General features: G+C 45.2%; 1 protein-coding gene across 1 annotated transcript; it reads left to right on the top strand.

Moving 5' to 3' along the window:
- Positions 1-12259: 12259 nt before the first annotated feature.
- On the top strand, positions 12260-34701 carry LOC137360486 (probable G-protein coupled receptor 139). The gene is made up of 4 exons (XM_068025892.1): positions 12260-12407; positions 13614-13686; positions 17446-17744; positions 33806-34701. Exons 1-4 carry the CDS (start codon positions 12260-12262, stop codon positions 34699-34701), a joined length of 1416 nt encoding a protein of 471 aa, XP_067881993.1.
- The last annotated feature ends 37388 nt before the right edge of the window (positions 34702-72089 follow it).

The following is a 72089-nucleotide window of genomic DNA, read 5'->3' on the forward strand; positions in this document are numbered from 1 at the left end:
ACCATTCCTACATTAATCCCATATTCTCTATTACATCCACACCATTCTCTTACCATTTACCTGCACCAGGTGCAATCTACAATGGCCAGTCTACCTATCAACCTGCAAGGCTTTGGTTGTGGGAGGAATCCGGAGCACCTGATGGAAACCCACGCGGTCACAGGATGAACTTGCAAATTCCGCACAGGCAGTACCCAGAACCAAACCCAGGCCGCTGGAGCTGTGAGGCTGCTGTGCAAACCACTGCGCCACTGTGCCTGTGTGGTGCAGTTAAATGGAGCAGGTGAGGCAGGAAAGCATATCATTCTACACAGGGATACAGGAGCAACCCAAACACTCTTGCTGGAGAAAGATATAACGTTTCCACCAGAGAACGCCGAGAACGCTAAAGTTTTACATAATGGTGTTGACAGGGAGTTTATACCCGTGACGTTATATAGAGTATGCCAAGAGAGTGACTTTATATCTGAGATGGTAACTGTTTGGAGTTAGAACGTAGAGCATAGAAAAATAAAGTGCAGAAGGAGGTCATTCAGCCCATCCTGTCTGTGCTGGCCGAATAAGCTGTCCACCCAAACTGATCTCACCTTCCAGCACCTGGTCCATAGCCCCGCAGGTTACAGCACCTTAGGTGCATGTCCAGGTAACCTTTAAAAGAATTGTGGGTCTCTGCCTCCACTGCCGATCCTGGCAGTGAATTTCAGACACACATCACACTCTGGGTCAAAAACGTTTCTCCTCGTGTCCCCTCTAATCCTATAACCAATCACCTTAAATCTGTGTCCACAGTTTGCCAGTAAAGGGAATTGATCAACTCCTCGGAAATGGTCTGGCCAGATCAAAAATACCAGTTTCTAATAATTACAGAGGAACCAAGTAAATTAGGGAAACAGAGCAATTACAGGAATATGTTCCAGGAATATTTCCTGAGTGTGTATTCAATCGAGCAATGGCTAAACAGGATCCGTTGTCGGAGGTATAAGTGGCACCACAAACAGATAGCCAAGAATCTGAAACCTTTTTTGGGGATTTAGATAATCCAAATGAGATGTTTCACAGATCGTGTGTTATTGAGCACAGCAAGCTGCTCCAGAGATTTACCGAAAAGCACAAAGGCCCTGACAGTAGCTGAGACAAAAGGCAAACATGACTTTGAGGAGAAAATAGAGACTGCCTCATCGACCTGCGGATGAAGACTAGACAGTTGTTGAACACATAGCAGGACCATTTAAATAACGCTCTGGATTGTTGAGGATAGCACATGAGATTCTTTTTTCGGGGCTTAGGGAATTTCAGAAGACCAAATTATGTATAAGTAAACATTATTACTGGCCAGGTCTTACAAAAGATGTGAAACAATTTTGGAGGACAAGCCATACATTCCAAAACCGCAACCTATTATAAAACCAACACCAATAGTTCCCATACCATTCATTGAGGAACCATTTAGCAGGGTAATGGTAGATTGTGTAGGACCCTTGCCAAAAAAAAAGCGGGACATCAATACACTTATTACCATGGATATGGCACTCGATTTCCAGAGGTAATTCCTGTAAAGACAATTAATGCTAGAATAGTTGTAGATAAGTTAACCCAATTCTTTACGAGATATGGGTTATCACTTTATGTTCAATCGGCTCACGGTTCGAATTTCATGTCTAAAGTATTTCAGGAAGTCATGGGCAATTTGGGGACTAGGCCGTTGCAATATTCAGCATAAAACAAATAGTCACAGGGTGCTTAGAGAGATACCATCAAACTCTCAAAAAATGATTAGAACATACTGTCACGAATATCAGGATGACTGGGATAAAGGGCAAAACATTCTTTTATTTGCCACCAGAGACTTTAGTGAATGAGTCCTGAATGAGTGAATGAGGCTTCAGTAATTTCAGTTTGGTTTGTGGCTATGAAGTAAGAGGTCCTCTAAAACTCATAAAAGACAGATTATTAGGACAAAATACGAAATCTTCGATGTTAGACTATATATCTGTGTTCCGGGAAAGGCTCCCGAAAGCTTGTGGTGTGGCTCAGGAATGCATTAAAGCATCCCAAACCAATATGAAAATATGGACAGACAAGAATGCAAATGCCCGCGATTTTCAACCACGAACTGAAGTATTAGTGCTGTTACAGTTACAGGGAATACCATTAAAAGGACGGTTCAGTTGCCCATATAGAGTGACCAACAGACTGGACAAGGCAGATTACTTGGCTGATACCCCTGATGGTCGAAGGAAGAATGATTGTGTCACATTAATGTGTTATAGCAATATTGCCACAGGAGGAGGATAAGGCAGTACAGAGATGTCAGGTAATTGGTACTATTGAGAAGGGAAAGGATAGTGAGGATGAGGCAGAAGGAGGCATGGACAATTCTCAGATTGAACATTTCACACTCAGATTAGGGAGTACAGAACGGCTACGAAAATTGGACAACATGATTTTGCACCTGGAGGCAAAACAACGTAAAAACCTAACTAGGCGTTCCGCAACATTTGAATGAGTTTGGGATGTACAAACTTAGCGACAAATGATATAAATATACTGGGAATAATTCCTTCAAAACAACTTTCATACCGCTTAAATCTGCAAAAAAAAAAAAAAACAGGTCCAAACAAAAGAAGAGATCCAGTACATACGGGAAAACAATTTGATCAACCCTAGTCAAAACAGCTGGAGTTCAGCAATTGTGCTGGTATCACTTCCGATGAAGGGTCACTGACCGGAAACGTGAACTCTGCTTCTCGCTCCACAGATGCTACAGAACTGCTGAGTATTTCAAGACTTTCTTGTTTTTATTTCAACTTTCCAGCATCTGCAGTTTTTTTGCTTTTATTGGTATGCGAGACCTGAAGGGTCAAACCAATATTGTATGGACTACAGAAATGTCTATGAGATAATGAAGACAGACACCTCCCCAATTCCGCGTTTCGAAGACTGTATTAACAGAGTGGGCAGTATTAGATTGACTACCAAGATCGACATGTTAAAGGGAAACTAACAAGCGCCCCAGCCACTTTTCAATGATTAATGTTTCAGGTGTTCCCGGCTGCATAGTTTATCTCAATGATGTACTAATATACAGTTAAACTTGGAACGAACACTTCATACAGCTAAAGGCCTGTTTAAAAAGTTACACGCCATGGACATAGTGAGAGAAAAATAGAAACATAGAAAATAGGAGCAGGAGTAGTTCATTTTTTCCTTCGAGCCTGCTCCTCCATTCGTTATGATCATGGCTGATCATCCAGCTTAGTAGCTTGTTCCGGCTTTTGCCCCATATCCTTTGATTTCTTTTGACCCAAGAGCTATATCTAACTCCTTTTTGAAACTATTCAGTGTTTTGGCCTCAACTGCTTTCTGTGGTAACGAATTTCCAATCCTCAGGTCTGTTACCTATCTTGGCAAATTTATATGCCTCTTCCTTGGATCTAATGCTATCACTAATTTCACTTGTAATCCATGGTGAGGCTACCTTTTCTGTTTTTTTTGCGGCAGACAGGGATAAACAATTGTGACAGTTCATCCATGCGCTTTTTAAATATTTGCCATTGCCCATCCACCGTCATCTCTTCAAGTAACATTTCCCAATCCATCAAGGCCAACTCATGCCTCATACCTTAGTAGCTTCCTTTACTAAGATTCAGGACCCTTGTCTCAGAATCAACGATGTCACTCTCCATCTCGATGAAGAATTCTATCATATTATGGACGCTGGTCCCCAAGGAGTCTTGCTCCACTCGGTTGTCAATTATTCCTCTCTCATTACACAATATCCAGTATAGGATGGCCTGTTCTGCAGTTGGTTCCTCAAGGTATTGGTCCAGAAAACCATCCTGTATACATTCCAAGGATTCCTCCTCAACGATATTGTGACTAATTTGATTTGCACAATCTATATGCAGATTCAAGTCCCCCATAATTACAGTTGTTGCTTTATCGCATACATCTCAAAGTTCCTCTTTAATGCCATTCCCAACATATCACCACTACAATTTGGGGGCCAATATACAACCACCACTAACGTTTTTTGCCCCTTCTCTGGCAAATCTGATAAATATGGCGAAAAGCAAATTAGGAGAAGCACGAGTAACTTTCCTCAGACACATAGTGGGACAAGAACAGGTATTAGCAAAAACAGCAAAAACTTAGTAGAGTTCCTTATCCCTAAACCTAAGCAGGAAATAATGAGATTTTAAGGGATGTGCGTTTTCTTAACAGGGCATATGTCTGGACTTTTAGAACTGTGGCTGCTGCATCAACCGATTTACTGGAAAAAAAATGAAATAAAACACAAAATTGTATGCTCAGATGAATGACAGTCAGTTTTTGAAAAGCTGAAGGCAATCTTGACTAATGAGCCTGGGTTGGCTGGTCCAAATGCTGTTAAACTGCTTAAAATGGCGATTGATGATAGCGACCTGGGGGTCACTGCAGTACTATTGCAGAATGAAAGATCGTGCATAGAAAAGCCAGTAGGGTACTTTTCAAGAAAACTAAATTGCCATTAAAGAATGTATTCCGCTGTGGAAGGAGAAACATTAAGACTTTTACTGGCTCTCAAGCATTTTGAAATATATGTCTGCTAAGATGATAAAGAAAAACTAATATACACTGACCATAATGCATTAACATTAGCGTAAAAAAACGAAATGCTCGAATATTTAAATGGAGTTTGTTATGACAGCCTTATCATCTAAACATTTTACATATTTCGTGGAAAAAAAATGAAAAAACTGACTCTTTGTCCCGAATTTAACTATATTAATTTATATGGATCACGATGGTATAAAGAAAATGCTGTATATTGTTAGGAGTATTAATTGTGTTTGAATGTGAAAGGAAATGTTACTTTTATCTTAGTTTCTTTTTTTTGTTGCTGTTTTGCAATGCAATGAAACGCATTCAGTTCATACACAGAGGTGTCACTGGCATATAACTTGTTTTCACCTCGGATTAAAAACAGTGTGTGCCTTTATGACTGTTCAAAATAGTGCTGTATGGATAGAAATATGGAGAGAGAGTTCTGGAATTTCTAAGGCATAAGTGCGACAGAGCTGCATTTTTGTCACCTAGGCAACAGCAGAAGAAAGCGATGTTTCTACTTAACTGTGTAAAATTGGCAAATCTGGCTGAATCCAGACTCGCCAACGAAGCACACTGAAGAGAAAGGAGCCGCTTATTCTCTCTCACCAAAGATTCTACAGGGAACTACGGGCCGAAAGAAGAAAAGTATTTTTTTTTCAATCAACCGTTTGTATTGCTGAAGGAACGATTGGTGCCTATTAAGAATAAACTACTGCATCAAATCTTCGTGATGACTTCGAGTGGCCTTTGACTAATTCCCCATTAGAATATATCATCGATAAGGAATGTAATCCACAAAAACTTGCTTATTTCATTTACTCTTAAACAGATAGGCCAAAGGGACTCTTCTGCACTGTATTATTCTGAGAAGCTAATTTTTTTACAACCCGACTATTAAAATCAATTAACTGCAGTTATTTTTGAATGTATGTGTGTGAATGGTGAGTTAAAATAAGAAGTCACACTGTCTTTAGACATAGAACAAAGAACAAAGAACAAAGATAATTACAGCACAGGAACAGGCCCTTCGGCCCTCCAAGCCTGCGCCGATCCAGATCCTCTCTCTAAACATGTCGCCTATTTTCTAAGGTTCTGTATCTCTTTTCTTCCTGCCCATTCATGTATCTGTCCAGATACATCTTAAAAGACTCCATCGTGCCCGCATCTACCACCTCCGCTGGCAATGCGTTCCAGGTGCCCACCACCCTCTGCGTAAAGAACTTTCCACGCATATCCCCCCTAAACTTTTCCCCTTTCACTTTGAACTCGTGTCCTCTAGTAATTGAAACCCCCACTCTGGGAAAAAGCCTCTTGCTATCCACCCTGTCTATACCTCTCATGATTTTGTACACCTCAATCAGGTCCCCCCTCAACCTCCGTCAAACATAGGTTTGTCTTCATAGTGTTTAAGATTTATTTCTTCATAAATAGTTAATTTGTTGCTGTCTAAAGATACCTGGTTTGACCTATTCCGGGGGTTACTAGTGTGTTTAATGTCGCTGCTTACTGATTGAGTGTGAAAGCTTATTAATATCCTGCGACCTGTGCAGTGAGGGGACTGAATTGAAGAGCGTTGCTCCCGCTGTGGTCGTAATAGATGAAAAGTACAGAATCCAGCCTTTCGGCCCCACTGGCCTATGTGGTGCTTATGCTACACTCGAGTATCACCCCATATCTATGCATCTAACCCACTCTGCATATCCTCCATTTTTTTTCTTTTTCATGTACTTATCGAGTTTCACCTTAAAGGGGTCTCTGTTATTCGCTTCAACTATTGCATGTGGTCCAAATTCCACATTCTAACCACTTATTGAGTAAAAAATGCTTCTGCTAAATTTCCTATTCCATTTCTTGATGACTCTTTTATGTTTATGATCTCTAGCTTTGGTCTCTGACACGTTATATGCAATTAGTTTCTCCGTATCCCTAGATCTCTCTGCTCCTTTACATCATTTTGACTCTTATTTTCCAAGAAGTACATGGCCTCTTTATTTTTATTACCAAAATTCACCACCGTAGACCTATATGTATTAAAATTAATTTACCGATTGCATGCCCATTCAGCCCATTTAGTAATGTCTTCACGTATTTTGTCGCTCTCTTCGTTGATATTAACTATACCCCCAAATTGATGTTAAATTAAATTTTGAAATTATGTTTTACATTCCTAAGTACAAATCGTTTATGTAAATATTGAGCAGCAGTGACCACAGAACCAATCCCTGTGGAACACCACTTCTCACCTTCTGCCATTCTCGGCAACCAACTTTAACCCTGACATTGTATTTTGCAGCTGGTTTGCTACCATTGTTTCACTGATTCCTTGACTCCACATGCTTTGACCGCAGTCATGATCCGACTATGAGATATCTTGTCTGTGGCCTTTTGAAAAAAAAACAAGCATCGGCAGCATTATCCCTGTTATCTTTCTGTACCTTCTTCAAAGAATCCAATAACGCTGTTTGTCATTCTGTTGCGAAATACGTGTTGATTATTCTTTATTACATTAAGGGCTGTCAGTGTTTTATCTATTGTCTTTCTGAAATAATTCCCCGGAAGCAGTGAAGCCAACCGGTGCAGCATGTGTTGATCTGTGCATTATGAACACACAATGAGTTATCAATCTAACCCTCTGGATATTTCTTCTGTCACTGACAGAGCACAAAGATCTGCGGCTCGTGAATGGCATCGCGATGAGGGGGGAGTGGAAGTGTTCTACAATGGCACATGGTGAACAGTGTGCTCGGAAAAACCTGATGGACGTGGTGCACAAGTGATTTGTAAACAGTTAAATTGCGGTCTCCTCATTTCTATTGATTATGTCGCTCAATTATTCGGGGCAGGATCCGGACCCATTTGGCTCCCTTCTGTGGCAGTGTCAATCAGACCCGTGAAGTAAAAACAAATGTGAACACAGGAAGAATGTTGGTGTTGTTTGTTCAGGTAACACAACAAAGCTCTCACTATGTGAGTGCCATTTCAAACATTGGTGTCTGATACAGTCAGCATGTTTCTCTTCTCAACAGAAGCAAAAGTAATGAAGAATCAGCCTCTCAGATCAAAGGACTGCGTTGGGGAATATGATTATAAATGTGTGCTTTCACCAGATGATACCTTTACTTTATTATACCAATTTTTTTAATTCATTCATGGGATGTGGGTGTTGCTGGCTCGGCCGCAATTTATTCCCCATCACTAATTGCCTTGAGTAGATGGTGGGGAGCTACATTCTTGAACCGCTGCAGTCCATGTGAGGTCGGTCCACTCACAGTGCTGTCAGTAACTATCTGACTTGTACTCCTGCCTCATACTACATCAGTAATAATAATTGATTCTCTTTGACAGATTCTGGACAATGGTTGTGCCTATTTGGAGGTAACAACAACTGCTCCGGGAGAGTGGAAATATTGTGCAATAACAGCTGGGGCACGGTGTGTGATGACTCCTGGGATATGCCCGATACCAATGTTGGCTGCAGACAGCTGGGTTGTGGACGCCCTCTACTGGCCCCATGAGGGGACAATTTTTTTCCCAGGGTGACGGTGTTATCTGCCTGGATGAGGTGACGTGCACAGGAAGCAATTTTTTTCTGGCCGACTGTCCTTCCTCATCGCCAGCTCAATCTGACTGTGATCACAAGGAAGACGCCAGTGTGATTTGTTCCGGTGAGCGTGGCAGGGTTTGGAGAGTGGGGTTAGGCGCCCTTGTTCTGTTAAGTTGTCTCGTTGGTTCGGGAAATTAAGAACATTATTTATCGTTTTAATGTAAAGTGCTGAAAATTCATCTTCCTGAACTGTTTGTACAATATATTCCACAGGGATCGATGGACCAGTATTACTATTCTTGCTCGCATTATTGTTTGTATTAGTTGAATTGATATTGTTGCCATTTTCTGAAGATGATATGAGCGCTTCCTCACTGAATGGAACATTTTTTCCTCACCACATTTAAAAAGCGTCCAGTTGAAATTCCGTTAATCCCAGTTTCTGGCTGTACCTGAACTGTCCTGTACTCAGCATAAACATGGGGGCACTGTCTCTGTAATGTAGACTGGCTCACCCTTTTCTCTGCGCAATGTACACCACACATGCAGGGGAACGTTCGACTGGACTGATTGCCCGGAAGAAGTGGATATAATTTTTAAATACATATTGTAAATATTTTATCATGCAAGATGGAGTGTGTCTGTGTTAAACATTTCTGTATTGTTGCCATTAATAACCGGGATGTAAAACTACTTCCATCCTAGTTACGGTCTGATTTGTAGTCCCGCTTAACAGTGTGTTGATCGCACTGGTGGTGGTTGTGCAGGAAAGGTCAACCAGAAGAGGTGAGGCTCATATCTTATCACGGAACCAACACAAGATCCCACATATTGTGTCATATCCGTGCAAAACTCTCGTTCATTGCAGCTTTCTATGGAATGTCAAGTGGCCTTGTTAGAAATAAACCGGAATCGTTTTTGCTGATGTGCTCCCGAATGAGTAAAATGTGACATTTAAAATAAAGAGTTATTTGAAGGGTCCACATTCACTGTGAGAGTTTCTCACTTAATACATGAAACTATGGAAGAATTTACTTATTGTAACAATGGATCAGGAAGTTACTTGAACTGTTTGGACTCTGCATTCATTTATTCATTTGACTGTTAATCTTCCTTCATCCATTGGTTATAATTCCAGCCCTTCAGATTCTAGGTATGGCTGTCCAATCTCGAGCTGTCTCACCGGTTTCTGTCCATCATTTCCAGAGGTGATACCTGTATAGGACATTCTGCTTTAACCAGCGAGGATTCTATATTCCAAAACATCGCTTCAAACCACATTTCATCCATCCAACTCATTCCTGATATATTGTAAGAAATGGGACTCAATAAATGACACTGCTCATATTAATAACGAGTTCCTATAGAAATAGCTCTCTCTCTCTCTCGTTAAGAAAGATTATACAGCTAGGAAAGCATCGGCCTGTTATCTCTGCCAAGGACAGGACCAGCACAGGCTCTGAAACAAGTTATTCCTGAAGCTGATAAGATGACGCCTTGTACCGTCTCTTTACAAGTGCCTGGCAGAAGTTTACAAATGATAACAAGCATGAGATAAGGTGAAAGGTGACTTTGTGGAGCAGAGCGATGGACAAGGGGGAGGTACCACCTTCAATATCCCAGGTGCATCTCGTGTATTCATTGGTTAGAAGGGTCCGAACTGGTGATTGATATTGGGTGAACTACCAGACCCCCACATCATGTACATCAATGAATTCTCAGAGGAACAGCGACAACATGCCCTGTCTGGCAGAAGATAGACAGCGTCCTTACATCTCGGCTAAGTGGAATAGGTGAAAGCACAGAAAGGGAGAGAGAGAGATCGCGAGACAGAGAAGAAGAAGCCAGCCCTTCCAGCTGCAGAGAGTGACAGCAAAACTATCGGCCATGGGTCTATTACTTCTTCTGTCCATTTTGCTGATGCATCTTGTCTAAGCTGTTGCTTCTTCATAAGCTTCATATTTTAAAATTACTTATGAGATCTGGATCACCTATTTTGGGAAAACTGTGACTCCCGACCCTATATCTTACACTATGTGCACTAGCCTTTTATCACAGTGAAAGAACATACCAATGAACAATAAGCTCCTCACTCATACTTTCAACTGATGCTGTCACAGTATCAGTCTACTTCATCCAGCTTCTCTTCAGCTGAATTCCACATGTGGGCCCAGAACACATTACTCAATTGGAATTTGTTTCTCCTGAAATGTGGTCATTTCTTCTTTCCCTCAGTCAACACATTTGTCCCCAGTCTGCTGCAGGTGAACATATGAGTATGTAGAAAAATAGACACTTGGACATATATGATAATACGTGGAACAAAACTGTGCCACATTCACAATACCTGGCTTTGTCTCTTTACTATCACCATATCTGTGATTTGGATGTGTTCACAAATAATTTATTGTTTAACGCTCGTGGATTGGCACAAAACGTAAATCTCCCTACTCTCCATCGAACAGCTTCTGCCACGAGCGGTAAGGGTTCACCGGCTGGTTTGTAGCAATCAATTTATGAAGTGATTGGAAATATTCCATGTACGATAATCATTGCTCTCATGACGAGACAGTCAAATTGTTCCAGATTTTATTTCTCTAGGTGACTGGATTTTTGGATCATAAACAGGTTTCCATCAGGAAATCCTCACCTGAAATCGGTGGTTTACCACTTATTCTACCACTTTGTATTCTGAAGATTAAGATTAATCTACAAATTCTGCTTCACGATATTGGGGCAACCACACTACCAAATCGATATAAGTTTTGTCTTGCACTTTATTTGTGGAACGACTTAATCATTGAGAAAAATTTCTCAGTTTCAAACGAGAAGAACAAATCCGATATTAGCCTCCTTGCACTCTTTTCGGAGTGATGGGTGATGGAGTCACTGCTGGCCGTTTGAGACTCTGAAAGGGTAAGAGACGGGGACAGGGTGGAGGGATTCTGAATTAAGAAACTGTGCTTACCGACTATGTTTTACACTATTGTCTCTGATCTGATGTCTGAAATCTGACCCACCAGCTGTACTGAGTATTGTTTTGACTGCTCGCTGGATGAGCAAATATTTATGGCCCATCACTAGTGGCTCTTGAACCATCGCAGTCCCTGTGATGAATGATGTTCCACAATCGTGTCAGATACAAAGTTCCAGGACATTGCCACCAGATGATGAAGGTATTATGTTATTTGCTCGGATGTCCCAATCAATCTCTCCAATAACCATCCATGTATGTGTTTAACAGTTGCTGATTCCATTGAGCCCCTCAATCATATTGAATATTGCACCAGGAGCAGGGGATATATCGACATTACAGTGAGGGCACAATCAACACAGTGGGCGGCACAGTGGCGCAGTGGTTAGCACTGCAGCCTCACAGCTCCAGGGACCCGGGTTCGATTCTGGGTACTGCCTGTGTGGAGTTTGCAGGTTCTCCCTGTGTCTGCGTGGGTTTTCTCCGGATGCTCCGGTTTCCTCCCACAAGCCAAAAGACTTGCAGGTTGGTAGGTAAATTGGCCATTATAAATTGTCACTAGTATAGGTAAGTGGTAGGGAAATATAGGGACAGGTGGGGATGTTTGGTAGGAATATGGGATTCGTGTAGGATTAGTATAAATGGGTGGTTGATGGTCGGCACAGACTCGGTGGGCCGAAGGGCCTGTTTCAGTGCTGTATCTCTAATCTAATCTAACAGAGCAAGCAGGGAAGAAGCTACCTATTTGGTGAGTATTTGGTAAGTAATTAAGCTGCTAACGTTTCAAATAGTTATGGAATAAATGGTAAGCTTAATAAAATATCTTTTAAAAAAGGAATATAAAATAAACAATAGAATTAAATAATTAAGTCATCAATTAATACACATTAAGGATAGCAGAACAGGTGATGTGTAATGTCTGTTGCATTTAGGAGCTCCTGGATGCCAGTGTGACCCAGGGCAGACACGTCTGCAGTAAGTTTTTGTGGCTCGAAGAGGTTCGGCTCAGAATCGTTGAACTGGAGCCCGAGCTACATACACTGCGAAACAGCAGGGAGGGGGAAAGTTACCTGGACATTTTGTCACAGAAGGCAGTCACACTCCTTAGAATGGGGTCTTCTGATTTGGTCAGTGGTCATGGACAGGGGAGTATGGCTGCAGCTGTGACAATTGAGTGGACGGAGAGGGCAGAACTGCAGGAGTCACATACTTTGCGATTGTCCAACAGGTTTGAGGTTCTTTTATCATCTTCGGATGAGAGTGGTGGCTGCACAGTAGATGAACAACCAAGGCACCATGGTACAGGACGCCATTAAATTGGAGGGAGGAAAAAGAATGTAGTTGCCATAGGAGACAGTATAGCTAGAGGGATTGACACTGTTCTCTGCAGCAAAGAGCGAGAGTGCAGCCGGCTGTGTTGCCTGCTTGGTGCCAGGGTTCGCGACATCAGCTCAGGGCTTGAGAGGAACATAGATTGGGAGGGGTAGGATCCAGTCGTCGTGGTCCATCTAGGTACAAACGACATAGGCAGGGCAAGGAAAGAGGTTCTGCATAGTCAGTATGAGGAACCAGGCGCTGCATTATGAAGCAGAACCTCAAAGGTGATAGCAATGAAACAAAGGGCAGTGCAATGGTTAGCACTGCAGCCTCACAGCACCAGCGACCCGGGCTCGTTGTGGATGCTGCTTGTGCGGAGTTTGCAAATTCTCCCTGTGACTGCGTGGGTTTCCGCTGGGTGCTCTGGTTTCCTCCCACAGCCAAAGACTTGCAGGTTGCTAGGTAAATTGGCCATCATAAATTGCCCCTAGTGTGGGGATGTGGTAGGAATATGAGGTTAATGTAGGATTAGTATAAATGGATGGTTAATGGTCGGCACAGACTCGGTGGGCCTGTTTCAGTGCCGTATCTAAAAATAAAAAACTGAATAAATCTCTGGATTACTGCCTGTGCCACCTGCAATTTGGCAGAGGGCAAATAAGGTTAGAGAAAGGGAAATCATGTCTAAACAATTTATTGGAGTTCTTTCAGGGGTGACATGTGCTGTGGAAAAATGGGAACTGGTGGATATATTGCACTTAGATTTCCAGAAGGCATTTGATAAGGTGCCACATCAAAGCTTATTGCAAAAAATAAAAGCTCATGGTGTAGAGGATGACGTCTTGGCATGGATAGACGACTGGTTGGCTAACAGGAAACAGAGAGCAGCAATAAATGGGTCATCATCTGGTTGGCTAGATCTAACGAGTGGTGTGGCATAGGGATCAGTTCTGTGGCCTTAATCTTTTACAATTTATATAAATGACTGTGATGAAGGTTGCTAAATTTGCTCATTGCACTACCATAGGTAGGAAAGTAACTTTTGAAGAGCACATAAGAAGGCTAGAAAGGGGTATAGATAGGTTAGGGGAATGAGCAAAGACCTGGCAAAGGGAGTATAATGAGGCAAAGTGTGACAACGTCCACTTCGGCACGAATAATGAAAAAAAACATATTATCTAAATGCAGAGAGATTGCAGAGCTTTGAGATGCAGCGGGATCTGGTGGCCCAGTGTATGAATTTCAAAAGGTTGGTAAACAGGTACGGCACGTAATTAGGAAACCCAATAGAATGTTATCGTTTATTGGGAGGGGAATTGAATGCAAACGTGTGGAAGTTATGCTTCAGCTATACAGGGCATTAGTGAAACCACATCTGGAGTATTTTGCACAGCAGTGGTCTCTCTATTTAAGGAAGGATGGAACTGCGTTGGAGGCAGTACAGAGACGGTTTGCTGTGCTAATATCTGGAATGGGCGGACTATCTTACGAGGAAAGATTAGTCTGGCTAGGCATGCATCCGCTGGAATTTGGAAGAGTAAGAGGCGCCTTGATTGAAACATACAAGATCTTGAGGGGTCTTGATAGGGTGGATGTCGCAAGGATGTGTTCTCTTGTGGGAGAATCTAGAATTAGGGGGTACTGTTTAAAAATAAAGGATCGCCCATTTAAGGCAGAGTTGAGGAGATTTTTTTTCTCTCAGGGGGTCGTGAGTCTTTGGAACTTGCTTCATCAAAAGGCGGTGGAAGCAGAGTCTTTGAATATTTTTAAGGCAGTGGTAGATAGATTCTTGATAAGCAAGGGGGTGGACATGTGGAGTAATCAGTTCAGCCATGAACATATTGAATGGCAGAGAAGGCTCGAGGGACTAAGTAGCCTACTCCTGCTCCTATTTCATATATTCGTATGTTCGTATGTGCCTGCCACATTTGAATAGCTGGTAGATGGTGCAAATTGTGAGATATGAGGGTGCAGCTTCCAACAATGCTCTGTGTGTTCGAGTGAGGCGAGGCTTATGAAGGTTTGAGTCAAGTTTAATATTGTTCGAAGGCGAGTGAAAGAGTTGCATTGAATGGAGCAGTGTGTGGGGCTGGTAGTGTAATTGGTAGGAAGTGGCATACGAGGATGCATTCATTGACGTTGACCACTTGTATAGGGCCATTAAACTTCTTGCAGCACTGACACCACATCCTTGGTGCCAGACCGGTGTCACTAACTGCCTTATGGAGGGCCTCATGGCCCAATGAGGCAACGAATCTCTCGACTCCTGTCCAGTTCCTGCAACAACTCCAGTGCAGCATCCTAAAACCCTGACAAACTGTCTTGAATCTTGAATCATAACAATTTCTTCCAAAAGTTCTTCAAATGTTATCCAAGCATTTTCAGCACCTGCTGCCGAATTTAAGAGTGCAGTCTGGGTCTAAATTGTGAAGTCTAGCTTTAAATAGTGCTGACCTGGTACGAACTTGGGCGACCTGCTGAGGCATGCAATCACATCTTATTCATGGAATGATCAGGCAGCATTAAATATGCATGCTGCCTGCATGACGTTTAACAGGCGCAGGGTCATCCCTGTGCCTGTTGTCAGGGGCTCTCCACTTTAGCCCTCTGATATTCCAATTGTGACGGTATTGTGGGAGCACCTTCGCCACTTGGAATGCACCGGCTCAAGATGGCCGACCACTGTTTACTCATGGTAACTAAGGATGTGATACTGAGCCTGACAATGTCACCTTTATTATGAGAACAGACAGAAAGGAGATAAAATGGGCATATAATGAATGATTTTAAAAATTGCTAATTGAAAGAAATTGAGACCTTTGATCAGAGCAGAGCTCCACTGAACAAATTGTCAATACAACGTGGCTGACAATGCCAATTGGACATGAGGATTGGACAGGATGGCTTCTGCTATAACAGAATGATGGAATCATAGAGCACTGACTTAGCCCAACTGACCCATCGTACCTCTGGCAGCTCTTGAAAGAGCCAACCACTTAATTTGTTTTCTCTGCCGTTTGCATCTCCATGCACGATCATCACTAGCAACACCCACCCACAATACACCATAGACATAGAGAAATACAGCACTGAAACAGGCCCTTTGGCCCTCCGAGTCTGTGCCGACCAATAACCACCCATTGTATACTAATCTTACGTTAATCCGATATTTTCTACCACATCCCCACCATCTCCCTACACTAGGGGCAACTTACAATGGCCAATTTACCTATCAACCTGAAAGTCTTTGGCTGTGGGAGGAAACCAGAGCACCTGGCAGAAACCCACGCAGTAACAGGGAGAACTTTCAAACTCCGCACAGGCAGTACCCAGAAATGAACCCGGGACACTGGAGCTGTGAGGCTACGGTGCTAACCACTGCGCCACTGTGCCACCCATGCCAGAATTTATTCAGTTACCTTTTGAAAATTGAAATTGGGTCTGTGTCCACCATCCTTTCTTGCACAGCGTTCCAGATCACAACAACTCATTGCATAAAAAAAGAAACTCTTCATCTTTCCTCAGGTTGTGTGTCAAATACTTTAAAGTTGAATCCGATGGTTGTCCACCCTTTCTATGAGGGGAACACGACTTTTCTTTTTCACTCCATCACAACGCCTGATAGTTTTGGCACCTCAATGAAATCTTGCATTTAAATTCTTGCTCCTTGGATAGGAAGTCTGCCTTCTCCAGTACCTCCACAAAGGGTGTTCTTCATCCCTGATATGATGCAATACTCTCCTGACCCTCTCTAAGACCTTGACATCCTTCTTACAGTGTGGTATCGAGAATTGTATGCCATACTCCAGATGAGGCTGAATCGGTGATTTATCAACTTTGAACATACCTTTCTTGCTTTGGTGCTCTCTGCTTCTATTCACAAAGATAAGTAACTGTACTCCTTTGCAACTTCTCCTCCATCTTTAAGAAAAATTTTAGATGCAGGTCTATTTTCTCCTGCACCCATATATACGAGCATTTGTCCGAAAAGCGATGCCCCTGGGAATACCACTGTATACATTCCCCAGTTTGTACAACCGTTTATCACAGTCCTTCTCTCTGTGTCCGTTACCCAAAGGCATTTCCACACTGTCACTGCCTCTTTACTCCATGGGTTTCATTTTTCTTTTCACGGCAATTAAATGGTCTATCATTGCAGAACTTTTGTAAGTGCATAAACATAAATTGAACCTCTTTACACTCATCAACCCTCTCTGTTATTCATTAAAGAACTCGATTGCAACCATGCACTCTGACATGTCTTAGGTACGTTTTACAAAGCCATAAATATTTTTGTCCTGGATTCTGTCTTCCAGAAATTTCCCCACCAGCGACATTGGCCTGAGTGCCTGCAGCTACACGGTTTATTCCTCTCTCTTTCCTCCCTCTGTGGGGTAGCACAGTGGCGCAGTTGTTAGCACCGCAGCCTCCCAACTCCAGTAACTCGGGATCAGTTGTGGATTCTGCCTGTGCGGACTTTGCAGGATCTCCCTGTGACTGCGTGGGTTTCCGCCGGGTGCTCTGGTCTCTTCCCACAGCCAAAGACTTGCTGGTTAATAGGTAAATTGGCCAGCGTAAATTATCCCCAGTGTGTATCGGTGGTAGGAGAATTGTGGTGATGTGGTACGGAACATGGGGTTAATGCAGGATTAGTATAAATGGGTGGTTGCTGGTCGGCACAGACTTGGTGGGACGAGGAGCCTCTTCCAGTGCTGTTTCGCGCTCTCTCACTCTTTGTATTAACCAGTAGGTAACGGTTGCAACCTCCATATCCTCTGGTACCACTACCACATCCAAGGAGAATAACAATATTTGTTTCCCATTGCCTCCATTATTTCCACCTTTCCTTCCATCAGCAATCCTCATACATCCCAATTGAGTCCGATAAGTATTATACTTTAATGTGTACAGTGCTGGATTGAAAAGGGTTAACTGAACCTGTTTGTTAAGTGAGTGTAATTAATGTTATTCTCCATTGGCCCCAGTAGTGTCTCTGGAGGTTTCTTCCTTCTATTAATAGGAGACTGCTTGCCGTGCGTTTGGCAGAATCATCTCTGGCACTAGCAGGAATCAGCTTCTCCAAAGAAAGGGAGAAGAACGGTATGAATCTGAGAACAACAGATAGGAATGTTACAACAATGGATCAGAATCTGAGACCATTAGATTGGAATATTATAACAATGAGAAGGAGCTTCTCCTGGGAGTTTGACTACCTTTCTTATTATTATGATTTGCTGACATTAGATCTTCGAGTCCTGTATTCCCTTCTGGTTATTCAAAAGATTTATTATCCAATTCTCGCTGTTGTTGGTGTCGCCGGTAAGTCACTGTGTCCAGTTATTTCGATGGTCATGCTCAGCTTTCGTGTTATTTATTTTCGCCTCCTTGCTGCTGTTTTTTCTCTCTGGTGTGATAAATATCATACGTTTTTGATTCTCTCCATATAACTGACGTCCCATCCCCGTGGTACAAAGATATTAATGCTCCTCCAACACCTTCCCTTGTCCTTGAACTCTTTCCCGAAGTGTGATTAAGGTTGTGAATAGTGGACTGTTAATTGCATGCACTGACAGAAAACACTTGATAAGGTTCCGTATGGGAGGCTGTAAGCAAAAGCCGAATCGTGGTTACAAAATCAGCTCAGCGGCAGGACTGTCAGCAGTAACGAAAGACAGATACTCTCATTGGCAGGATGTTACTCTCAGTGTCTGTCAAGTATCAGTGTTGGGCCTCAGCCATTCACTATATTAATTAATGATTTGGTTAATGGTATAAAAGCACTTATGCAACTTTGCAAGTGATGCAACGATAGGCAGCATTGCAATATAGATAGAAGGGTAAAACTACAGGATGTATTGACAAATTAAGCGAATGGAGAAAACTATTCAAATTTTATTTCAATGTAGAAAAATGCGAGATCATTCACTTTGGACGTATAAATGATAGAGCAATGCACTTCATTCATGATAAAAAAACTATAAATTGTGAAGATGCTAAAAGATTTGGCAGTCCAGGTACATAGATCATTAAAACATCGTGAGCCGGTGGAGACAAGAATGCAAATAACATGACTAGAATTATATAATTATATCCAGAGTGGTGGAATATCAGGGCAAATAAGTCATGTTCCACCTTGACAAAACCCTGGCTGGACAACACCTGGACTGCTGCAAGCAGTTCTGGAAAGTATATGGTAGGAAGGGTAATAAAACCAACATACTTCAGAGGCTGGAAATCTGAAATAAAAACAAAAGTGTGCTGGTATTACTCAGAAAGTCTGGCAGCATCTGTGGAGAGAGAGAGAGAGAATTAACGTTTCAAGTCTGTGATCGTAAATCGGAACTGGCAAACGTTGGAATGTAATTCGTTTCAAGCAAGTTAAGGGAGGCGGTGTGGCGCGGGGGGGAATGGACGTGGGGAAGAGAAGGTGTTTGTTAGGGCAGATGGCAGGAGAGATTAAACAACAAAGCTGTCCTGGGACAAAGGCAAAGACGGTGTTCATGTTTGTGGTGAAAGACAAAGCATTAGCCCAGAGGCAGCGTTAATAGCAAAATAATGAGCAGCTCTGACGACATGAAAAACCGACACGTGGTTAAATAAATACAATTAAATATAACATAAAGGCCAGTCATGCTTGAGCTATTCAACTCAATGTTCTGTCCACAAGGCTGTAGAGTGCCTAATCAAAAGATCAAGTGTTGCTGCTTGACCTTGGGTTGATGATCACTGGAAGAATTGACCGGAAGCACGAGGACTTGCTTTCAGAATGAACAGCGGTGTTCCACAAAATGGTCACACAATCTACGTTTATTCTCTTCAATGTATAGGAGACCCCATTGTGAGCAGCGAATACAGCAAACTAAATTGAAAAAGGTGCAATTAAATCGCTGCTACACCTGGGAGGAATGTTTGGAGCCTTAGATGGTGAGGAGAGAGAGATAAAACGGCAGACATTACACCTCCTGTGATTGCATGGGAAGGTGCCATGGGAAGGGGACGAGGTGTCGTTGGTAATGGAGAAGTGGACCAGATTATCGTGGAGGGAATAATCCCTTCGAAATGCCGAAAGGAGAGGTGAAGGGAAGATGTGTTTGCTGGTGGCATCACTCTGGAATTGTAGAATTGGCAGAGGATGAGCCTTTCGATGTGGAGGCGAGTGGGGTGGAAAGTGAGGACAAGCGGAACCCTGTCGTGGTTCTTGGGGGGAGGGGAAGGGGTGAGGGCAGAAGCGTGGGAAATGAGCCTGGAACGGTTGAGGGCCCTTTCAACCACATTGCAGGGGATACCTCAGTTGAGGAGAAAGGAAGACATGTTAGAAGCGCTGTTGTGGAAGGTTGCATCATCAGCGCAGTTGCGTCGGAGACAGAGTAGCTGTGAGAATGTGGTGGAGTCCTTACAGGAAACAGGGTGCGAGGAGATGTAACCAAGGTAGCCGTGGCAGTCTCTGGGCTTATAACGAGTATTGGTAGACAGCCAGAGATGGAAACAGCGAACTCGAGAAAGGGAATGGAAGTGTCAGAGATGGGCCCTGTAAAGGTGAGAGAAGGGTGGAAATAGGAGGAAAGTTGATAATCGTTCCCAGTTCTGGGTGGGTGCAGGAAACGGCACAGATACAGTCATCGATGTACCGAAAAAGAGATGAGGGAGTGAGCCAGAGTAGGACTGGAACAAGGAATGTTCGACATATCCCACGAAAAGACAAGCATAACTGAAACTCAAGCCAGTGGTGGCACAGTGATGCAGTGGTTAGCTCCGCAGCCTCTCAGCTCCAGTGACCCAGGTTCAATTCTGGGGACTGCCTATGTGGAGTTTGCAAGTTCTCCCTGTGTCTGCGTGGGTTTCCTCTGGGTGCTCCTTTTTCCTCCCACATGCTAAAGACTTGCAGGTTGATAGGTAAATTGGCCATTATAAATTGCCCCTAGTGTAGTTTGGTGGTTGGGAAATGTGGTGATGTGGTAGGAATATGGGATCAGTGTCGAATTAGTATAAATGGGTGGTTGAAGTTCAGCGCAGACTCGGTGGGCTGAAGGGCCTGTTTCAGTGCTTGTATCTCTAAACTAAAATTAAACAGTAACCATGGCAACACCTTTTACTTGAACGAAGTGAGTAGTGTTGAAGGAGACGTTCTTCAATGTAAGAACATGTTCAGCCAGTCGCAGCAGGGTGGTGGTGGATGGGGACTGGTTGGTCCGCTGTTTAAGGAAGAAGCGCAGAGCCCCCAAACTGTCTCTGTGGGGGATGGAGCTGCAGGGAGATTGGACGGCCATAGTGAAGAGGATAGGATTAGGGGCAGGAAACTGGAAATTGTCAAAATGAGGTCGACCGAAAAGGCAAGGATGTAGCTGGAAAGGGACTGTGCCAACAGAGAAAAGATGCAGTCAATAGCAAAAGAAACAATTTCAGTGGGGCAGGAACAGGCTGAAACGATGAGGCTGCCAGGACAGACCTGTTTGTGGATTTTAAGAAGGAGGTAGAAGCGGGCTGTGCAGGTTTTTACGACCAGCAAGTTGGCAACTGCAGAGGGGAGATCTCCGGAGGGGATGAGGTCAGTGACAGTCCTGGTGACAGTGGCTTGATTTCCGGTGATGGGGTCATGGTCCAGTGGGAGGTAGGAAGAAGTATCTGATAGTTGGCACACAGCCTCTGCAAGGTCGAGTTGGGTAGCCAGACAACAGCAGCACCACCCTTGTCACCCCTGCCCTCCCAAAGAACAAACAACAGTACAGCACAGGAACAGGCCACTCAGCCCTCCAAGCCTGCACCGATCTTGATGCCTGCCTAAGCTAACACCTTCTGCGCTTCCGGGGCCCTTATTCCTCTATTCCCTTCCTATTCATATATTTGTCAAGATGTCTCTTAAACGTCGCTATCGTATCTGCTTCCAACACCTCCCCTGGCAGCATGTTCCAGGCACTCACCACCCTCTGTGTAAATAATTTGCCTCGTACATCCCCTCTAAACTTTGCCCCTCGCTCCTTAAACCTATGTCCCATAGTAACTGACTCTTCCACCCTGGAGAAATTCTCCTGACTGCACACTCTGTCCATGCCGCTCATAACTTTGTAAACCTTAATCATGTCGCCCCTCCACCTCCGTCGTTCCAGTGAAACCAATCCGAGCTTTTCCAACCTCTCCTCATAGCTAATGCCCTCCAGACCAGGCAACATCCTGCTAACCCTAATCTGTACCCTCTTCAAAGCCTCCACGTCCTTCTGGTAGTGTGGCGACCAGAAGTGCACGCAATATTCTAAGTGTTGCCTAACTCAGGTTCTGTGCAGCTGCAACATGACTTGCCAATTTTTATACTCTATGCCCCGACCGATGAAGGCAAGCATGCTGTATGCCTTCTTGACTACCTTTTACTGTATACCTCCCACCTGCATTAGACCTTCCAAAATGCATTACCTCACATTTGTCCGGATTAAACCCCATCTGCCATTTCTCCGCCCAAGTCTCCAATGATCTATATCCTGCTGTATCATCTGACAATCCTCATCATTATTCGCAACTCCACCAACCTTTGTGTCGTCCGCAAACTGACTAATCAGACCAGCTAAACTTTCCTCCAAATAATTTATATATATGACAAACAGCAACGTTCCCAGCACTGATCCCTGCGGAACACCACTAGTCACATCCCTCCATTCAGAAAAACACCCATCCACTGATATCCTCTGTCTTCTATGACCGAGCCAGTTCTGTTTCCATCTTGCAGGTCACCTCTGATCCCGTGTGACTTCACCTTTGTTGTCTTCCCCACGCATTCCCCGCATCCCACGTCAGTTGCTTAAAGCCTAATTCTTTTCTAAATTGCGCCAGTTCAGATGCAAGGTCACAGATCTGAAATTTTAACTCTGTTTCTCTCTCCACAGACATGCTGAGTTATTCCAGCACTTCATATTTTTATCTTAGGAATAGTACTTATAATTTCCTTCCAGGGATTGAGGCATCGATTTATCACAGTGCTACGTGAACCCCAAGGTTTAAATAACGAGTGGAGACTACACAAACTGGGGTTGCATTCTTCCCTCGAAATTACAAGGTACCAGGAAGTCTCCAAGCTGTTAAATGGAACAGATAGTGCAGATAGAGAGAAACTGCTTCCGCTGGTTGTGAAGTCAAGGACTAGGGGCATAGTCGGAGGATTCAGAGCAGATCAAACCGTTCAAAGCTCGTCTTCAATGATGTCTGTGGGCCATACGCAGCAGGGAAAATGTATTCCACCACAATTCGCAACCTCATGGCATGGCCTAGTTTTCGCTCAAATGATGCCATCAAACCAGGCGACCGATCCTTGTTCAATCAGGAAGCTGCAAGCAAGAGAGAGAGCTATGGGATCTCACAATCAACTGACTAAAGCTGCGCAATCCAGCCACATCCATTTGTGAACAGTGGTGCTCAACTATACAATTAACTGAAACAGGATGTTCCACAAATATCCCCAGGATCAATGACAGCTGAGCTTCGTATGGAGTGCAAAACGCAAGGCTGAACGATTGCAAACATCCTCAGGCAGAAATTCCAACTGGATGATTCAAGTTGGCCTCCTCCTGAGCTCCTCAACATTACAAATGTCATTCTTCGGCCAATACAGTTCACTTCACATGACAGCAAAGAACAGCTGAATTCATTGGATGCAACAATACGATGGGACCTGACAATATTCTGGCTAAGGTACAGAGGACGTGTACTCAAGGACGAGGGGGCGAATTTAATGAGCCCACGGACTGTACCGGTGGGGCTGGCAATGTGTTGCGTGCCCATCCAGCACATGGGCAACAACCGCACAGCAATAACACATCAATGGGCATTTTGCATAGGGGAGTCGCAGGTCCCCACCAGTCACGTGGTGGGGGAGGGAACAGAGTCATTGATTAGTGCCTCAGATGACTCCGGAGCATGTGCTGGTTTCATATTTAAAGGCCAGCCAGACGTCCATTCACTCCTGCGCGGATTGCTTTGCAGCTTGGTGCAGACTACAACATTGTCCCACTACTTCCGTTGCCAGCTTCAACGCCCATCACCACCCATCACCCTCCTGGGCCCAATTCCTCAACCAGGGCAAAAGACGATGGCTGAGAAAGACACAGAGTGGGCCCACGGTACAGTGATGCCTCCCTGTAGATTCATCTCCAGTCTGCAAGAGCAAAACGGGAAGTTCTCTTCCCCCACAATGTCAAGAGGAGGTCCTCCCGCCTGACCAAGCAAACCTTGATGGAGATCACAATGGAGGTTAACAGCCAAGCTGTCACCCAGCACAACTGAGTTCAGCGCTGGAAGAGGGTCAATGTCCTCTCGCGTTCTGCCAAGGCGACTGTTCCAAGCCTTTTTGAGGATTGCATATGCCTATGCTGGAAGTTGTGGGACATGGGGAGGGCAACTGTGAGAGACTAGTGGATAGAGTTCTGTCACATCCTCATAAGTGTATGGCTGTCTGTCGGCCACAGGCTCCTTCATAGCTCACCCCCTTACACCCTTCCCCTGACAACGAATGCCAGCACGCGAGACATCAGATTACCCAGGAGGGGATGAGTGGCTTAATTTGAATTAGCAACCATGATGTTCTCTAAGCCATTCTCCACTATCTATATCCTTCCTATTGTCGAACAAGGGGGCCCATAATAGGAGGGAGATGGCCCAGACATTCGGAAGGCCATATCGACGTCCACTCACCTCCACTGAGGAACAGGCCTTGGAACTTGCTGGCATCCATGGCTGCTACGCTGTATCAGATGGGCAGAATGAAGTCCAGGTGCAAAAGAGTGAGGACTGCATCCCATTGACATGCACATCGATGTTGGAGACACACTTAGCTCTTGATTGCCATCAGGAAAACTGCATAGCCTAACGTACACATGTTTGTCTTCTCTCATGCAGGCAGTCATTTCCAGGGATCCACACGATCAACTGCACAGGCGCCTGCCTCTGAGGAGAAGGATTGCTCAAAGGATGCACCATCCAATCACTCTCTTGCACCCTCTAGTAGCGCACATACTTCCATATCGGTGGCTACCTACTCGGAATTTGAATCAATATCATAAGATGCTGAGACTGTGACACACGGACCCCAACAGCTGGCTGAGGCTGAGACAGCCAAGTCCGCTGGCATTCTGAGAAATGTGTGTAACCAGGCTCATGCTGGGCCCCAGGATGATGACATCCTTTGGTCTCAACAACAGAGGGCATGCTGGAGATGCAGAGAGGTAAGGCAGCATTAGGAGGAGATGTCAGAGAGCAAGTGCAACCATAAGTGGACGATGAAGTGGTACGTTCATGCCATGACTGTCGCCAGGATTCAGGCCTATGAGAGCAGCACTTCGTCCATCAAGAAACTTCAGACTCTCATGGAGCCCGAGATCTCAAAGATGCACGCAGAGCTGCACATGGTCGCCTCGACCATGAGCTCAATGGAGCAGTGACAAGGCAAGAGAAGAAACAGGAGATGAAGCCTTCTGCAGCTCCTTTGGTGAGCAGGGTGGCTTGAGAGGGCCTTCAAAGGGAGGTAGGAAGCTGACAGACACATTTGGGGACGCCCCACAGGGCGTTACAAATTTAGCCACTGGCTTCTCATCCCTTCCACCAGGCAGCCCAGTTCCAGTAGCTGCGATGCCTAGCGAGAGCTGTGCACCTGTCCAAAACATCTCCAGGCAGCCGGGCCTTCCAAGCCTAAGGCAGCTACAGGACGCCAGTCAAAGTTATCAGGGTCTAAGAGGCAGCTTTATCAGCAGCCTACCTGAAGCCCAGCTGCTGCCTCCCGCAGCACACTTCATGGGACCACCCACAAACATATTAAAATAACACATAGCTGCACTGTAGTTTTCAGGTGTCTACCACATACGTTTTGTGTTAATTAATTGCAGCAGCTTTTTCGGGAGCAGAGAGTGCGAGCGAGTGAGCAGCTGGGAAGGTCAGTTTAAAGTAAAATTAATTTCTTTTTGTTTTCGGCCAAGACCAGGGGGCTGCTGGGTAAGTAAAACCCTATATATTTGGGCCGTTTAAAATAACTTGCCTTTCATTGCAGCAGCTTTTTCGGGAGCAGAGAGTGTGAGCGAGTGAGCAGCTGGGAAGGTCAGTTTAAAGTAAACTTCATTTCTTTTTGTTTTCGGCGGAGACCAGGGGGCTGCTGGGTAAGTAAAACCCTATATATTTGGGCAGTTTAAAATAACTTGCCTTTCATTGCAGCAGCTTTTTCGGGAGCAGAGAGTGCGAGCGAGTGAGCAGCTGCGAAGGTCAGTTCAAAGTAAACTTAATTTCATTTTGAATTCGGCGGAGACCAGGGGGCTGCTGGGTAAGTAAAACCCTATATATTTGGGCCGTTTCTGAACCCGAGACACTACACCTGTAGTGTCTGACACCCGCCCTCCTCCTCTAACCAAAGAAAAAGGACTCGGTGGTGTGTAGATATGGTAAGGCTTTTTCTATTACTCTTTTTTTTAATCGTGTGATTGGTAAAAAACTTTTCATTCCTTTTTCATTTAAGTAAGTTTAAGCTTAAGATTAAAAATGGAAGGAGATCTCAGACCCGTGACATGCTCCTCTTGCTCAATGTGGGAGCTCAGGGACATGGCTAATGTCCCTGACTCCTTCACGTGCAGGAAGTGTGTCCAGCTGCCGCTCTTGTTAGACCTCATGACGGCTCTGGAGCTGCGGATGGACACACTTTGGAGCATCCGCGATGCTGAGGAGGTCGTGGATAGCACGTTTAGCGAATTGGTCACACCGCAGATTAGGATTGCTGAGGGAGAAAGGGAATGTGTGACCAAAAGGCAGAGAAAGAGCAGGAAGGCAGCACAGGTGTCCCCTGCGTTCATCGCCCTCCACAAAAGGTATACCGTTTTGGATACTGTTGGGGGAGAAGGCTCACCAGGGAAAGGCAGCAGTCGCCAGGTTCATGGCACCGTAGCTGGCTCTGCTGCTCAGAAGGGTGGAAAAAAGTATGGAAGGGCGAGAGTCATAGGTCATTCGATTGTAAGGGGAGTAGATAGGCTGTTCTGTGGTCGAAAACGAGACTCCCGAATGGTATGTTGCCTCCCAGGTGCACCGGTCAGGGATGTCTCAGATCGGCTGCAGAACATTCTGAAGGGGGAGGGTGAACAGCCAGTTGTCCTTGTGCACATAGGCACCAATGATATAGGTAAAAAATGGGATGAGGTCCTACAAGCAGAATTTAGGGAGTTAGTAGCCAAGTTAAAAAGTAGGACCTCAGAGGTAGTAATCTCTGGATTGCTACCAGTGCCACGTGATAGTCAGAGTAGAAATGAAAGAATAGTCAGGATGAATGCGTGGCTTGAGAGATGGTGCAGGAGGGAGGGGTTCAGATTGTTGGGACATTGAGACCGGTTCTGGGGGAGGTGGGACTATTACAAATTGGACGGTCTACACCTGGGCCGGACTGGAGCCAATGACCTTGGGGGTGCTTTTGCAAACGCTGTTGGGGAGGGTTTAAACTAATGTGGCAGGGGGATGGGAACCAAATGAGGTCAGTAGAGAGTAAGGATGTAATAACTAAAGCCTGTAAGGAACTAGATAATGAAGTCAGCGTGACTAAGGGAAAGAGTAGGCAGGGAGCAGATGATGAAAGCAAAGGGACTGGTGGCCTGAGGTGTATTTTTTAATGCAAGAAGTGTAGTAGGTAAGGCAGATGAACTTAGGGCTTGGATTAGTACCTGGGAGTATGATGTTATTGCTATTACTGAGACTTGGTTAAGGGAAGGGCATGATTGGCAACCAAATATCCCAGGATACCGATGCTTCAGGCGGGATGGAGAGGGAGGTAAAAGGGGTGAAGGAGTTGCATTACTGGTCAAAGAGGATATCACAGCTGTGCTGAAGGAAGGAACTATGGAGGACACGAGCTGTGAGGCAATATGGGCAGAACTCAGAAAAAGGAATGGTGCGGTAACAATGTTGGGGCTGGACTACAGGCCTCCCAACAGCGAGCGTGAGATAAAGGTACAAATATGTAAACAGATTATGGAAAGCTGTAGGAGCAACAGGGTGGTGGTGATAGGAGATTTTAATTTTCCCAACATTGACTGGGATGCACTTCATGTCAGATGTCTAGAGGGAGCAGAATTTGTAAGGAGCATCCAGGAGGGTTTTCTAGAGCAGTAGGTAAATAGTTCAACTCGGGAAGGGGCCATACTGGACCTGTGTTGGTTAATGAGCCGGGCCAGGTGGTTGACGTTTCAGTAGGGGACTACTTTGGGAATAGTGATCACAATTCCGTAAGTTTTAGAATACTCATGGACAAAGACCAGAGTGTTCCTGAAGGAAGAGTGCTAAATTGGGGTAAGGCCAACTATACCAAAATTCGGCAGGAACTGGGGAATGTAGATTGGGAGCAGCTGTTTGAAGGTAAATCCACATTTGATACGTGGGAGTCTTTTAAAGAGAGGTTGATTAGCGTGCAGGAGAGACATGTTCCTGTGAAAATGAGGGGTAGAAATGGCAAGATTAGGGAACCATGGATGACAGGTGAAATTGTGAGACGAGCTAAGAGGAAAAAGGAAGCATACATAAGGTCTAGGCGGCTGAAGAAAGACGAAGCTTTGAAAGAATATCGGGATTGTAGGCACAATCTGAAACGAGGAATTAAGAGGGCTAAAAGGGGTCATGAAATATCTTTAGCAAACAGGGTTAAGGAACATCCCAAAGCCTTTTATTCATATATAAGGAGCAAGATGGTAAATAGAGAAATGATTGGCCCACTCAAGGACAAAGGAGGAAAGTTATGCGTGGAGTCAGAGAAAATGGGTGAGATTCTAAACGAGTACTTTGCATCGGTATTTACCGAGGAGAGGGACATGACGGATGTTGAGGTTAGGGACAGATGTTTGATTACTCCAGGTCAAGTCGGCAGAAGGAGGGAGGAAGTGTTGGGTATTCTAAAGGGCATTAAGGTGGACACGTCCCCAGGTCCGGATGGAATCTATCCCAGGTTTCTGTGGGAAGCGAGAGAGGAAATAGTTGGGGCCTTAACAGATATCTTTGCAACATCCTTAAACACGGGTGAGGTCCCGGAGGATTGGAGAATTGCTAATGTTGTCCCCTTGTTTAAGAGGGGTAGCAGGGATAATCCAGGTAATTATAGACCAGTAAGCCTGACGTCAGTGGTAGGGAAGCTGCTGGAGAAGATACTGAGGGATAGGATCTATTCCCATCTGGAAGAAAATGGGCTTATCAGTGATAGGCAACATGGTTTTGTGCAGGGAAAGTCATGTCTTACCAACTTAATAGAATTCTTTGAGGAAATGACAAAGTTGATTGATGAGGGAAGGGCTGTAGATGTCATATACATGGACTTCAGTAAGGCGTTTGATAAGGTTCCCCATGGTAGGCTGATGGAGAAAGCGAAGGCCCATGGGGTCCAGGGTGTACTAGCTAGATGGATAAAGAACTGGCTGGGCAACAGGAGACAGAGAGTAGCAGTAGAAGGGAGTTTCTCAAAATGGAGACGTGTGACCAGTGGTGTTCCACAGGGATCCGTGCTGGGACCACTGTTGTTTGTGATATACATAAATGATTTGGAGGAAAGTATAGTGGTCTGATTTGCAAGTTTGCAGACGACACTAAGATTGGTGGAGTAGCAGATACGGAAGGGGACTGTCAGAGAATCCAGCAGAATATAGATAGACTGGAGAGTTGGGCAGAGAAATGGCAGATGGAGTTCAATCAGGGAAAATGCGAGGTGATGCATTTTGGAAGATCCAAGTCAAGAGTGAACTATACAGTAAATGGAAAAGTCCTGGGGAAAATTGATGTACAGAGAGATTTGGGTGTTCAGGTCCATTGTTCCCTGAAGGTGGCAACGCAGGTCCATAGAGTGGTCAAGAAGGCATACGGCATGCTTTCCTTCATCGGATGGGGTATTGGGTACAAGAGTTGGCAGGTCATGTTACGGTTGTATAGGACTTTGGTTCGGCCACATTTGGAATATTGCGTGCAGTTCTGGCCGCCACATTACCAAAAGGATGTGGATGCTTTGGATAGGGTGCAGAGGAGATTCACCAGGATGTTGCCTGGTATGGAGGGCGCTAGCTATGAAGAGAGGTTAAGTAGATTAGGATTATTTTCATTCGAAAGACGGAGATTGAGGGGGGACCTGATTGAGGTGTGCAAAAGCATGAGAGGTGCAGACAGAGTGGATAGCAAGAAGCTTTTTCCCAGAGTGGGGGATTCAATTACAAGGGGACACGAGTTCAAAGTGAAAGGGGATAAGTTTAAGGGGGATATGCGTGGAAATTTCTTTATGCAGATGGTGGTGGGTGCATGGAACGCTTTGCCAGCAGAGGTGGTTGACGCGGGCACGATAGTGTCTTTTAAGATGTATCTAGACAGATACATGAATGGGCAGGAAGTAAAGAGATACAGACCCTTAGAAAATATGCGACAGGTTTAGATAGAGGATTTGGATCGGCGTAGGCTTGGCGGGCCGAAGGGCCTGTTCCTGTGCTGTAATTTTCTTTGTTCTTTTTTCTTAATTAAAATGTCCTTTATTCTATGAATAGGCTTCATTGTCTGAAAGCCATGTACAATTGTGCCTGAAGGGTGAGTTGTTGACCTCACCGTCCCCCACTGCCCTCTGTAACATGTCAGTGTCGTGACATCCCTCATTAACATCATGTCTCCCATGGGCACTCGCATACATTACATCCGCTCACAGCAGTCTGACCACATATGGACAGAAATCTGAAGAGTTGATGCATTGCAGTAAACTGGTATTTCATTCTCTGTCAATGCACACCAGGATGGCTGCAAACGAGCTGATATGAGATTGTCTCTTGCCTCCTTTGCACGTGGCTCAACCCATCTGGCCTCCTGCCTTGGATCCATATTGTTGTCGCAGTCACTGATGGACATCAGAGTCCAGCCTTGATGATGACCCACCCGCTGTTCCAGCAGTGTGAGCAAACAGACCAATTACACATGTCAACCATGTACTGCCCCATACCCCCAAACAAAAAATTGGCATCCAGGCACAGCATCAGCAACCCCAAAATATCTTGCAGACCCCCAGAAACTTTAACACTTTGCAAAGCACTCGGTACCCTGACTCCACCTGTTCAACTTCAGTACCCCAGACCACCTAGCACAGCCCCCATTACCCCAGACTCTCTTTCTGTGATCCCGGTGCTCAAGACGTTCTTGAAGAGGGTGAAGCAATGCAGTCCCATAGCAAACTCCAAATCCCGCTCTTCATCAAAGCAGCAATGCTCCAGACAGTCTACAGATCACGGCAACGTGTCTCTCCTCAGTGCCGCCAGGTTTTACTGGTCTTCTGTTTGGAGGTGCTTCCGTAGCACCCGCCATTCTCTGAAACGCATTGTGGTGCAAATGTCACCCATTGTGTTTTCCCACCACTGACAAAAACTGGAACTGACATCAGTGTGTCAGATATCTGGGTGGTCTAAGTTCTGGAAATTCTCCAACCATCCTCCACCCCTAACCCCACCCCAATCCCACCCCCACCCCCCTAAACCCCAACGCCACAATGCCCACCCTTGATCACCACAAAGTTTTGCCTAGGTGTCCATTAGCCAAAATGAACGCTGGCATCTCTCCGAAAACGTGGAAATGTGTCCAAATATGTCCTGTTCACAAAGCTCAGGATAGATCTAACCTGTCAAATTACCTGTCATTCGTCTATTCTTAATCAGCAATACCATGATAGAAGGTGTCGTCAAGATTGCCATCAAATGACATTTAATCAGCTTGCAGATGCTCAAGTTTAATTACCGTCAGGCCACTCAGCTGCAGACCTCATTATGGCCTTGATCCAAACATAGGCAAAATAGACAAAGCAAGAGGCGAGGTGAGATTGGTTGCCCTTGATAATAAGGCAGCAGTTGATCGACTGTGGCATCAAGGCGTCCTAACAAAATCAAGGAGAAACTTTCTTCTGGATGGCGTCATACCGTGAACAAAGGAAGATGGTACCAGTATTTGGAGGCTAATAGTCTCAGCACCTGAATATCACAGCAGGAGATTCGCAGGGTTCATCAATGACCTTTCCTCGATCATAAGGACTGAAGTTAGGGTTTTTGCTGATAGTTGCATAGTGTTCAGTACCATTTGCAACTCCTCAGGTATGGAAATAATCCGCTCTCACATGTAACAGGGCCTGTATAATATTTAGGCTTGGGCTCATTTGAAGCAAGTTACATTCGTGCCCCTACAGGTGCCAGGTAGTGCAAACATCTAACAACAGAAATTCCATCCATCTCCCCTTGACATTCATCGCCATTATCATCTTTGAATTCCACAACATCAACACACTGAGGATTATCCTCGGCAGAAAGTTAACTGTACCAGCCGTATAAGTGCTGCAGTGACGAGAGCAAGTCAGTTGTTGGGAAGTCTGCAGCGTGCAACTCATTTCCGTTACTCGCCAAAGCCCGTCCAGCATTTGCAAGGCACAAGTTAGGAGTGTGATAGAATGATCTGTACTTTCCTGCTTGAGTGCAGCTCCAACAACAGACAAGAGGTGTAATACAATTCAAGATAAGCACCCCAATTGATCGGTACCCTTCAGGCAGCGTGTTCCAGATTCCAATCACCCTTTGGGTGAAAAAGATTTTCATCAAGTCCATCCTGAACCTGCTGTCCCTCAGCTTTAACTTATGCCTCTTGGCTATGGACACCTCCGTTAAGGGAAAACGTTTCTTCATATCTACCCTATCTATGCCTCTCATAATTTTTATGTATTAATCAGGCCCCCCCCCCCCCCTCAGCCTTCTCCACTGTAAATAAAACAGCCCAAGCCGATCCGGTCTCGATTCAGAGCTGAAATTCTCCAGCCCAGGGAACATCCTGGTGAATCCCCTCTGCACACTCTCCAGTGGAATCACATCCTTCCTGTAGTGTGGTGACGAGAATTGTACACAGTACTCCACCTGTGGCCAAACAAGCGTTTTGTACAGCTCCATCATAACCTCCCTGCTTTTACGTTCTGTGCCTCGTCAAATAAAGGCAGGTAACCCATATACCTACCTAACCACCTTATCAAGCTATGCTGCTGCTTTCAGTGATCTATGGATAAGTACACCCAAGGTCCCTCTGGCCTTCTGTAGTTCCCAGAGTTCTGCCATCCATTTTATATTCCCTTGTCTTATGAGTCCTCCCAAAATGCATCATCTCACACTTCTCAGGATTAAATTCCATTTGCCACTGCTCCGCCCATCTTATCAGCCCATCTGTATCGTCCTGTAGTCTAAGGTTTCCCCATTACTATTGATGGCACCGTCAATTTTCGTGTCATCTGCGAACTTACTGATCATACCTCTTAAATTCAAGTCTAAATCATTAAGGTAGACTACAAACAGCAAGGGTTCCAACACCGATCACTGCGGTACACCACTGGTCACAGGCTTCCAATCGTAAAAAGCAACCCTCGGAACATCACCCTCTGCCTCCTCCCAGTCAGACAATTTTGGATCCAATTTGCGAACTTTCCATGCACCCCATTGGCTCTTACCTTCTTGAGCAATCTTCCATCCTGGGCCTTATCAAGTTCTGAAGTTCCTGCAGACTACATCAACTGCTTTATCTTCATCAACACTCCTCCTCGAAAAATTCTATCACATTTATTAGACATGATCTCCCCCTGACAAAGTCATGCTGACTATCCTTCATTAAGCACTGCCTCTCCGAGTGGAGATTAATCCTGCCGCTCAGATTTTTTTGCAATTAGTTTCCCTACCACTGATGATAGACTCACTGGCCTGCAATTACCTTTTTATTCATCCCTGCTACCCTTCTTGAATCATGGTGCCACATTCGCTGTCCGACAATCCCTTGGCAGTTCTCCTCTGGCCAGAGATAACTTGAAAGTTTGTGTCACAGCCGCTGCAATCTCCATCAATTCCTCACATAGCAGCCTGGTATACATATCATCTGAGTCTGGAGATGTATCCACTTTAAAGCCCACTAAAACCTCTAATACCTCCTCCCTTTCAATGCTAGTTTGCGGAAGTATATCGCATACCCCCTCCCTGATCGCTGCACGGCTTTCTCCATAGTGAACACAGATGAAACGCAATTATTTAAAAACTCACCTCCTTCCTCTGGCTCCACACGCCGATTGCCACTTTGGTCCTTAATAGGCCCTCTTCATTCCATGGTTATCTTCTTGCCCTGAATATGCTTATAAAACACATTGGGAATTTCCTTTATCTTGTCCACCCGTGTTTTTTCATGAGCCCTCATCGGTTTCCTAATTACTTTTTTTAGGAACCGCCGACACTTTCACATGTGCAATCACTCCAGTATATCACTGGACACAGGAACACATCAGCAAATCTCAATACGTAAACATTCAAACTGGAGCAGTTTCTCACAGCCTGATGTATAATTTCCCTAACTATTTCCCTTTCTCACAGTTAACTTGCTGACGATTGGGATCCTGTCTCGTGGAAAGTGTGGTCTCTCCAAATGTGTCACTCGCTACCTGGTGGCCATGGCAGCGGCGGATCTACTGGTCATTATCCTCGACCTGATATTGCGGCAGATACCAATTCGTTATCGGGATTCATTTATCTCCCTTTATTACATCCGTGTGTGTAATATCCACGCCATCCTGCTTTATGCAGCCACGGACTGTTCTGTCTGGTTCACAGTTGCTTTCACCTTTGATCGATTTGTGGCTATTTGTTGCCGAAAGCTAAAAACTAGATATTGCACTGAGAAAACTGCAGATATGGTACTTGGAGCAGTGACTTTGCTGAGCAGTTTAAAGGACATCACCTGGTATTTTCTGGTATCAGATAAGTATAGGCTTGGGAATACCCCTTGGTTTTGTCGTATAAAATCACATGTTATGCTTTCATCAGTCTGGGGTACAATCGCGTTCCTTCATAGCTTTCTAACACCAGGGTTTGCATTTGTTTTGATTCTGATGCTCAATGCTTTTACTGTCAGACACATTGTATATGCCAGCAGAGCTCGAAGGCGACTCCGGGCTCGCAGCAGTGTGGACAACCCAAAAGACCCAGAAATGAAGAGCAGAAGGAAATCCATAATTTTGCTGTTTTTCATCTCGGCCAATTTTATGCTTTTATGGTCAGAGTTAATGGTGCATTCCATGTGGCAACGGATGTGGTGGTTAGATTATAAATCTGTAATTCTACCTGCATTTGTCAAAGAAATGGGCTTCATGCTGCAGCTGCTGAGTTGCTGCACAAACACTGTGATTTACGTTGTGACCCAGACTAAGTTCAGAGAGCAGTTGAAGAATGTGCTGAAATATCCCTTTTCCCCAATTATTAAAAATAAATAAATAAATAAACGATGAGAGGTACTGGAGACATTTCAGCACTTGAACGCAATGCTGTCTCAAATTCTAAGAACATATGAAGACAAGAGATAGCAGTAGATCAAACAGCCCGTCGTACCTGCTGCACCCCATTCAACACGATCAGAGCTGTTCTACTGTCCCAACTCCACTTTCCTGTCTGCTTCCCATATCCCTTCATTCCCTGAATGAGAAAACAAGATCTGTCTATCTCATCCTTAAATACACTAAATTATGGAGCATCCAGGCCCTCTGAGTTAGCCAATTTCACGGATTCACAACTCTTTGCGAGAAGAGTGTTGCTCCTCGTCTCAGGGCTAAAACATTGACCCCTTATCTTGAGGCTGTATTCCCGTGTTCTAGATTCCCCAGCCATGAAAAACAACGTCTCTGAATTTACCCTGTCTAACCCTTCAGATTCTTGTGCGTTTCACTGAGAAACCACGCATTCCTCCTAGCTTCTGAGAGTATAGGCCCAATGTGCCCAGCCTCCCATAATGGGACAATCTCCTCATCCCAGGAACCAATATGGCAAAACATCGCTGTACTGCCTCCAGTGCAAGTATATCTTACTTAACTATGGGGTCAAAACTGCACACAGTAATCCATGTGTAGCCTCAACAAAGCCCTGTATATTTGAAGCAGTAATTCCTTATTCCTGTTCTCGACGCCCTTTCAATAAAGGCCAACATACTCTTTGACTTCCTAATTTCTAATAACTCTCTGAACATCAGCATTTAAAAGTCAACTGCCTTTAAAAAGAAAAATCTTGATTTTTCTGTTCTTACTGCCAAATTCGGCAACGTCACACTTCGAAACTTTATACCCCATCGTTCACCTTGTTGCCCATTCACTTCAACTGTTTATATCTATTTATTGCCTCTTTGGCTTCACCTCACATTTTACATTGCCACCGAGCTTTGTATCATAAGAAAACTTGATGCATTGCTCTTTCTCTCTTCACTTAGCTCATGAATATAGAATGTAAACAGCTGGGACCACAGCAATGATCGTTGCGACACTCCACGAGTTGCAGTCTGACCACTTTAAAATGCCCTGTTTATCTCTAAGTTCTGCTTTCTGTCTATAAAGCAATCCTTGTTACATGTTAACACATCGCCCCAACTCCAAGCGCCTTTATGTTTTGTGTTAGCCTTTGTGTGGCCCCTTATTAAGATCCATTTGGAAATCCAATTACTCGACATTTACTAGTTCCCCTTTATCTAGCACAAGCCTGGTTTTGTTGGCCCTTTCCTGGTGGGTAGGTCGGACTCAGTGCCACTCCTGCTGGAATAAACAGAGGCCTGCTTTAATTAGCCCTTTCCTGGTGAGTGAATGGGACTGAGTACCACTCCAGCTGGGCTTCAAACATGCCTGGTATGAATTGGCCCTTTCCTGGTGTGCGAGTGCGACTCAGTACCACTCCAGCTGGGATTAACAGAGGCCAGGTTTGATTTGGCCCTTTCATGGTGATTGAGTTGGACTCAGTACCACTCCAGCTGACATTAGCACTGGCCAGGTATGGGGTTGCCCATTCTTGGTGTCTGAGTGAGACGCAGTACCATGCCAGCCGGAACTTACACGTGCCTAATTTGAACTGGACTTTTCCTGTTGTTTGACTGCGACACTGTACCACTCCACATGGGATTAACACTGGCCTGCTTTGTTTGGCCATTTCTTGGTGGATGTGTTGGACTTAGAGACACTCCAGCTGGTATGAGGTTGCCCTTTCCTGTTTTCTGCGTGGGTCTGAGTACCATACCAGCTGGAATTAACACAGACCTGTTTGCAGTTGGCCCTTTCCTGGTGTATGACTGGGACTCATACCTTTCAGGATGGGGTTAACACAGGCCTGGTTTGATTTGGCCCTTGCCTGGTGTGTGAGTGGGACTCAGTAGCACTCAAACTGGGAGTAACACAGGCCTAGTTGGAATTAGCCTTTCCTGTTATTTGACACGACTCTGTGCCACTCCACATGGGACTCACACTGGCCTGCTTTGTTTGGGGCGGCACAATGGCACAGTGGTTAGCACCGCAGCCTCACAGCTCCAGTGCCCGGGTTTAGTTCTGGGTACTGCCTGTGCGGAGTTTGCAAGTTCTCCCTGTGACCACGTGGGTTTCCGCCAGGTGCTCCGGTTTCCTCCCACAGCCAAAGACTTGCAGGTTGATTGTAAATTGCCCCTAGTGTAGGTAGGTGGTGGGAGAAAGGTGGGGATGTGTTAGGGAACATGGGATTAATATAGAATTTGAATAAATGGGTGGTTGTTGGTCGGCACAGTCTAGGTGGACTGAAGGGCCTGTTTCAGTGCTGTATCTCTGTAGAAAAAACACAGACCTGGGTTTAATTGGCTCTTTTCTGGAGTGTGAATGGGGCTCAGTACCGCTCCAATTAGGATTAACACCGAGCTAGATTGAATTGTTCCTTTCCTGGTGTGTGAGTGGGACTCAGTGCCACTCCCCCTGGGGTTAAACTGGCATGGTTTGAATTGTCCCTCTCCTGTTGTGTGTCCGGGACTCAGTTCCACTCCAGCTCTGATAACACTGACCTGGTAATAATTAGCACTTTTCTAGTGTGTGAGTTGGACTCAGTACCACTGCAGCTGGGATTAACACAGGCCGGGTTTGAATTGGCCCGTTGCTTCTGAGTGTGCTGGAACCAGAACCACTCCAGCTGGCATTAAAACGGGCCTGCTTTAAATTGGCGCCTTCCTGTTATTTGAAATGATTCAGTACCATTCCAGCTGGTATTAACATTATCCTGTTTTAATTAGCCCTTTCCTGGTGTGTGGCTGGGACTCAGTTCCACTCCAACTGGGGGGCATGAACAGATCTGGATTCAATTGGCTCTTTTCTATTGAGTAAGTTGGATTTAGTACCACTCCAGCCGGGGTTAACGCATGCCATTTATGAATTGGCCGTTTCCTGGTCTGTGATCAGGACTCAATAACACACCAGCTGTGATAAAACACAGATCTGGATTGCATTGGCTCTTTCCTGGTGACTGCGTTGGACTCAGTACAACTCCAGATGGGATTAACGCATGCCTGGCATGAATTGGCTCTTTTCTGGTGTCTGAGTGCGACTGAGAATCACTCAAGATGGGATTAACACAGGCCTGGTATGTATTGACTATTTCCTGTGGTGTGAACTCAGTACCACTCCAGTTCAAACTAACGCAGAGCTGGTAAGAATTGGCCCTTTCCTGGTCTGTGACTGTGGCTCAGTACCACTCAAACTGGGATTAACACAGGTAGATCCGCCGCTGACATGGCCACCAGGTAGCGAGTGACACATTTGGAGAGACCGCACTTTCTCCGAGACAGGATCCCAATCGTCAGCAAGTTAACTGCGAGGAAAGGAAATAAACAGGGAAATTATACGTCAGGCTGGGAGCAAAGTTACCAGTTTGATTGAGGACGTATTGAGATTGATAAATGCGTTCCTGTATCCAGTGATGTGTGGAAATGATTGGACTGGAATGAACAAATGGGAAGGTCTGTGTTACGGCAGAAGGCAGGAGAGATTAAATAATAGAGGGATGTTACTGAAATTATGAAATTCAATGTTCATCATAATCCTCCCCTTTCCCTGTCTGATTTCAAAACTGTTGCATCTCTAGTCTCTCCCACTTTTTATGTTGGGTCACCGACCTGAAACATTCACTCTATTCTTCGCTCCACTGATTGTGACAGACCTGTTGAATATTTCCAGCATTTGCTGTTTTTATTTCAGATTCCCAGCATTGGCTGTACTTTGCTCTTGTCTCTAAAGTACGATGTTACTCTGACTGAGAGATTCTGTCTCAATGCTTGTCGTGCGATCTGCGTATATTTGAGTGCATGTATCAGGCTCAAAGTCTGTGGTATAATGTGTGCGTGTGTCTGTGTGTATATGTCTGGCTCAATGCTGGGGTATGATGTGTGTGTGTGTGTGTATGTGGCTTAGTGAGAGGGATGTGTTGTGTGTTTGTATGTAACTACTTCAGTGCCTGCGGTGTGCTTTCTGTGTGTTTGTTCCTGTTGTGCTCAGTGCCGAGGGTGGAACCTTTGTATATGTGACTGTTTCTGGTTCAGTGCCTGGCGTGTGCTGTGATGTGTGTGTATGTTTGTGTGATGTGTGTCTATGGTTGTGTGTGTGTCTTTGTGTGTGCATGTATGTCTGGCTCAGTGCCTAGGCTATGATGTTTGTGTGAGGGTTGAATGTATGTGCGTATGTGTGTACGTGTGTGTGTGTGTGTGTGTCTGTGTGTGTGCGTGTGTTTGTGTGTGCATCTGGTTCTGAGCCTGGGGTGTGATGCATGTCTGCATGTGTGTGTGTTTGTGTGTCATAGTCTGGCTGTGCTATGTGTCTATTTGTGTTTCTGTGACTCCATGCGTGCGTGTGTGTGTGTGTGTGCGCTCTTCTCAGTGCTTCTGTTGTTCTGCGCGTGCATGTGTCTGTCTGTGTCTCAGGGCTTGAGTTGTGCCGTATGTTTGTGTGTGTCTGTGTTTGTGTATGTATGGGTGTGCATCAGGACCTGCCTGTGTGGTGTGCTGTGTGAGCGTATGTCAGTGCTTCGGTTGTGTTTTGCGTGTCTGTGTGTGCCTCAGGGACTCGGGTGTGCTGTGCGTGTGTTTGTGCGTGTGTGTGTGTCTCACGCACTGGCTTGTGCTCTGTTTGTGTACATGTGTTTGTATGTGTGTGTGTTTAAGAATACTTGCATCTGTGTATGTGGGCGCATGTGTATGTGTGTGTATGCGGGTGTGTGGGTGCCTGTGCCTGTGCCTGTGTGTGTGTACCTGGCTCAGTAACGGGGGTCTGGCAAGTGAATGTATGTGTTTGTCTCAGGGCCTGGGCTGCGGTGTGTGTATGTGATGTGTTCATTTGTGCATGTGTGTGTGTTTGTATTTGCGTGTGTGCCTCATGCCCTGGGTTGTGCTGTGTATGTGTGTGTGTGTGTGTGTGTGTGTGTGTGTGTCAGTGCTTCTGTTGTGCTTTGCGTGCATGTGTATGTCTGTGTCTCAGTGCCTGGCTTGTGCTGTGTGTGTGTGCATGCGTGTGTGTGTATGCGATTGCCTATGTGTTTAAGAGTAGGTGTATATGTGTGCGTGGGCGCGTCTGTAGGTGTGTGTATGCGTGTGTGGAAGTGCTTGTATTTGTGCGTGCGTGTGTGAGCATATGTGTATCTGGCTCAGTAACTGGGGTCTGGCCAGTGAATGTGTATGTTTGCTTCAGGGCCTGGGCTGTGGTGTGTGTGTGATATGTGGGTTTGTGCATGTGTGTGTGTTTGTTAGTGCATGCGTGCCTCAGGCCCTGGGTTGTGCTATGTGCGTGTGTGTGTGTGTCTGTGAAATGTGTGTCTGTGTGCGTCTGTGAGATATGTGTGTGTGTGTGTATGTGTCTCAGGGCCTGGATTGTACTTCCTGTATTTGTGTGTGTTTGTGTGCACGTCAGTGTGTGTCTCCGTTTGTGTGTCTGTGTGTTAATTTGTGGATTTTCCTCAGGGCATGGCTCCTGCTGTGTGCCTGCATGTGAGTCTGTTTTATGTCTCAGGGCCTCGGCTGTGCTCCGTTTGTGTGTGCTTGTATGTGTGTGTGCTTGGGTCTGTTTGTATTTGCATTTGTTTGTAGGTGGGCATGGTGAGTGTGTGAGTGTAAGGGCCTGGGTCTTGCTGTTTGTGTGTCTCAGGGTCTGGGCTGTGCTGTGTGTGCGTGTGTGTGTATCTGTATGTGGGTTTGTCTCAGTGTATCGGTTGTGCTGTGTGCCTTCACATGTGTCCGTGTGTGAGTGTGTGTGTGTGTGTATGTGTGTCTTTCGGCCTGGGTTGTGCTTTGTGTCTTCATATATGTGCTTGTTTTTGTTAGTCATTGTGTGGGCTTTTCTCTCATGGCCTGTGTTGTGCTGTGCTGTGTGTGTGTGTGTCTCAGTGCTTCTGTTGTGCTTTGCATGCATGTTTGTGTCGCAGGGCTTGGGCTTTGTGTGTGTGTGCCATAGAGTCCGAGAGTTATAGAGCACAGAAACAGGACCTTCTGCCCATCGTGTCTGTGCCAGACACCAAACACCCATCTATTCTAATACCGTTTCCAGCACTTGGCCCGTAGCCTGTGTTTCTTTGTAGGTGAGCTAGCATGAATTTGTATTAGTATTTGTGTGTGTGTGTGTGTGTGTGTGTGGGTCATGGCCTAGTTTGTGCTGAGTGTCTACTTGTCATTCTGTGGATTTGTATGTGTCTCTCGAGGCCTGTGTTTTGCTGTGTGTGTGTGTGTCTGTGTGTGTTTGGTTGCTTGTGTCAGTGCCTCCGTTGCTATCTGTGTTTCAGTGTGTGTGTGCATGCGTCAGGTCCTCTGTTGTGTCGTTTGCTCTGTGTGTGTGTCTCAGAAACACAGAAACATTGAAAATAGGAGCAGGAGTAGGCCATTCGACACTTCGAGCCTGCTCCGCCATACATTATGATCATGGCTGATCATCCAACACAGTAACCTGTTCCCGCTTTTGCCCCATTCCTTGGATCCTGCCATCCCTGCTCCTGTACTCGAATCTTCTCGCTGTGTAGACCAATATACCATTTGAGTTTTTTTTACCGCCTGTTGGGCCTGCATGCTTACCTTCAGCGACTCGTGTACGAGAACAGCAGGGCTCGTTGCATATTCCCCTCTCTCAGTTTATAGCCGTTCAGATAATAATCTGCCTTCCTGTTTTTGCTACCAAAGTGGGTAACCTCACATTTATCCACATTATACTGCATCTTCCAACTCAGTCAACTTGTCCAAATCACCCTGAAGCCTCGCTGCATCCTCCTCACTAGTCACCCTCCCACCCAAAGAACAAAGACAAAGAAAATTACAGCACTGGAACAGGCCCTTCTTCCCTCCAAGCCTACGCCGATCCAAATCCTCTATCCAAACCTGTCGCCTATTTTCTAAGGGTCTGTATCTCTTTACTTCCTGCCCATTCATGTATCTGTCCAGATACATCTTAAAAGACACCATCGTGCTCGCGTCTACCACCTCCGCTGGTAATGCGTTCTGGGTTCTGCTGCGTGCCTGTCATAGGGTCATAGAGCACAGAAACAGGCCCTTCGGCCCACTGTGTCTGTCCCGGCCATCAAGCACCTAACTATTCTCGTCCCATTTTCCAGAACTTGACCCGGAGCCTTGTACACTATTGCGTTTCAAGTACTCATCCAAATACTTCTTAAATATTGTGAAATGGTGCCACTTCACATCTTTAGGCAATGTACTCCAGATTGCAACCACCCTCTGGAAGAAAAAACTTTCCAAAATCCCCGCGAAACCTCCTGCCCCTTACCTTAGATCTTTGGCTCCTGGTTACTGACCCCTCCATGATGGGAATAAAGTCTCTTCGTATCTATCCTATCAATGCCCTTCATAATTTAGTATACCTCAATAAGGTCCCCGCTCATCCTTCTCTGTTCTAAGGAAAACAACCCCAGCCTTTTCAGTCTCTCTTCATAGCTGAAATGCTCCAATCCAGGCAACACACTGGTGAATCTCCTCTGCACCCTTTCCAGTGCAATCACATCCTTGCTATCGTGTTGTGCCCTGAACCGTACACAGTACTACAGCTGTGGCCAAATAAGCGTTTTAAAGAGCCTGCTTGTGTATGTTTGTGTGTGTCAATCTGTGTGTCTTTATGCCATGGCCTGGCTTGTGCTGTGTGCCGATGTGTGTGTTTTTAAAACTTCATTCAAGTGATGTGGGTGTCACTGGCAAGGCCACCATTTATTGTTCATCCCTAATTGCCCTTGAAAAGGTGTGATGAGCTGCATTCTTGAACTACTGCAGTCCATGTTGGGTAGGTACACCCGCAGTGCTATTAGGAAGAGAGTTCCAGGATTTTGACCCAGCAACAGTGAAGGAACGGCGATATAGTCCCAAGTCAGGATGTTGTGTGGCTTGGAGGTGAACTTGGAGGTGGTGGTGTTTCCATGCATCTGCTGCCCTTGTCCTTCTACCGAGAAGAGTTTGCGGGTTTGGAAGGTGCTCTCTAACGTCACTTGCTGCGTTGTTGCAGTGGATCTTGCAGATGGTAAACACAGCTGCCATCGTGCGCCGGTGGTGGAGGGAGGGAATGTTTGTGGATGTGCTGACAATCAAGCAGGATACTTTGTCCTGGATGGTGTTGAGCTTCTTGAGTGTTGTTGATGCCGCACCCATCCAGGCAGGTATTCCATCATACTCCTGACTTGTGCCTTGTAGGTGGTGGACAGGCATTGGGGCTTCAGGAGGTGATTTACTCGCCACAGGAGCTAACTGTGTCTGTGTCTTTGTGTGTGTATCTCTGTATGTCTGTGTGAATGTCTTGCATGGTGTCTGGTGTGAGATCTGTGTGTTTGTGTGTGTGTATGTGTGTGTGTGTGTGTGTGTGTTTATCTCAGTCCCTGCGCTGTGACTTTTGTCTGCATGTATGTGTGTGCCTGACTGTTTGGATTGTAATCTCTGTGTCTGTGTCGCTGGCTCTGTGCCTGGGTTGTGATGTGTGCGTGTGTCTTTGTGTGTGTGTGTGTGTGTGTGTGTGTGTGTGTGTGTGTGTGTGTGTGTGTGTGTGTGTGTGTGTGTGTAGTTCTGGCTCAGTCCCTGGGGTATGATCACAGAATCACAAAATTGTTACAGCGCAGGAGGCCATTAGGTCCATCTTGACCGCACTTGCTCTCTGGAAGATAAATTCCCTCAGATGTATTCCACTGCGTTCTCCCCAAGATCCTACACATTATTTCTTTTAATTTAACGGTCGAATTGAATTTTGAATACTTCAATTAAACCTGCCTCCATCACATTCTCCTGTGCATTCCAGACATTAACCACTCTTTGCAGGAAAACGTTTGTCCTCAAGTCATTTTTGCTTCTCTTACCAATTACATTAAATCTGTGCCCTCTGGTTATCGACCCTTTCACGAGTCGGAACAATTTCTCACTACTCTGTCCAAGATCCCTCATGATTTTGAATAACTCTAACAAATCACTTCTCAGCCTTCTCCTTTCCAAGGTAAACAGTCCTAACTTCTCCAAGCTAACTTCATCACTGAAATTGTCATGTCTGGAACGATTCTCGTGAATCTTTTCTGTACTTTCTCCAATGCCCTCACGTCTTTCCTCAAGTGCAGCGTCCAGAACTGTACGCAATACTGAGGTCTTATATCAGCTATGGGGATTGAGCGGGGGACAGGTACTGACTTGAATGTTCCACAGAGAGCTGGCACTGAGGGGCCAAATGGCTCCCTTCTGTGTCGTAAATGACTCTACGACTCCATCAATCTTTACGAATCTATGTTGGATGCGGTGCTCCTGTCTACAAAGATACAGATACATAAACGTTCAATGAAGCTGAGACCTTAACGGCCGATGGCAGCAACGTCCTGACCCTGGTGTAAGGCTCCAGGTCGTGTTACAGGAGGTCACACAGTTCTGTGACCACCTCCTTATTCAATCAGAGTCGCCTAACGGTCTGGGTTAGCTGTAGGTAGGAAATGTGCGATTGATAAATGCGCAGTGGGGAGAGCAGAACCCCCTCCGCTTCTCTCTTGAGAGAGCTACTCGTTTCTGCAGACTCTGCTCCATTTTATGGTCATATTACAGACCCAGAGACATTGTGACTACATTCCCCATACCTCGTCTAGAGTTGGGTCACCAAATCCTCTAACCGCCCAGAATGTCTGCATCAGCTCACAATGCAACCTCCAGAAAAGCATCCACAGCACCTCCACTAACTTTACAATAGCAGAAGTACGTCAAATGCCCGTCTCTTGCAAGTTGGATGCCTGGTCCTTTTAAATAACACTGGAGGGGGTTCCATGTGCTGCTGAATGTATGTTCAGCTGTGAGTGACAAACACAGGCAGACATTGGACATGCACAGACCAGGTTTCAAAGACGTAGATGAAAGCTGCCGGAATGGTGATTGATGGCATATTCAGCTCCCTCCTCACGCTACAGCCACACACATGTGACACACACAATAGCACCCCGGCAAGCCTGGGTGTCCTGCACAATGTGCTGGATGTGACTGGCAGTGCAGCTCAGACCATTTAATGGATCCAAACTTCAGCAGCCCCAGTGGAGCTGGAGCGATGAAATAAATGGTCATGGAGAGACAGAGGGAAAGAAATTCACTTTAAAAAGGGAATTAGAAAAAGGCTTTAAGGCGAACAAGTTGCAGGAATATTAAAAATAGACAGGGGATTGGAATAATCAGAGGGGTAAATCCATGGAGGGATTTGATCACGCGAGTGAGAATATTAAAATTGAGGTATTACTGGACCAAGTGTCATGTAGGTCAGTGAGCACAGGGATGTTGGGTGAACAAAATTTGATGTCAATCAGAAGATGGTAGCAGTGTTGTGGATGCCCACAAGGCTGCAGAGAGTGGAATGTGGGAGAGCAGCCAGGAGTGTGTTAGAATAGTCAAGTCTTGAGCTAACAAAGGCACGGATGAGGGTTTCAGCAGCAGATGCGCTGAGCTGTCTCTCTCCCTTTTTCTCTGGATCCTAGATGTTTCGATCAAGTCACCTTTTCCTCTTCTAAACTGCAGCGGATATAAGACTCGCCTGTCCAGCCTTTCCTCAAAAGACAACACACCCATTCCAAGTATTGGTCTGGTAAACCTTCTCTGAACTGTTTCCAACGCATTTTCATCCTTCCTTAAATAAGGAGACCAGTACTGTACACAGAACTCCAGATATGTTATCACCAATGCCCTGCATAGCTGAAACTTAACCTCCCTATATTTGCATTAAATTTCCCTTGCAATAAATAATAACATTCTAGTAGCTCTCCTATTTACTTGCTGAACCCGCATACTACCATTTTGCGATTTCTGCACGAGGGCATCCTGTCCCACTGCATCTCAGAGCTCTGCAATCACTCACCAATCTTCTTTTTTTATTCTTCCTGCCCAAATGGTCAATTTCACACTTTCCCACATTATACTCCATTTGCCAGATCTTTGTCCATTCACTTAAAAGATCTATATCCCTTTTGTAGCTTCCTTATGTCCTCTACACAACTTATTTTCCTACCTATCTTTGTGTCATCAGCACTTTTAGCAACACTACAGTCCTTTCATCCAAGTCATTTATATAAATTGTAAACAGTTGAAGCCCCGCGCTGATCCCTGCAGGACACCAGTTGTTACATCTGGCCAACCAGAAATGATCCAGTTATGCCTATTCTGTGTTTCCTGTTAGCGACCCAAACATCGAACCATGCCAGAATGTTAACCCCTGCACCATGAGCTTTTATTTTACTCAATGACTGCAATGTGGCACCTTATCCAATGACTTCTGGAAATCTAAGTACAGTGCATCCACCTGTTCCCCTTTATCCACAGTACATATTGCTTCTTCGAAGAACTCCAGTGCATTGGTTAAACATGATTTCTCTTTCATAAAACCATGTTGACTCTGCCTGATCACCTTGAATGTTTCCACGTGCCCTGCTATAACGTCCTTAACAATAGCTTCTAACATCTACTGTGCAGCCAGAAAGCCTTTCTCATCTGTTACAGGTCATGTCTGCCAATTCTATTTTGATTTTGTGCTGTACTTGAACTGTCACTCCACAAAAAACTGCTTGTGAGCCTTTGACCTCCTTTGGGTAATCTGTGACCCTTGATCAGATCTTATAGTGGTGTAGGAGAGGGATCCCAGAGATCTGGATTATAGGCTTGGTTTACTTGGTTTTCAGAAATGACCATCTCAGTTGAGCGATCCTTGCAGGGAATGGATCGGAGATTGGGAGAGATTACATCGGTCAAATGCTTGTGGTTATTGCTTAGACTAGGTAGAAATCAGTGACAGAGAGAGAGAGGGAGAGGGGGGAGAGAGAGAGGGAGAGAGAGAGATAATTTGTTTTTCATTCACGGGATGTGGGCGTCGCTGGCCAGGCCAGCATTTGTTGCCCATCCCTAATTTCCCTTGAGAAGGTGGTGGTGAGCTGCCTTCTTGAACCGCTGCAGTCCATTTGGGGTAGGTACACACACAATGCTGTTCGGAAGGGAGTTCCAGGATTTTGAGCCAGCGACAGTGAAGGAACTGCGATATAGTTCCAAGGCGGGATGGTGTGTGACTTGGAGGGGAACTTGCAGATGGTGGTGTTTCCATGTATTTGCTGCCCTTGTCCTTCTAGTTGGTAGATGTCGCGGGTTTGGAAGGTGCTGTCTAAGGAGCCTTGGTGCATTGCTGCAGTGCATCTTGTAGATGGTACACACTGCTGCCACTGTGCATCGTTCGTGGAGGGAGTGAATGTTTGTAGATGGGGTGCCAATCAAGCGGGCTGCTTTGTCCTGGATGGTGTCGAGCTTCTTGAGTGTTGTTGGAGCTGCACCCATCCAGGCAAGTGGACAGTATTTGGGGAGTCAGGAGGTGAGTTACTCGCTTCAGGATTCCTAGCCTCTGACCTGCTCTTGTAGCCATGGTATTTATATGGCTACTCCAGTTCAGTTTTCGGTCAATGGTACCGCCTAGGATGTTGATAGTGGGGGACTCAGCGACGGTAATGCCAATGTCAAGGGGAGATGGTTAGATTCTCTCTTGTTGGAGATGGTCATTGCCTGGCACTTGTGTGGCGCTAATGTTACTTGCCACTTATCAGCACAAGTCTGGATATTGTCCAGGTCTAGCTGCATTTCTACACAGTCTGCTTCAGTATCTGAGGAGTCACGAATGGTGCTGAACATTGTGCAATCATCCGCGAACATCCCGACTTCTGACCTTATGATTGAACGAAAGTCATTGATGAAGCAGCTGAAGATGGTTGGGCCTCAGACACTACCCTGAGGTACTCCTGCAGCGATGTCCTGGAGCTCAGATGATTGACCTCCAACAACCACAAGCATCCTCCTTTGCGCTAGGTATGACTCCAGCCAGCGGAGGGTTTTCCCCCTGATTCCCATGGACCTCAGTTTTGCTAGGGCTCCTTGATGCCATACTCGGTCAAATGCTGCCTTGATGTCAAGGGCAGTCACTCTCACCTCACCTCACCTCTTCAGTTCAGCTCTTTTGTCCATGTTTGAACCAAGGCACACAAGTACACAAAAATATTTGACAGTACACAGGCAATGGCTAGTGTTTATAGAATACTACATTTTCAGAGCAGATATATATTCCTCGAAGGTATAAGCACTCAATGGTAATGTCGAATCGACCGTTGCTAAAAGAAAGATCAAAGAGAATATGAATACAGACCAGCGAAACATATAACGGCGGACTGTAAATGCTTCTTTAGATATTTGAAAAAAAATCACACAAATGTGGGCCCATTTCTGGTGGAGACAGGAGAATTTAAAGTGGAGAACAGGGAAATGGTGGAGAAAATAAGCAATTATCTTATGCCGGTCTTCATGAAAAAAGATACAGAAAATGTCCACAAAATACAAGGCAACCAAGGGACTTGTGAAAGTGAGGAACTGAAAGAAATTGGTATCAGTAAAGAGGTAGTACTTGAAAATGTAACTGGATCGAAGGTTGATAAATCCCCTGGACCAGATGAGCTACATCCCAGAGTGTTGAAGGAGGCGGCTACAGAAATTGTGGATGCATTGGTGGGTATCTTTCAAAATTCTATAGATTCTGTACGAATTCCTGAAGACTGGGAAGTAGCAAATTTAACCCCACTAAGGAGAGGGATGATGTAGACATTGTAATTAAAGAGTAGGAGTGTGAATCATCATAATGAGAGAGGAAGTACTAGAGGGTCTGACATCCTTGAAAGTGGATAAATTGCCAGGGCCGGATGAATTGTATCCCAGGCTGTTAATGGAAGCCAGGGAGAAAATAAAGGATGCTATGAGCATCAACTTCAAATCCTGACTAGATGCAGGCGAGGTACCAGACGATTGGAGGTCTGTGAACATGATACTAATGTTTAAAATTGGTGTGAAGGATAGGCCAAACAATTATAGGATAGGCCAAACAATTATAGGCCGACCAATCTGACCTCGGTGGGCAAATGTTTGGAATCAATTATGAGGGCTAGGACAAACTGTCACTTAGTAAGACCATGATTACTCAGCGATAGTCATCATGGATTTGTTGAGGGAAAGTCTTGTCTGACTAAATTAATTGAATTATTTGAGGAAGTAACAAGGAGGATTGATGAGGTTAATGCTGTGGATATGGTCTACATGGATCTTGGTAAGGCATTTGACAAGGTCCCACACGGCAGACTGGTCATCAAAGTAAAAGCCCATAGAATTCAAGGGAATGTGGAACGTTGGATCCAAAACTAGCTCACTGACTGGAATCAAAGGGTAATGATCGACTGATGTTTTTGCGAATGGAATCCAGATTCGAGTGGCATTCCACAGGGCTCAGTGCTTGTGGAATATAGTAATGATTTGGACTTAAATGTGGGAGGCATGATTGTTAAATTTGCAAATGACACAAACATTGGCTGTGTAGCTGATGGTGAAGAGGATAGCTGTAGACTCGATAATGATATCAACGGTTTGGTTGAGTGGCAGAAATGTGGCAAATTGAATTAAATCTGGAGAAGTTCGAGGTAATGCATTTGGGGAGGGAAAACAAGGCAAGGGAATAGGTTAATATTGTGGGGGGGAGAAGAAATGAGAGACCTTGGAGTGCATGACCACAGGTCCCTGAAGCTGGCAGGACATGAAGATAGTGTTGTGAGCAAGACATATCGAACGCTTTCCTTTATTGGCCGAGGTATAAAATATAAAAGCAAGGATACAGTGCTGGAACTGCCTAACATGCTGATTACGCCATAGCTGGAGTATTGTGCATAGTTCTGGTCACCACATTACAGGAAGGACATAATTGCTCTGGAGAGAGTACAGAGGAGATTCACAAGAATGTTGCCAGTGCTGGAAAATTGCAGCTGTGAGGAAAGACTAGATAGGCTACGGTTGTTTTATCTAAATAGGGGAGACTGAGGGATGACTTAATTGAGATGCACAAAATTCTGAGGGGCCTACCTAGAGAAGACAGAGAGAACCTGTTTCCCCTAGTGAAGAGGCAAATTAACAGAGGCACAGATTTAAGGTGATTGATAGAAGGATTCGAGGGAGCATGAGGAAATATGATTTCACCCAGAGGGTGGTGGGTGTCTGCAATTCCACGGTGGTGGAGGCAGTAGCCCTCAACTCATTTAAAAGGTACCGGCATATACACATGAAGTGGTGTAACCTGTAAGGCAACAAACTAGGTGCTGGACGGTGGAATTAGTTTGGGCAGTTAGTTTTGTTTTCAGCCAGCATAGCCACGACGGGCTGAACAGCCTCATTCTGTGCTGTAACCTTTCCATGGTTGGGATGTGGAATTCTCTGTCTGAAAACATGGTGGAAGCAGATTCAGTAATATCTTTCAAATGGGAATTTAAAAAATAGATGACAAGGGGGTAAGAAAGCAGGAGCCTGGGGAAAGAGAAGGGGAGCAGAACTAATTAGATAGCTCTTCAAAAAGAGACACATCTACACAATGGCCCGCATAGCCGCCTACTGTGCTGCATCAATCTCTAACTCTCTGAGCAGGAGACAGAGAAAGTGAAGAGAGAGAAAGAGTGAGAACGCGTGAAAGTGAAAAAGGGCAAGAAAGACAGAGCGAAACAGAAGTTTGCACCAGTTTTCAGGCGTAGGGATTGTGATTGCGATAAGACCATGCCCGTTCCTGTTGAGGCAGGTGACACACAAACTTTCTGCTGCCTTCTCATTTCCATGAATGCTGCGTGTCGCCCTGGGTGACCCGAGCTTCTGTCTGCCTTCACGATTAACAGGGGCCCAACTGTGAGTGAGGCTGGCACGTGCTTCAGATAGGATTCAGTTCTTAAAGGCAGTCTGTCCCTCTTGAAGTGATGCTGCACTGAATCATAGGTGGCTGCTGCAGCTGACAGTGAATGCTGCAATTGGAGACAAGGTAAATGAAATACTAGGACAGAGAGAGGATTCTGCGTTCACAGATGTGGTGCTGGAGACTTTAGTCATGGAGGTTGACAGGAGGAGAGAAGCCATGTTTCCGTGGGGTGGGGTGGCGACACTTAAGGAACGCCCTACGAAGTGAATGGGAGCAGGTGACCAGGGAGGTTAATACAAGATGTCTGGCTCCGAGGACTTGGCAGCAGAGCCAGAAGAACTTTAATGAGCTCACACGGGTGGTCAATGTCAGTGAATTCATCTCCAGATGGCATCTCCTACCCCCGACGCCACGAGCCTCTCACACTGCTCAATGTGTGCATTATGCAATGTGTCAGTGTGCACTGACTGGAAGCCAGTGTCCAGTGGCGCACCACAGGGATCTATGCTGGGTCCCCTTTTGTTTGTCATTTATATAAACGACATAGATGACTATGTGGGGGGTAGGATCAGTAAGTTCGCGGATGACACAAAGATTGACCGAGTGGTTAACAGTGAGGTGGAGTGGCTTAGGTTACAGGAAGATATAGACGGGATGCTCGGTCAAATGGGCAGAAAAGTGGCAGATGGAATTTAATGCTGAAAAGTGTGAGGTGATACACTTTGGAAGGAGTAATGGGACATGGAAGTATTCAATGAATGGCCTGACACTGGGAAGTTCCGAGGAACAAAGGGACCTTGGAATGTTTGTCCATAGATCTCTGAAGGCAGAAGGGCAGGTAAACAGGGTGGTGAAAAAAGCAGATGGGACACTTGCCTTTATCAATCGAGGCATAGATTACAAAATAAGGGAGGTCATGTTGGAGTTGAACAGAACTTTGGTAAGGCCACAGCTGGAGTACTGTGTGCAATTCTGGTCGCCACACTATAGGAAGGATGTGATTGCATTGGAGGGGTTGCAGAGACGATTCACCAGGATGTTGCCTGGAATGGAACATTTAAGCTATGAAGAGGGTTGGATAGGCTTGCGTTGTTTTCGCTGGAGCAGAGAAGACTGAGGGGTGACCTGATCGAGGTGTCCAAGGTTATGAGGGGCATGGACAGGGTGGATAGGGAACAGCTGTTCCCATTAGTTGAAGGGCCAGTTACGAGGGGTCACAAATTTAAGGTGAAGGGCAGGAAGTTGAAGGGGGATTTGAGGAAGACACGTTTTACCCAGAGGGTCATGATGGTCTGGAATTCCCTGCCTGGGAGGGTGGTAGAGGCTGGTTGCCTCACATCCTTTAAAAAGTACCTGGATGAGCACTTGGCACGTCATAACATTCAAGGCTATGGGCCAAGTGCTCGCAAATTGGATTAGGTAAACATGTCATGTGTCTTTAATGCATCGGTGCAGACTCGATGGGCCGAAGGGCCTCTTCTGCACTGTATTACTATGTGATTCTGTGAATATACCACACCCCCGTCACTCACCCATCAGCAGTCCCTCGACTCAGAGATCACACCTAACATTCACATAATCCACTTCACCCACACACAGCTGTCACTGATACCAACCTCACACCCAACTCTCGCTGCATCCTCCAGTTATTAAGCTATGGCAGGCACATCACTCTAAAGAAGTGCAACACAATCACTGACATTCTGCTCTGTCTCTTCCAGGACAAGGTGGCCCATAAGCACAGGGAGCAGCAGTGAACTGGCGGGGGCCAGGCATACTTCATCCCCTGAGCCTGAGGGAGGAGATAGTTCTGCAGATCATGGGAACAGCTGGGACACTGCTCATAGCATGCGGCATCACCAAGAGTATTCAGAATGATGCCATATTCCTGCTTAATGTCCCTTTTTAACTCCCACCTGCCCCTCATCCTGATGTCTGTGATAATGTACAAGCTGCAGATGGTTGGACAATGGACCTCCTGCTTTCCATCCTCTCCCCAATCCCTCACCTCAACCGTCCCCTTCTGATTTTATACTTTCCAATGATAACCCAAACCTGCCAGTCTCCCAGTCACATCATTTCCCACAGTCACACAGAGAGAGAGCAGCAGCACAGAACTGATGGTGAAGCCCCATCACTTGGTCTGGTAATCACAGGAACCAGATCAAACACTGACACTGCGTGTACCTTAGAGGCTAGTATAGAGTCGGAATCTGCACGTGGCGAGTCACCGAGCATGAGTGAGCTGCAGCCAGGCCAGGGGGAAAGGATTGTCCATGTGTCAGCTCACCGGGCATTGAGATTACAAACGAGTTACAATGCACAGGAATCAGAAGAGAACTTTGCTGAACAGTATACAGAAGAATGTTGACGGACATGTACACTGAAATACTTTGTCCATTGCCAGGCTTGTCAGACAGTCTGTTGTCACTCTCAAGGAACATGGAGGAGTCTGGCTCCAACATGGCATAGGACATTGCACAGAGCTTGAAGCCCATTTTTTCCCCTGTAGAAGTGGTCACTAACTTCATGACAGCATTCGTGGACCCAGCCGTGCTACAGCGTATGGTGACCATTGCCTCAGCTTCCACTGCAGTACAGGTGGCAGACACCCAAAGTTTCAGTGCTGCATTGGAAGCTCAGACTGACGTCATGAGATCCATGCTTGCTGCCGTACAGGATCAGACGTCTGCCATCATGGCTGTGGATCTCAGTGCTCAAAGGGGTTTGCAGGCTCTCAGAGCAGTGCAGCAATCTGTGATCAATTAGATTACTGGGATTTTGGAGGTGTCGCTCCGTGGGAATGGCAGTGTCTCAGTGGAGCATGAACCTGCTGTCCTTTTTCAGGATGTCAGTATTTGCTTTCCCTTCACTGCCGCTCTGTCCGTTGCTGTTAACCATCAGCCAACCACGGCTGCTGCTGCCCATGTCGAGTTGGTGCAATCTGAATCTGAGCCCTCAAGGCAGAGAGCTGTTCGAGGACGTCCTGCAAGGCCATCTGCAGTCTCCCTCAGTAAAAGTCAGCAGCCTTCCACCAACCAAGCTGCAGCCACTGGGGAAGAACAGTGTGGGAGCACTTGGCACGTCGGGGAACCCATAAGACAGGCACTAAGGGAATACATAAGGCTGAATAGTTCAGTTTTGTTTGTATAATTAGGTGCGTTGTTCCAGAAAGATGTTGATAAAAATGTTTTTGTTACTGTTTTTATTGCAGGATGGTGAGCAAGGGCGTGCTGTAATGCGGCGTCTTAGATGGGGGTTTTGGTGGAGAATGGGGAACACTTTATGGTAAAGGAAAGTTGCCCTATGGCAACCAGAATATCAGCAGCAGCTAGCTGACAGCCTTTCCGGGCGTAAGGCATCCAGGCAATATCCTCCCTGCCTCCTCCTCCTCCTCCACAGGTGGTCTCCAGATTGCTGGTACCAATTGCTGTGTGGTCATGATGGTGCTGGCATGAAGGGTTCAGCAGAAGACCATGAACTTGGACACCTGCTGCAGCGTGTACTGAAGGGCTCCCCCTATCGGTTCAGACATCGGAAGCGTTGCTTCATTACACTGGTGGTCTGTTCCACGATGTTCCTGTAGGCTCCATTGCTCACATCATTCACTTGGGTGGTTGGTAGCGGGGGTAGGTATTGATGGTGTCTGGGTGAAGAATAAGGAGCAATCTATACTGGGGGGAGGGGGTGGTGGTAGTCATTGCCTCTGAGGAGCCACATTCGGTTTCTCCGTGGAGGCCGAAAGAGGGTGTGAACAGATAACTGCTTCAGAATGAAGGAATCGTTGCTGCCGCAAGGATAGTGGTCATACACCAACATGATGTACTGGGCATGCTCACAACCAACTGTACATTAATGAAGTGAGCGTTCTTTCAGAGTCTGCACCTCTGCCGTTGACATGGGCGGCTCGCAGAGCCAATTGCACCATCTGGAAACCTGCTATCCCGACAAAGCCACGGGGCCTCTCATCCTGATTTTCGCTGCTGAGTGTGAAAATGATTAGATATTCATCTCACCTCATAGATGGCCACACTCTTCTCCCAGATAGATCGACACAGAACACACAGTTCTTGCAACTGTCGGCCAGTGAGTTTAACATCGTTGGTTTGTCATACATAGGGGGGCAGGAGGTGATGGGAGGGATGAGCCGTCAAATGGACAGGTTTGATTAATTAGTGATAGTTAGCACGGATTTGTTAACCTCAGATCATGCTTGACCAATCTGACGGAAATATTTCATGAAGGAAAATAGAAGACTGATGAATGGAATGCATTGGACTTCGAATACATGGATTTTAAGAAAACTACCCCATAAAAGATTGGTTAACAAAATTGAGTCTCGTGGAATTAGAGTGTCATTGTCCAACTGGATCAAATATTGGATTAAGGACAGATAACATCGAATCGTGATAAATGGTTGTTTTTCAGACTAGGGGATGTTAGACAGTGGGTGTTTCATAAGTGTTAGTGCTGCGACCACTGCTTTGTTTGTTTTATATCAATGGTTTGGATCTTGGAATACAGAGTAGCATTTCAATATTTTGTGATGATACCAAGATTGGAGGAATGGCAAAGAGTGAGGATGACAGAAACTGCCAGCAACAGGACACAGATAGGCGAACAAAATGGACAGACACGTGGCAGGTGGATTATAATACTGTCAAGTGTGAGGTGATGGATTTTGTTTAAATGACTAGGAGCGATAATATCTATACTGTAACAGGGGTTTCAACTTGGGAATCCACATTTTATAACTGAAAATTCTGAGCTTTGTGGTTGTATTTAAAAGAAGTTACCTGACGTTTCCTGCTTTTGGCGAGTAAACAATTACTGGAGAGCATGTGGTTTCAAGTAAACACAGAGGGGTGTTCTAACCAGAGGGGGCAGATGTCTACAAGGAAATGATAAACCACGATTTACAGCGGTCTCAGGATTGCTGCTGGACAGTTTTGTTTCACATTGAACTGTTAAAAATCCAGTTGGTTTTGGCCAAGGGGCAGAACGGAGTTTGCCTCCTGACCTGCCTGCAGAACAGAAGATGACCCTGTTTATCTTTCTCTTGAAAAGAAAAATCCTGCATCAAATTGTACTATTACCTCTCTTTGAAGACATTCTGCATCTTTGAAGGAACTTTGCATCAATTATGTGAGAATTGAAGCATTTGTTGCTGCACATCAAATGTCAGACCTATGTGAAACCTTCTGCAGCTGCATCTCTTGAAAGCCTACCCAGACTGTTCACCAACATCACCTGCAAAGAGCTGTTCTAGGAAGATTCATTTGGCAGTCACCTATCCGACTTTGGGAGACCTCACCAAAACAAAGCACTTCCATATTTTCTCTTCAATCTAACGTATTTTTATTCCTTCAATATTTTTGTAACAACTGTTAAGAAAAAAGATCAATGTTTTCCCAGTTATCCAGTTGTGTATCTGAATGTGTGTGTGAGGGCTAGGATAAAGTAAAGAGTTTTAACATTTCTAATTCACGCCTGTGCATTACTTCATTTTTGGTTAAGACTTTGGTGATGCTAAATAGATAATTAGGTTGCTTATTAAAGAAATAAATTGTATGTTTTATTCTGGGGACAAATAGTGCATCTGATTGATTATTTCAGTAAGTGGGAAAATATAAATATATTCATTTAATGATACAGTACATAAACAGGCCCTTTGGCCCACTGAGTCTATACCAACTAACAACCACCCATTTATACTAATCCTACATTAACCCATATCCCCTAACTCATCCCCAACATTCCCCTACCTACACTAGGGCCAATTTACATGTCAATCTGCAAGCCTTTGGCTGTGGGAGGAAACCCATGGAGTCACAGGGAGAACTTATAAACTCCACACAGGCAGTACCCAGAAATGAATCCAGGTCGCTGGAGCTGTGAGGCTGCGGTGCTAACCACTGCGTCACTGTGCTGCCCAGTGACGAAGTTTTGACCTGTGGCGAAGTGGGACTGAATTAGCCATGCACGCCTCTCGCCTCGGTCGTAAGAACATATAATGGCACAGTTATAAAGTGTGCCGAGAAACAGAGGGGCCTGAGGGTGCACGGGCATTGATCTTTGAATGCGGCAAGACATATTGAGAGATTGGTTAGTCAAGAATATGGGATCTTGTTGCAATGAGGGCAAAAGCAGGGAAGTTATGTTGAACCTTTAAAAAGCTCTGGTGAGGCCCCTGCTAGAGTGTTGAGTCCAGGTCTGGTCACCACACGTCGGGAAGGATTCGAGGGCCATTGAGAGGGTGTGGAGAAACTTTGCCTGAATGATTCTAAGGATGGGGGGTTTTAGTTACAGGGTTAGATTGGAAGCGCTGGGATTGTTCTCCCAGGAACAAAAAAGACCGATGCAAATTTGATAAAAGTGTACAAGATTATGACAGGCTTAGGTTAGTTAGACAGGCAAAAAAAAAAACACTTTTACCGTTAACTAATGGACGAAGTACCAGGGGCACAGTTTGAAAGTCTTGGGGAAGAACTGCAGGGCGAATATGAGGAAGAACATTTTAAGCATCATGTGGTAATTACCTGGAACTTTCTATACACATGGGTGTGGAAGTGGAGACGATCAATAATTTCGAGAGGAAGCTGGATGGGCACTTGAAGGAAATGAACTTGCAGGGATAGTGGGATCAAGCAGGGATTGGCACTGACTGGACAGCTCTGCACGGAGCCGGCATGGGCTCGAAAGGCCAAATTTCCTGCTTCTGTGCACTAAATGCCTCACCCACTCCTGCCTGCAAAGATCCAGACACATAGATAACCAATGAAACTGTGAGCTTAACAGCCACTGAAAGCTCCATCCTTACCCTGGTGTGAGGTTCCAGCTTGTGTTGCAGGAAGTGGCACAGTTTTGTGAGCACCTCCTGACTGATGAGAGTCGTCCCATGCACTGCTCTTCGGTTAGGTGCAGGTAGGAAAAATGCTGTTGGGAAACATGGGTGAGTAGGGTAGAGCCCCCACCCTCACCCTATCTTCCTTCTTTTCAGAGCGTTCTCACTCTTCAGCTTCTGTTCCATTTGTTAGTCATGTGACTGACCGAGAGATGCTGGAACTACATTCCCTATACCTGGTCCAGAGTTGGGTCACCAAATCCTCTGGCCTCCCTGAATGCAAGCAGCAGCTCAAAACATAAGTCACAGAAAACCATCCACAGCACGTCCACTAACGTTACAAGAGCAGACGTAAGTCAAAGCCTCTGTAAGTTGTGGGCCTTTTCCTTCTAAATAACATAGGAGGTGGTTTCTTGTGCAGCTGTATGCATGATCAGCTGAAAGAAACTAACACACGTGGGCAGTGGACATGCACAGAGCAAGATTCAAAGACACCTGTCAATCCTGCCAGACCACCCTGCTCAGCATGGGACACCACTGGAGAGAAGCCACAAGCGGACCCCACGTTGTTAAAGCTTCTAGGCGGCCTAGCCTTGGCACTGGTAGCTCAACGGAGCGCAAAACTGCAGCCACGAAATGGTAGAGAGGCAGAAATAGATTATTTTTAAAGGTGAATTGGATACATGATCTAAGGGAAACAAATTCCCTGAATAAGGGGATCGGACAGCGGAATGGGACTAATTGGAGGGGGAGGGGTCATGGAGGGCTCTGAACGCAAGAAAAGGCATATTACAATTGTGCTGTTCCAAGACCAGGAACCATTGTCGGTCAGTGAACACAAAGGTGAGGGATGATCAGGAATTGATGAGAGTTAGGATATGGAGAGCAAATATTTTGATGGGCTGTGGTTTATGAAGGCTTGCAACTGACAGGATTGTCAGGATAGCATTAAGATATTCGATTTTGGATTTAACAAAGAGATAGATAGTGGTTTAAGGAGCAGATGGCCTCAGATAGAGGATGATATAACGGATGTGATAGTACACAGGATTGGTGATGGGCAGGAGACAGTATTGGAACTCAGCTCACGGTCAATGAGATCATTCAGAAAGTAAAGAGTCTGTTTCAGGCTCATATATTAGTGAATTCATTGGATAGAAAATAGAATTTGTGTTGTATGTGGAAAACAATGGCTTCAATTTCCCAAAACCTAAAGAACAAGGGCAACAATGCATTGAATCGTGCTTTGCACAAATAATATTTGGATAGAGAAATTTTCCAGTGGCACCAACAGTAGTAAATATGAGACAGTAAATTAAAAGAACAATAATGCAGTTAGCAATGGCTTATAGAGTTAATAGCTGGAGATAGAGATTTTCCAGGAATGACATCAGTAGCAAGGATAGCAGAGTAAATGACAAGATCAGTAATACAGTTAAGCATGAGTTACAGAACGAATAACTGGACAGAGAGACTTACCAGGGAGACCAACAATAGCCAGGATGGGATAGTAAATGTGTTGAATCATTCTAAGGGCACAAATGATCCACCAATCTAATGTTATCCAATCATAATCTGCAGTTAACTTGTCAAACCAATCGGATAAACTCCTGGCAATTGTTGCAACATCCAAATCCATTGTTCTCAGATTCTGACCCATTGTTGCAGCATTCCAATCTATTGTTCTCAGATTCTGATTCATTGTTGTAAAATTCCAATCTATTGTTCTCAGATTCTGACCCATTATTGTAACATTACTATCTACTGTTCTCAGATCCTTATCTATCGTTTGCCTCTACTGGAGCCTCTGATCCCTGCCAGTGCCAGAGCTGATGCTCTAGCCAACACCGTGGGATAACACACTGAAAGGAGTCACTTATTAATAGAAGAGGGGCACCCTCCAGTGACACAATTAGGGTCCATGGAGACTGACAATAATAGTCACTGCACAAACAGATTCAATTAACGCCTTTCAATCCAACACTTTTTGGACCACAGTATCAAACCACATTTACACGGTCGACGTGGGATGTATGAGATTTGCTGATGGGCACAATGGTGGAAATAGCAGAGGCAATGGCGAGCATCTTCCAATCATTCCAGGATAGAGGGGTGGTGACAGATGACTGCAGATTTACCAATGTTAAACACTATATATAAAAAAAAGAAATGGAGAGATGGGCAAACTCTGTAATTACATTTCCAACAGTCAAAGGACGGGAAATATTTAGAGTCTATAATCTGGGACAAATCAGTTGTGCCTTGAAAAAACATGAGTTTGTAAATAACACTGGCCTGGATATGTTAATGACAATCATGGCGGACAAACATGATTGAGTTCTTCAAAGAAGTAATAGAGCGACTTGTTGAAGGTAGTATGTTTGATGTTATTTATATGGACTATTCAAATGTCATGTGATCAAGTGCCAGGGGAGGCAGTGGCATAGTGGTATATTGTCACTGGGCTAGCAACCGAAAGACACAGGGTATTGCTCAGGGGCATGGGTTCGAATCCCACTATAGCAGAAAGTGGAATTTGAATTCAATTAATAAATCTGGAAGCAAAAAATCTAGTCTAATGATGGCCATTAAACCATTGTCGATTGTTGTAAAAACCCATCTGCTTCATTAATGTCCTTTAGGGAAGGAAATCTGCTGTCCTTACCTAGTTTGGCCTGCAAGTGACTCCAGATTTACAGCAATCTGGTTGACTCTTACATGCCCTCTGACATGACCTAACAAGCCACTCAGTTGTACCTAACCACTACGAAGTCATTAAAAAGGAATGAAACTGGACGGATCACCCAGCATCGACCTAGGCACCGGAAAACACATGGCAAACCCAGCACTGTCGACGCTGCAAAGTCCTCCTTACTAACATATGGGGGATTGTGCCAAAGTTAGCAGAGCTGTCCCACAGACCAGTCAACCAACAGCCTGAGATAATCATACTCACGGAATTATCCCTGACAAACAATGTCCCAGAAACTGCCATCACAATACCCAGGTATGTTATGTCCCCTAGGCAGGATAGACTGGCCAGAGGTGGCGGCACAGTGGTATACGGTCGGGAGGGAATTGCACTGGGAGTCCTCAACATCGACTCTGGACCCCATGAAGTCTCATGGCATCAGGTCAAACATGGGCAAGGAAACATCCTACTGATTACCACCTACCGCCCTCCCTCAGTTGATGACTCAATACTCCTCCATGTTGAAGAGCACTTGGAGGAAGCCCTGAGGGTGGCACGGGCATAGAATGTACCCTGGGTGGGGGATACAATTTCCATCACCAAGAGTGGCTCGGTTGCACCACTACTGACCGAGCTGGCTGAGTCCTAAACTGTGTACCTGCTGGACTGGGTATGCAGCAGGTGGTGAGGGAACCAACGGAAAACATACTTGACCTCGTCCTCACCAATCTGCCTGCCGCAGATGCAGCTGTCCATGACAGTATTGGTAAGAGTGACCACCGCACAGTCCTTGGACGAAATCCCACCTTCACATTGAGGATACACTCCTTCGTGGTGTGTGGCACCACCACCGTGCTAAATGGGATAGATTTTGAACAGATCTCGCAATGCAAAATTGGGCATCCGTGACGCGCTGTGGGCCATCAGCAGCAGCAGAATTGCACTCAACCACAATCTATAACCTCATGGACCGGCATATCCCCCAATCTACCATTGCCATCAAGCCAGGAAACCCGGTTCACTGAATACTGCAGGAGGGCATGCCAGGAGCAGCACCAGGGTTACCTCCAAATGAGGTGACAACCTGGTGAAGCTACAACACAGGACTACCTGCGTGCCAAACTGCGTAAGCAGCATGCGACAGTCAGAGCTAAGCGATTCCATAACCAACGGATCAGATCTCACCTCTGCAGTCCTGGCACATCCAGACATTAATGGTGGTGAACAATTAAACAACGAACTGGAGGAGGTGGCTCCACAAGTATCTGTATCCTCAATGATGGGGAGCCCAGCACATTAGTGCAGAAGATAAGGCTGAAGCATTTGCAACAATCTTCAGCCAGAAGTGCCGATTTGGTGATCCATCTCGGCCTCCCCCTGAGGTCCCCAGCATCACAGATGCCAGACTTTAGCTAATTCAATTCACTCCGCGTGTTATAAAGAAACGACTGAAGGCACTGGAGACTGCAAAAGCTGTGGGCCCTGACAATATGCCGGCAATAGTACTGAAGACCTGTGCTCCAGAACATGCCACACCCCGAGCCAAGCTGTTCCAGCACAGCTACAACACTGGCATCTCCCCGACAATGTGGAAAATTGCCCAGGTATGTCCTGCACACAAAAAGCAGGGCAAATCCAACCCGGCCAACTACCGGCTCATTAGCCTACTCTCAATCACCAGTAAAGTGATGGAAGGTGTCATCAACAGTGCCATAAAGCGGCACTTGCTTAGCAGCAACCTGCTCATTGATGCTCAATTTAGGTTCCGCCAGGGCCACTCAGCTCCTGACCTCATTACAGCCTTGGTTCAAACATGGACAAAAGAGCTGAACTCAAGAGGTGAGGTGAGAGTGACTGCCCTTGACATCAAGGCAGCATTTGACCGAGCATGGCATCAAGGAGCCAGAGCAAAACTGAGGTCAATGGGAATCAGGGGAAAAACCCTCCGCTGGCTGGAGTCATGCCTAGCGCAAAGGAAGATGGTTGTGGTTGTTGGAGGTCAATCATCTGAGCTCCAGGACATCAATGCAGGAGTACCTCAGGGTAGTGTCTTAGGCCCAACCATCTTCAGCTGCTTCATCAATGACCTTCCTTCAATCAGAAGGTCAGAAGTGGGGATGTTCGCGGATGATTGCACAATTTTCAGCACCATTCGCAACTCCTCAGATACTGAAGCAGTCTGTGTACAAATGCAGCAAGACCTGGACAATTTCCAGGCTTGGGCTGATAAGTGGCAAGTAACATTCGCGCCACACAAGTGCCAGGCAATGACCATCTCCAACAAAAGAGAATCTAACCATCTCCCCTTGACATTCAACGGCATTACCATCGCTGAATCCCCCACTATCAACATCCTAGGGGCTACCATTGACCAGAAACTGAACTGGAGTAGCCATATAAATATCGTGGCTACAAGAGCAGGTCAGAGGCTAGGAATCCTGAGGCGAGTAACTCACCTCCTGACTCCCCAAAGCCTGTCCACAATCTACAAGGCACAAGTTAGGAGTGTGTTGGAATACTCTCCACTTGCCTGGATGGGTGCAGCTCCAACAACAGTCAAGAAGCTCGACACCATCCAGGACAAAGCGGCCCGCTTGATTGGCACCCCATCGACAAACATTCACCCCCTCCACCACCGACGCACAGTGGCAGCAGTGTGTACCATGTACAAGAGGCACTACAGCAACACACCAAGGCTCCTTCGACAGCACCTTCCAAACCCGCGACCTCTACCAACTAGAAGGACAAAGGCAGCAAATACATGGGAACACCACCACCTGCAACTTCCACTCCAAGTCACACACCACCCTGACTTGGAATGATATCGCCGTTCCTTCACTGTCGCTGGGTCAAAATCCTGGAACTCCCTTCCTAACAGCACTGTGGGTGTACCTACCACACATGGACTGCAGCGGTTCAAGAAGGCAGCTCACCACCACCTTCTCAAGAGCAATTATGGATGGGCAATAAATGCTGGCCTGGCCAGCGACGGCCACATCCCGTGAATGAATAAAAAAAAATGTGGCATTCTACCCCATCATCTTCAATCATTAATAAATACAGAAAAACTGAGACACACTCGGGCTTTGTACCAGTAGACAGGAGTGAATCATTCCGTCCGAGAGGTTTTTTTAAAAATTCCAGATTGATTTTTTTTGAGAAAAGATCAGAATTGAAATTCCCAGCAGTTAGTGTAGGATTTGAACTCCTGCATTTTTCATTCATCAGCTCAGGCCTTCAAATTAAAACCATTAAAAGAGATGCACTTTTCTACTTCTACTGCCTGACTCTCTCAGGTTTTGTATATTGTCCCCTTCTCCACTTCTTCCATGTGCCTGAAGTCTTTGAAGTTGGTCAGACAATGGTAAACTGCTTCATGTGGTGTTCTGTAAATACCTTCAATTCTGTGGATCTGCAAGGGACACAATTCAAATTCTCGCCTTATTGCATCAACCATAACCTGCAGGTCCATTCAAACACCCCTATTTCCTGTCTCTGCAAAGATTGCTCACACTTCCACAATGCAGGAATATCTGAATGGAAACAGCTTTTGATACATTTCCCAACACGTTTGCTAACAATTTTCAGGATGAGGGTAAATTCAACTGACAAGATTCCAAGTCCCAAATTGAATCTTTAAGATTTAATAAGTGACACAAATGAAATGCCAGCTCTCTCTGTCCCTGCACCCATATTAACATTGGAGAATTTAGTTCATATCGCTTCTCCTCAGCCTTCCTTCCAAAATGCATCATTTTACATTTCTCAGCATTGAAGTTAACCTGCCATGTGTCTGACCATTTCACCACACTGGTTCTACCCTCCTGAAATCTATTACCAATCCCTCCCCGATCATTACATTGCAGATGGCACAATGTTGAAGTTATGCCCTGTACAGCCAATTCCAAATCATTAATATATATCAAAACGATCAGTGGTCCTAATCCAAAGCCCTGGGGAATGCCCCTGTACCACAATGTACACTGTATACAGTGAGTACAAAAGCAGGGATGTTATGCTGAACATATATAAAGCACTGGTTTGGCCCCAACTGGAGATTTGTGTCCAGTTCTTTCGGAAGGAGGTGAGGGTCCTTGAGAGTGTGCAGAGCAGATTAGCCAGAATGATTTCAGGGATGATTTTAAGGATAGGTGGGAAAAGCTTGGTTTGGTCTCCTTAAACAGAGGAGCTTTAGTGGAGATTGAATAGAAGTGTAGATTATGTCAGACATAGATACCGTCCTCCAGTCTGAACCAAGCATTCACCACTACTCTTTGTGTTCTGTCCCTTCGCAAATGGCGTATGCACTCTGTCCCTGTCCCGTTCATTCCATGAGCATTCATTTTGCCAAATACTTAATTATGATGCACCATTATGACCTCCCCATGAGGAAATTGGTCCCACAGCTCAGAAAAACACACACACTGAAAAACACACACAGACAGGCAATGAGCATCTGCAACAAGAGAGAATCCAACCACCTCCCCTTGGCAGTCAAATCATTATCCCATCGCTGAATCCCCCAGCATCAACATCCTTGGGAAATATTGACCAGAAACTGAGCTGAAGAAATCACATCAATGCTGTGGCGACATGTGACTCACCCCTGATTCCCCAAAGCCTATCCACCACCTACAAGACACAAGTCAGGTGTGTGATGGAATCTCTCCACTTGCCCAGATGAGTGCAGTACCTCTAACACTCCAGAAGCTCGACACATCCAGGACAAAGCAGCCCACTTGATTGACACCCATTTCATCACTTTAATCTTTGATCAGATCACAGGTTAACCTTCTAAATTCCAGGGATATAGAGTGAAGCTCCGTCTACACTGTCCCATCATATGCTGCCAAGCTATTAGTTAGCTATTGAGTAAATCTCTGTCCTCTCTGTTCTATCAAACACTCCCAGGCAGGTACACTGTGGGGTTAGATACAGAGTAAAGCTGACTCTATATGTGCCTCTCTTTCTCCTCCTCTATCCAGATGGAGAGAGTAACACTGTAAAAGACAAGAATAGATATGGAGAGAGAATAACATAGAGAGGGGAGGATAGCAATGGGGAGAGAGTACTGGTGAGAAAAAGGAAGAGATTGGGATGGAGAGTGTCGGTCAGTGTTGCTGCAAAGCTGTGTGCAGCAGACTGGCAGGTATGACACAGTGAGAGATTGGGATTCAGAAGGTACAGAGGGAGATAGAGATAGAGAGAGAAGAGGAGATCGATAAACATGGAGAGATTAGCAGAGAGGGGAACCAGTGATTGAGTGAATAAGAAAGAGGGGAAGGCAGAGATGGGGAGAGATTACCAGTAAGAGTAGCTGTCCACTTCTCTCTCCATGCCTATCTCTCCCTTTCTCACTGTTACCCTCTGTCCATCTATATTTCTCCCTCCCTCCTGATGTTTCACAATTTGTGCCTATTTCTTGTACCTCCGTGTGCACAGGATTACATCAAACTATGATTATTTGTGACATTTGCCCTTTCGATCTAACCTCACAACGTGACTGTCTCCAACATTATCTCCACGTCTGTGAACAGCGGCACCTTGGAGTGAATGTTCACTGATTCCTGAGGCTGACAGGACAGGTGGATAAGCTGGTTAGGAATGGATAAGGGAGACTTTCATTTCCCGGCCAGCGGAAATAATCCCTCAGTTTCGACCCTATCCAGTCCCTTTAGTATCCGATATGTTTCAATGAGATCACCTCTCCTTCTTCCAAACTCCAGAGAATACAGTCACAATGGGCGGCACAGTGGCGCAGTGGTTAACACTGCAGCCTCACAGCTCCAGGGACCCGGGTTCGATTCTGGGTACTGCCTGTGTGGAGTTTGCAAGTTCTCCCTGGGTCTGCGTGGGTTTTCTCCGGGTGCTCCGGTTTCCTCCCATAAGCCAAAAGACTTGCAGGTTGGTAGGTAAATTGACCATTATAAATTGTCACTAGTATCGGTAGGTGGTAGGGAAATATAGGGACAGGTGGGGATGTTTGGTAGGAATATGGGATTAGTGTAGGATTAGTATAAATGGGTGGTTGATGGTCGGCACAGACTCGGTGGGCCGAAGGGCCTGTTTCAGTGCTGTATCTCTAATCTAATCTAATCTAATCTAATTTACTCAGCCTCTCATCATAGGACAGTGGCAGAGAAATTAAATAAATACTTTCTGTCTGCACAGAGGAAAATACTAAAAACCTCCAAGAAATAATGGAGAATCAAGGAACTAGTGTAAACGAGGAACTGCAAGATATAAATTTCAGCAACAAAAAGTACTAGACTAATGAATGGGTCTTAAAGTGAATAAATCGCTTGGACCTGATGGTTCACATCCCAGAGTTTTGAAAGAGGTGGCTGTAGAGATAGTTGATGCATTGGTGGTCATCTTTCAAAATTTGATGGCCTATGGAATGGTTCCTGCAGATTGCAAGTTAGTAAATGTAACCCCAATAGTTCCAAAAGGAGGGAGAGAGAAAATGGGGAACTACGGACCTGTTAGTCTAACATCAGTCATAGGAATAGTGCTCGAATCTATAATGACGGATGTGATAAGTGGACACTTGGAAAATAACGGTATGATTGGTCAGAGTAAACATTGGTTTATGAAAGGGAAATCATCTTTAACAAACCTGGTGGGGTATTTTTAGGATGTAACTAGCGGAATAGATAAGGGGGGAACCGGTGAATGTGGTAGATTTAGATTTTCAGAAAGCTTTTGATAATGTCCCACACAAGAGGTTAGAAATCACAATTAGAGCACATGGGATTGGGGGGAATGTACTGGCATGGATTGAGAACTGCTAAATGGACAGGAAAAAGAGAGTAGGAATAAATGGGTCATTTTCAGGTTGGCAGGCTGTGACTAGTGGGGTACTGCAAAGAGAGAGAGAGCGAGATCAAGAGAGGGGCGAGAGAGGCAGTGAGAGAGACAGAGATAGAGAGAGAGTGAGCGACAGTGAGAGGCAGAGATCGAGGAAAAGACAGAGTCAAAGAGAGAGACAGAGGGAGAGATGAATAGGAACATAGTGACAAAGGGAGACAGAAGGAGACACGGAGAGAGGGAGAGACAGAGGGAGAGAGAGATAGAGGGAGAGAGAGGGACAAAAAGAGAGGGAGACAGAGGGAGAGACAGAGAGAGAGAGAGACAGAGACAGATGGATAGTTAAAGACAGCGACACAGGGAGACAGAGAGAGGGAGAGAGAGAGAAAGGGGAAGAGAGAGAGCGACAGGGAGAGAGAAACAGAGATGGAGGAAGAGAGAGAAAGACGGAGAGGGAACGAGAGAGAGGCAAAAAAGAGGGCGTGTGAGAGAAATGGAGAGACCTGGGAGAATTAAAGATGGAAAGGACTGGAGGACTGCTAACCTTGTACCATTGATTAAAAAGGGAGAAAGAGATAGACTGAGTAATTGCAGTCCACTCAGCCTAACCTGAGTGGAGGGCAAATGATTGGGATAAATTCTGATAAACAGTAGTAATGGTCTTTTAGAAGGATGCAGATTAATCAAGCACAGTCAGCATGAATTTGTTAAGTGAAGATCGTGTCAGAGTAGCTTGATTGAATATTTTGTGGGGGTAACTGGGTGGGTCGATGAAGGGAGCAGCTAATCACCACCTTCTCGGGGAAATTAGTCAATAAATGCTTGTCTTGCCAGTGATGCCCAGATCACAGAAATGAATTTAATACAATGCCAGCGCCTCTACACATACAGTACACAATGGGTGCAAGGGAATCATTTATTCCTGTCTGGCACTGTGTGTCTCAATGTCTCCATGTCTGTGTCTCTGTCACGTTTAAAGCACTAACATTACATTAGTGAGGAACCAGTCTATGAAATAAATGTCCCAGTGTTGTGGTAGCATAAAATGGCCACCGTGAACAAACCGAAAATGGCTGACTGATGTTTGTAGCTATCCACAGATGTTCTGAGAGAGGAGGGAGAAAGAGACAGACAGACGGAAAGAGAGACAAAGAGGGAGGCACAGACAGAGAGGGTGACCCAGACACAGAGAGTGATCGCAGAATATTTGTCAGAGGACATTTCAAGAGGAGGAGGCCATTTGGCCCCTCGACCCTGTTCTCTCATTCAAAAAGATCATGGCTGATCTGTGATCTATTTCCATTTACCCGTCTTGGCCCCAGATCTCTTCATACCTTAACAACAAAAATCTATCGATCCTAGATTTACAAATTAACAAGTGTCTCAGCAACAATTGTTGTCTGTTGAAGAAAGTTCCAAACTGATAGCACACCTGCTGTGTTGAAGTGTTTCTTCTTTTCACTCCTAAATGGTTTTAGACTATGATTAGATTTTTAGACGATGCTCACAAACGCTACACTCCGCAGCCAGTGGGAATAGTTTCTCTCTGTCTTCCCTATCAGTTTCCCTTATTATTCTGAAAACTTTGTTCAAATCACACCTTAATCTTCTAAATTCCAGGGATACACAATAAAGCTCCATCGACATTCTCTCATTAAACATTCCCAAGCCAAGCACAGTGTGGGGTTAGACACAGAAAAAAAGAGGAACAGTGAGAAAGACAGGGATAGCGATAGAGGCAGAAAAACAGTGAGAGGGAAGGATGACAACGGGGAGAGAGTACCAGAGAGAAAGATGAAGAGATTGGAATGGAGTGTCGGTCAGTGTTCCTGCAAAGCTGTGTGCAGCAGCCTGGAAGGTACCACGCAGGTCCTGTTCCATGATAAATAACACACGTCTGCAAAGATTCTTAAAATTTAAAGGGTCCACACACGAAAAATATAACTGGCCCTGCACAACAACATTGGAGCCAGCTGTGGCTTGGTGGGTAATCTGCGTTATACGTTTGTGTGTTCAGGTCAGATCACAAAATCTCGGCTGATGCCACCCAACAGAAAATTAGAACAGACCAGCGAGACTCAGAAAAGGAAACTTGTGTTAAATTTGTGAGCCTCGCATTTTGGAATGTTTTAGTGTTTAATATTTTTAATATTTACCAATGATACCAGACTTGGAGGTGATGCAAACAGTGAGATGATACCAATCGACTGCAACATGACATACATAGGCGAGCAGAATGGGCAGACAAGTCGCAGATGTAATTTCATCCATGTGAGGGAAATGTGAGGTGCTGTATTTTGGCAGAAGTGATTGAGAGAGGCGATATGGACTTAATAGCACAGTTCTAGAGGGTGTGAAGGGACAGAGGGACCTGGGGGTAAATGTGCACACATCTTTGAAGGTGGCAGGACATATTGAGGGAGTAGTAAGTAAAGCCTATGGGATCCTGGGCTTTATAAATAGAGGTGTTGAGTACAAAAGCACAGAAGTTATGATGAACATTTACAAAGCTCTGGATAGGCCACAACTAGAATGTTGCATCCAGTTCTGGTCACCACAAATTAGGAAGCATGTGAGGGTCCTTTAGGGGGATGCGAGGAGATGGTAGTTCCAGGGAGGGGAGGGTTAAGCAAAGTGGACTGGAAAAAGCTACCTGAAGGTAAATGAGTGTCAGAGCAGTGAGGGTTAGTGAGGTTTGAGAACAAATATTTTCACACAAAGACAAACAGAGTGAAACTCCCAAATCTAGAGCCCTTGGATATCAAGGATCAAACCGGGTGAGATAATGCACAAAAGGGAAACTTATGTCAGATACCGAGAGCTCAATACCACAGAATGCCGAGAGGAGTAAAGAAAGTGCAGGGGTGAAATTAAAAAGCAAATGAAGAAAGAAAAGAAATAGTCGTAAAATAATATTACAAGGTAAAATCAAGGAAAACACAAAGATCTTTTATAAATACATGAAGAACAAGAAGATAACTAAGGATAGAGTATTCGGGACCAAAAAGGGAATGTGTGTATGGAGATGGGAGTTGTGGGCATAGTTCTTAATGAATACTTAGTGTCTGTCTTCATAAAAGAGGGGGAATGATGCAGACATATTAGTTAAAGAGGAGTAGTGTGAATTATTGGATGGGATAAACAGAGTGAGAGGGAATTATGAAGGTGTTTTGCATCGTTGAAAGTGGATAAATGGTCAGGCCTGGATGCATTGGAACCACTTCAGAGAAGGTTCACAAGGCTGAGTGCTGGTATCAAGTGGTTATCTTATTAGGAATGGTTGAACAGGTTGGGCTTGTACTCGTTGGATTTTCGAAGAAAGAGAGGTGATCTTATTCAAACAGACACGATTCTGAGGCGACATTACAGGGCGGATGCTGGGAGGATGTTTCCCTTGTGGGGGAGTCTAGAACTAGGAGCCACAGATTAAAGCGAAAGGGTCTCCCATTTAAGACTGAGCTAAGGTAAGGAGGATATTTTTTTCTTTTCGCGGGTGGTCAGACTTTGGAATTCTCTTCCCCAGATAGCAGTGGAGGTTGGGTCATCGAATATATTCAAGGCTGCGTTGGATAGATTTATGATCGACAAGGGACTCAAGGGTTATGGGGGCAGACAGGAAAGTGGAGTTAAGGCCACTATCAGAGCAGTCATCTTATAGAATGGCTTAACAGGCTCAATGGGCTGAATGGCCAACTGCTGTTCCTATGTTCCCAAGCAGCTGAAATAGTTTCTCCCAAACTACGCCATTAGTTCCCCTTAATAGCTCAACAACATTGATCAAATCACCTTGATCCTCCTAAATTCCAGGAAATCCATCCCTAGTTTGTGCAATATCACCTCGTAATTTAACCCTTGGAGTCCAGTTATCATTATGGTAAATCTACACTGCACACAAATGGACACAAACCCCCCATGTCCCTTTGGACCACCAGTGTTTCTAGTTTTTCACCATTTATAAAGTCCTCTGTTCTAGTCTTGTTTGCTGACATTGAAATCTATCTATCACAGTTTTGCCCATTTATGTAAGATATCAATATCTCTTTGTAGTTTGATGCTTCCAGGTACACCGCTGACAATGCTGCCTATTTTTGTTTCATTGGCAAACTTAGGTATGTGGCATTCTCCTCCATCATCTTAAATCGATAATACATACAGCAAAACTGAGACACACACGGGCTTTGCACTAGTGGACAGGGGTGAATCATTCCATCCTAGAAGTTTTTTTAATTCCAGATTTATGTTTGTTTTCGAAAACACAGAATTCAAATTCACAACAGCGCAGTGTGGGGCTTGAACTCCTGCTTTTTCAATCATCAGTTCAGGCCTTCAGATTAAAACCATTGAAAGAGATTCATTTTCTTGCTGCTGTTGTCTGACTGTCTCAGGTTTTGTATATTGTTCCCTTCTCCTCTTCTTCCATGTGTCTGAAGTCTTTGAAGTTTATCAGACATTGGTAAACTCCTTCATGTGGTGTTCTGTAAATACCTTCAGTTCTGTGTATCTGCAAGGGACACAATTCAAATTCTTACCTTATTGCATCAACCAAAACCTGCAGGTCCATTCAAACTCCACTATTTCCTGCCTCTGTTAAGATCGCTCACACTTCCACAATGTAGGGATATCTGAATGGAAACAGCTTTTGAAATATTTCAAAACACGTTTGCTAACATTTTTCAGGATGAAGGTAAATTCAACTTACAGACTGCAAGCCCCAAATTGAATCTTTAAGATATAAAAAGTGACACAAATGAAATGCCAGATCTCTCTGTCCCTGCACCCATTTCATCATTGTACCATTTCGTTTATATCGTTTCTCCTCATCCTTCCTTCCAAACTGCATCATTTTACATTTCTCAGCATTGAAGTTAACCTGCCGCGGATCTGACCATTTCACCAGGCTGCCTCTATCCTCCTGAAGTATACTACTATTCCCTTCCCTGTTTATTTCTTTGCAGATGGCACAATGCTGAAGTTATGCTCTGTAAACCCAATGCCCAAGTCATTAATATATATCAAAAAGATCACTGGTCCTAATCCAAACCACTTGGGGAATACCCCGTACCACAATGTACACTATATACAGACAGTAGAAAAGCAGGGAGGTTATGCTGAACATTTATAAAGCTCTAGTTAGGCCCCAACTGGAGAATTGTGTCCAGTTCTGGTCACCACACATTAGGAAGGAGGTAAGGGTTCTTGAGAGGGTGCAGAGGATATTTACCAGAATGGTTCCAGCAAGGAGGGATTTTAGCTCCAAGGTGTGGTTGGAATAGCTTGGTTTGG

The sequence above is a fragment of the Heterodontus francisci genome, unplaced genomic scaffold, assembly GCF_036365525.1.
Source record: "Heterodontus francisci isolate sHetFra1 unplaced genomic scaffold, sHetFra1.hap1 HAP1_SCAFFOLD_89, whole genome shotgun sequence".
NCBI classification, from domain to species: Eukaryota; Metazoa; Chordata; class Chondrichthyes; order Heterodontiformes; family Heterodontidae; genus Heterodontus; species Heterodontus francisci.

What these genes read in the sequence shown, in the direction of transcription:
- LOC137360486 (XM_068025892.1), top strand. Translation starts at nt 12,260, where the DNA reads ATGGCTGCAGCTGTGACAATTGAGTGGACGGAGAGGGCAGAACTGCAG. An exon ending in TTCAAAAGGTTGGTAAACAG is followed by an intron (nt 13,687 to 17,445) that starts GTACGGCACGTA and finishes TTCTATTAATAG; the next exon opens with GAGACTGCTTGCCGTGCGTT. An exon ending in CGCTGTTGTTGGTGTCGCCG is followed by an intron (nt 17,745 to 33,805) that starts GTAAGTCACTGT and finishes CCTTTCTCACAG; the next exon opens with TTAACTTGCTGACGATTGGG.